Source organism: Dufourea novaeangliae, unplaced genomic scaffold, assembly GCF_001272555.1.
Source record: "Dufourea novaeangliae isolate 0120121106 unplaced genomic scaffold, ASM127255v1 scaffold21, whole genome shotgun sequence".
Classification (NCBI taxonomy): Eukaryota; Metazoa; Arthropoda; class Insecta; order Hymenoptera; family Halictidae; genus Dufourea; species Dufourea novaeangliae.
The window spans coordinates 1-72,089 of NW_015373910.1; the positions used below are offsets into that span (position 1 = coordinate 1).

Sequence of the window (72,089 nt, forward strand, 5' to 3'; positions counted from 1 at the left end):
CAAGTGGTAGGAGGCCTTTCTCTTACGCCACTTTTTCCCCTAGTGGAAGCCGAGTTTGCTCGCAGGTGTACGTAAAGTTAAGAGGGTGAATGCAAATATAGATATATTTTAGAACAATGATTTTCCCGCAGCATTTCATTTTTTAATGTTATCACTTTTTGCCACAACTGTAACGTTTCTTCTGATATATTCCCATCAAAATCTTGCTCCCATTGAATACTTAACAACTGTCTATATTCCGTTTCAATATCACTTAATCTCTTTTTGGGTATAAATTCTAATCAACTTTTCGGCTGATATTCTTTACCCGAGAAAAAAGTTTAAGTTGCAGCCTCTGAATCCCGCCAATCATCACTCACCAGCATAAGAGTTGGATAGAAACCGACAAAAAAACAAATAAAGAAACAACAAAAAGTAGACAAATTTATTTGCAATGAAGCGCCGAATCTGACCACACTATCACTGACTATAGTATACTTATATGTGTATATACTATACCATGCGTATTTTACGTACCCACCACTGGGCGTCACCCATGCGAAATCGCAATGACGTCGCATCGCTTGTCTGCACCGGGCCTTAGTCATCAAAAGGAAGATCTGGGAGGATCAATGAAAAGCAGCCAGCAACATGCGCGTGATCTAGGACTCTTATTTTTACCGGATGATTTCCATAGTTACCTAACCTTTTAGAATCATGCTACTTTGAGCGTGTCATTACTAATTTTACATTCATGGTTGCGTCGGTTCATAGTTTAAGCGGTTTAAACTGCCGGTTGACAGTGAATAAAAATAAAAGCGCGTGATTATTAAAATACATTCGATCAACCCTTTATGAAATGAACAAAAATGAGTCGACAAGTAGATATGGACCCCTCGTCGGTGCAATCGATGAAGGGACAAGTAGTGCTAGATTTTTGGTAATTAAGTTTTATTTCTTACTTATGATTCAATTGCGTATATTTATGAAAGTTTCAATTTTGTATAGACCATTTTACAGATATCAAAGTCGAAGACAAATTTACTTCGTCTATTAAGGAATTTATTAAATTAAATAAAACAAAAATAATACGTTCCTTTATGTATTTTGAATCTCTGTATTTGCTATAAATGCACAGAATCTGCAATCTACTTGTAATGTAAATATAACTCCCTTCTAGCTAAATTAGATACAGTTTTCTGTGGAAGTATGTGTGTATGAATGTACAATGTAATTTTTTATTTGGAAATTAATATTTTTTACTGACATACTGATAGTTAGTGCAATAATAATTCAAATTTAATCATTTTTCAATTAGAAGCTCAATAATAATATAATTAATTATGTGTAAATATGAATAATTATACCTGATTGTTCATATATCAAATTCTTAAATTACAATGGTGACATTTATTTAAATATTCCAGGTGTTTGCTGCAAACACAGCAGAAGTATTGACATATCATCAAGTTTCAATATCTCAGTCGCATCCAAAGGAAGGATGGGTGGAACAAGATCCTATGGAAATACTTAGGGCTGTTAGAGAATGCCTCCATCAAACTATATTCAATTTAAAACAACTTACCATAGATCCTAGTGATATAGTTGCAATTGGTGTAACAAACCAAAGAGAAACTACAGTTGTATGGGACTCTGTTACAGGAGAACCATTATATAATGCTATAGGTAATATCTAATGATTAGATTTATTTGTAATTATAATACTAAACAAAGTTTTAAGTCTATGATCTTATAGTCTGGATGGACATGAGAACAACTTCAGTAGTAGATGATATATTGAAGAAAATACGTAATCAAAATAAAAATTATTTGAAACCACTTTGTGGTCTACCAATTAGTCCATATTTCAGTGCTTTGAAGTTAAAGTGGTTATTACAGAATGTACCTTCTGTTCGAGAAGCACTAGATACAGAACGATGTATGTGTGGTACAATTGATTCTTGGTTAATCTGGGTAAGTTTCATAGATTCGTTTATTGGTATTTATTTTTCTTGTAAAATATATCTGAAAAACTTCTTTTGATTGTAGAATTTAACTGGAGGAACAAATTTTGGTGTTCATGCTACTGATGTTACCAATGCTTCAAGAACAATGCTAATGAATATCACAACATTAAAATGGGATCCAACTTTGTTACAGTTTTTTAGTATACCGCCAGAAATATTACCAGAGATTCGTAGTTCATCAGAAATTTATGGTTATATTCAGGATGATATTCTAGCTGGAGTTCCAATATCAGGAGTATGTAGTTTCAATTTAAAAAATGAACATTTTTAAAATAGCATCTCAGCAACACAGATAATAAGTAAATACTTAAATAGTGTTTAGGTGATCAACAAGCAGCACTTGTGGGTCAAATGTGTCTACAAAGAGGTCAGGCAAAAAGCACTTATGGCACTGGTTGTTTTCTTTTATATAATACTGGAACTGCTGTAAGGCCAACTTTAATATTTCTAATAAAACTTTCTCGTGAACAATGTACCAATAAATAATTTTTAAGATTGTAGACTCATCTCATGGTTTACTGACAACAGTTGCTTACCAATTAGGACCACAAGCTCCACCTGTATATGCCCTTGAAGGTTCTATAGCAATAGCTGGAGCAGTTATTCAGTGGTTAAAAGATAATCTAGGTATATTAGCAGACATAAAGGAATCTGAAGTTGTAGTTGAACAAGTTGCTGCAGATAATCATGTTACATTTGTGCCTGCATTTGCTGGGTTATATTCTCCATATTGGAGAAAAGATGCAAGAAGGTAAATAGAACAATAACATGGCATTTTTATTTATTTATGATATAGTAATATAGAAGACTTTCAATAATGTTACTACCACATATCTGTTGCAAAGTATCATTATTTCAGTGTTATATGTGGAATTACAGAGGACACTAATAGTGCTCATGTCATAAAAGCAGCATTGCAAGCCATTTGTTTTCAGACAAAAGATATTTTGGAAGCCATGAAAGAAGATACTGGATTAACGTTGTCTAAATTGCTAGTAGATGGTGCAATGACTAACAATAATCTATTAATGCAAATGCAAGCTGACATTTGTGGAATTCCAATTGGTAAGTGAAATACTGTATATTTAATGTTAACAAAGATTTATTTTTCTTGTATACATAAAAAATTTCGGAATAAATAAGTATCTTATTAAATTGACATTCTTACAAGAAAGTCAGGCCTTTAATGTGTGAGACTACCGCACTAGGAGTTGCAATAGCTGCAGGAAGTGCAGATGGTATACGTAAATGGAATGTGAAAACACATGCAGCTGTACCAAGTGATACTTTTGTTCCATCAATAACAGAAAATGGTAAGTTTGTTAAGTACTTTGCGTTCATTCAATACCTAAAACATAATGATGATATTTGATATAGAACGAGATATACTGTATTCACAATGGAAAATGGCCATCGATCGTAGTTTAGGTTGGGAACCAGTATCAAATGCCAATGGTAAATATAATTATGTAATAAGATTATATGATTCATTTACAAATCTGAATAATTCATTCACAGTTGATACAAAGAATATTCATAAGGCAACTGCCCCTGGTATTTTTATGATAAGTACAATAATATTACTTATGATTGCTAAGCATCATTCTGTGTTGTGATCAACGAGTACAGTACTATGTACTGTGTTTATATCAGATAATGCATTTAGGCAGGTCCTGTTTGCTGTAAAGTATTTAACAAATTGTTGCATAATGTAACTGTACTGGTCAGTATACTTTGTATAGTAATTATAAGTATTGAGACAAACTGAAAGAAATACAAATAAAGGTGCCATAATACTGTGATAATTATGCTACTAAATGAAATGTAGAAAATCAAAGAAATGGTATTTGGCGGTAAAAGAAATTTATAATCTATTTCAAGTACAAACAATCGTTTTGCTTTGTGTTACTTAAATCGGACGGCAGATTGTCGATTATTTGAGCTTCGGTATCGGCTGCACGTTTACTTATTCCTTTATTCTTTCTGGTTACTATTGTTCCATTTACCTGACATAAGATTTAACTAATAGTTACTGATAACTGGTAACATGATGATTAAAACTGATACTCAGCATTACCATTGAAGTATCACTAGTAGAAGTTTGAGCTGTAACAAGAGACGCAGCAAGCCATGTATCATTTCTTATATTACCAATACGTAATCGTGTTCGTTGTGGTACAAGTATTCGAGAGATAAGGGAACGACAAGCTTGAGACACCACTGGTTCTTTTGGAAATGCAAGTCTACTTTGTACTTGCTATATTAAAACGAGAAAATAAGCCACTGTGGCAGAAATACTATTTAAGAACTAATATTGTTATGTAAAAGAAAATTTTAGATTGCATTATTTTATATAGCTTTCTTTTAATGTACCTGGGTACCTTTAGAAGTTGACTGTAATTTGTGTCGTCAAATGGTAGCCGACCATAAACCATCACATATAGTACTACACCCATGGACCATACATCAGATAATTGAGGTAAGTATGGGATTCCCTTTAATATTTCAGGTGACGCGTAAGCATAACTTCCGCAAAAAGTTTCACTCAGTGGAGATATACCATTTTTTGTTATCATCTGTCCTCGTGCAAATCCAAAATCGGATAATTTGATATTGAAATTACAATCCATTAAAAGATTTTCACACTTTATGTCCCTAAATAAAATTGATTAATTATCTGCGATAATACTGGATAATTGTGTACAGTATAATTTGTGACTTAAGGAAAGGAATGAATTTATAATTTCTATGGTTTGACCATTGAGTATAAGATTTTCACGACCTTTTATTATCCCTTTTTACCTATGCACTATGCCACGTCCGTGACAATAATCAATTGCCTCCAATAATTGCCGAAACCATCTACGACTACGAAATTCATCAATGTACGTATCTCGTCTTATTATGTCCAGCAAGCTACCATTTTGAGCGTACTCCATAATAATGTATACGCTAAATATTAATAATTCATAGTAATCAGACATATTTAACGAAAAGAGTTTTTGGCACAATCATTTATATGAAGTAGCATAAAGAAACTAACTAACCGATGGGTTGTTTCAATGGCTTGTAAAAAGCGAATTAAATTCGGATGCTTTAAACCTTTAACTACTTCGATCTCTCGCGGCAAAAATTTCCTTAAGTATTCGCCTGGTGCTTGAAACTTTGAAATAATTTTTACTGCTACTTGGCAATTATGTCGATCAGATTTTGCTACCTTCATATTATATATTTTAATGACAATTTTTTATCACACGTTTAAATTTACCAGTTTCGATATAAATATTGCAGTTCGACAAATTATTTACTACATGCATAACGTACTTTTACGGTAGCATATGAACCAGCGCCTATCGTTTTTCCAAGGGCATAACCATGGGTCTCAAGGACAGTTAATTTCTTTCCTGTTTTTTCTTCATCACTTTCTTCGATGGGTATCAACGGGGATTTATTATCAGTAACTGGAGCAGTTGCCATTTTACGTAAAGGTAACTGTTTTGGCTTTATCAAATAATTATTGTAAAATTTGCGGAAATGTGTTTTTATTATTATTAATTCTTACTTTATTTCGGGTACGTGCAACGCCGACATTTTACTTGTTAAGTTACATTTTTCAGGAAAACTTTTTCTAAAGAGTAAGTGGAAGTTGCATGATGGGTGTTGGTTTCATGACTACGCATTGAAATTTGGCGCGATGCTCTTCATGAAGTACCAAATAATCGATTGTGAACACCTGAAACGCGATTTATTATTGATGCGTCATGTTTTACTAATATCAGTAAAATTTACTCTAATACTCTAAATACTCTAATAAATACAAAAGTATAATTTTAAATAATTTATAAGTACTGGTATAAATGTTTCGATTTAAAGTGAATTAGAATTAATTGAACTTAATGTATTAAGAGGACAGATACACCTAGAAATTTAAAAATTTACGATTTTTTTATTTTTACACATTCGTGATTTCTCGTGATTGTTTCTGATTGGTAGAGAAACCTAACAGTTCTTTACACGCGACACATAATCTGTATATTTTATATTAACGATATCAAAACAAAAATTCGAGTTATATCGTATAAAGTGAAGGAATAATTAGAAACAATGAAGAATAATGAATAAATTAATGATTATAAATTATAATCTACATGTTACCTAGCAAATCATTCTTTTAGAATTTCTTGTTTTTTCTACTGATTTTTACAAACACAAATAGTAATGTAATTCGTCGTAAAATCATCATCGTGAGGTGAGTACGTGGGGTCACAGAACCCCTGCAGGAGGCGCCAGAGACATCGCAGAATAGATGGCGCCGAATGTTAACGTACCTTAATAATTTCTATCTCAAAAAATTGTGCCCAATTTGCTCCCTCCGAATCTCAAATTATTCCTGATGACTTAATGTGTAGATCCAATACTGCAGAACACCAGAATTAGTGCAATTATTTATGTTACTATTAACGTTGACCTCTTACGGAGTGGCAACCCTAACAACAGATTTGGATTACATTTACACGGCTGAACGGGCATCATTTTTCTTCGTCACGCATTAGATTCGAAGTTTAAAGAATTTAGATTAGTACTCTCTAGCAGCTCGGAACCGGTAATTACAAGAATATTGTTAAATTCACAACTGTTTGTTACGATTGACAGTGTATGCCGTCATGCATACCCCGTTTAGTTCACTTTAGACAGCTGTTGCACCGTTATACGGATAGCTTTCGTCTAGATAAAGCACTCGATTTGTAGCTTAAAAAACGTAGATTAATCCCCTCTCATTAACAATAACAATAAACGACCAGAACATTGTCAAAATCGCATTTAATCGCGGAATACCACTCTTTTTTCGACCGGTGGCGCCACCCGTAGCAATTTGCTCAAACTACTAGCCAAATCATACCGACAGGTGAGTGAAAATTTCTAGTGATGGAAAAATGCAAATATCTCAATAATTAAGTACTTAAAATGAACATCATTAGTCTCAAATTGTTTCTCAGGATATAATGCATGGACCCAATATTGCAGAGCCCCTGAATTAGTAAAATTAGTTATGCCTGTATTACCGTAGCCCCTTGTGGGGCGGCAACCCTAATTGCAAAAGATTTCAATTGCATTCACACCGCTAAACGGGCATGATTCTTCTTCGTTTTGCATTATCGGTAACGTTGGGTAGTGACAATTGAACGGTGTTGGGGTTCTTCGGCCCCAAACAACGAGGCGACGTCACCTAGAAAAATGGGCCGAAGAAATATATTGGACGAAAGATCTACTCTCTATGTACATTGACATGCAAACCCTACTTCCGATAGGGGAAAAAGTGGCGTAGGGAAAATTATTCCAAGTACTGAAATAAATATTAAATTGAATGTTAATTTGATATACATTTTAATAATTCTCGAAACCAAATGGCAGGAGGTCCTTCCCTTCGTCACTTTTTCCCCTAGTGGAAGCCGAGTTTGCTCCTAAGTGCACCTCGTTTGTGGTCCCATTTATCGATTATGTATTTTCGCTAGCGCTCGTTTGTTTACATCTGCGCTTCCAACGATTGGAAATTGGCCCCGAACGAGTCTCCCCGGTCTCCAACCTTAACAGACCTGTTTGATTAGAACAGATTAGAAGCTGCTAGAAGTAAGGGAAGTCCGTAGGAAAGTAATTATGGCAGATGTTTTAGATATTGATAATGCGGAAGAATTTGAAGTTGATGATGAAGGCGACCGTAAGTTTACACATCATTTAGTTCAGTTTTATGGTCAGATATAGACATTTGTTCACATAACCTTTTCCATTGAATTTTCAATCTTGTTTCATTACATTGAAAGTATGTTTTATTATGCGTTTGTGATATTATTCGTCGCTTTCAGAGGGTATTGCCCGTTTAAAAGAAAAAGCGAAAAGAAGAAAAGGTAGAGGACATGGAGCGGAATTAGTTTCCACTCGTGACGATGTTGGTCATTATGAGTCGATGAACATCGTTGAGGAGGATGATGACGAGCCGGGTCCACAAAGATGTAAGATTAATAAATTATTCCATTATACTCTTTTTACAATAGTAATTGTAATATATAATTAATTTTACGAAAATTGTTTATTTAAACATTTAGAATTTTCGATTATTTAAGGTATTTTATAATTATAAATTAATTTTTGTGTCTGTAGCTGTAGAAGGCTGGATTCTGTTTATAAATTCAGTACATGAAGAAGCACAGGAAGATGATATTCAAGACAAGTTTTCTGAATTTGGTCAAATAAAGAATTTACATTTAAATTTGGACAGAAGAACAGGTTTTTTAAAGGGGTATGCCTTGGTAGAGTATGAAACATTCAAAGAAGCTCAAGCAGCAAAGGATGCATTAAATGGAACAGAAATCTTAGGTCAACCTATTTCTGTTGATTGGTGTTTCGTAAAAGGACCAAAGAAGTAAAACATATTCTACTTTTAAATTTGAATGAAATTTTACTATGAATTAATTACCATTACATTTGTTTGTTTTTTCAGGATAAAGAAGAGAAGTCATAGAAGGCGATAAAAATAAAAATAATTATTAAATAAAACGTTTATTTTCATTATGTGACTATTTAAAATAGATTTTTTGTATTTCATAGAATTTGTAAAGATTACATGTTGGAAATAATATACTGTACAACAAAAGCTGCCTATATTCTATAAAATCTGACCATTTAAAAGTATCTTCTGTAAGGAAATAATTTAGATAAGAATAAATATGTAGAAGTAAAAAGTGAAATAAATTAGACATCTTTCATTCACATTTCTTTAATGTAAATTTTAATTAACATCAAATCGTGATAATTAGGGGAATAATGAAAAATACGCAAAATGAAAATGTTTTTCCAGTTGTCACCTGTATACCATTAGATTTACAAATTAAAAGTTGAACATACAAAAATGTACTTTTTATATGATTTAATATGTTCATATTATCCTAATTACTTTACAAACGTATATCGTACATTTATCTTGTATATGAAATTTCTTTCCACAATTATATAATCTCTGTTCTGTTTTTACAGAAAGTAATTTATTAAATAAGTCATATTAAGCATAGTAATTGAGATTAGCTTTCTTCTTTGCTTGAACTTCATTAATTGCTTCCATTAAATCCTCGTGTGTAACTGCAGTCGCATTACGTCTTAATGCTATCATACCCTACAAAAAGAAAAGAAAAACTTAATAGGTATGTCGCTTGAGTTACGGCTCTTAACCGTTTCACTGTGGATAAGCGCGATGGCGTTCCTCACTTATAATACTTAAACGACGATATCGCCGTATAGTGACACTGTCATACCGTCGAACCAAAGGATGTCCGCAGTCAAGCGGTTAAATATGATTATACTACATACCGCTTCTACGCAAACAGCTTTACACTGCGCGCCATTAAAGTCATCAGTAGACCTGGACAATTCTTCGAAATTCACATCTGGAGACATATTCATTTTTCGTGAATGAATCTGCATTATTCGTGCTCTGGCTTCTTCATTAGGATGTGGAAATTCTATTTTCCTGTCCAATCGACCGGATCTCAATAAAGCAGGATCTAAGATATCTACTCTGTTTGTAGCAGCTATAACTTTGATATTTGCAGTTGAACTGAATCCATCTAGCTGATTCAATAGCTCTAACATAGTACGTTGTACTTCTCTATCACCAGCTTTTTCAGAATCAAATCTTTTAGTACCAATTGCATCCAATTCATCGATAAAAATAATTGCAGGTGCTTTTTCTTTTGCAAGTGAGAATGCATCTCTTACCAATTTTGCACCATCTCCAATGAACATTTGAACAAGTTGTGGTCCTGCTAGCTTGAGGAAAGTAGATTTAGTTTGTGCTGCACAAGCTCTAGCCAATAAAGTTTTACCAGTTCCTGGTGGCCCATATAAAAGTACACCTTTTGGTGGTTGAATACCAAGGTTTTCGAATTTTGCTTTATGTGTCATGGGTAAGACTACAGCTTCTATTAATTCCTGAATTTGTTTGTCTAGACCACCAATGTCTGAATACTGTTCTGTTGGTCTTTCGTCTACTTCCATAGCTTTAACTCTTGCATCATACTCAGCAGGCAATGTTTCGAGAACCAAATAGCTGTCTTTATTAACACCTACCAAATCACCTGGTTTTAAGGCTTCTGCATCCACTAATCCAATAACAGGTAAAAAGTATGTTTGTCGAGTAGAAGTTTTAATAACAGCACATTTGCCTTTTCGTAGTGCATCCAAATCAACAACTGCACCATCTTCTTCTCCCATATCTTGGGGATCAACATCTAACAACTCTATGACATTAGATACCAAGTAAGGTAAAGTTTTGTTTACTTTTATCTTTTCTGTATTCTCTTTAATTTTGTCATTTTGTGCCTGAAGTTCATGAGATATGCGCAGAACCTCACTCTTCATAATTTTAATTTCATTATCTAATAAACGTGTACGAGATACAATTTCATCAGTAGACATTCTTAAAACATCATCCCCCAAACTCTCCTAGAAAGAGATATGCTTCTTAGGTTTTGATTTTGTGCTAATATCAGTAAATAGATATAATGAAATTGTATAATTTTGGTATACCAAATACTTATTTTATTGTTATTCTTAGTCCATTTATCATAATGTGCGGATTAATAATTTTTGCAAAAAATGTTTGGCATTTATCAGTTAATGTTTACAGTGTTCAAATAAAGAATGTTTGTTAATTCTTGAAAGTTAGGCTGAATACCAGAGAATCAATTCTTAGCATAAATATATTTAAATAAACATGATTAAAATCATACGAACATTTCTCTATGTAATTTTTCAATTAAAAACAATGAGATATAAAATATAATAAATTATATTGTTTTTCGTGTTAATTTATATGTGCTCGTCATTCTGTCATAACCTCTACAAAATGAAGTTTAAAATTTACACATTTTACCTCTCCATCTTCCCAGATAGATTTGTCCTCAAGGGTAGCCATTTATTTGAACAAATTTAATAACTTCAAACTTATACAATTTGATATTTTCTGCGTAGATAATTCTTTCTGGAACTCTATTCAAGTATGAACAACAAAATTTATAGAATACAGTGGAATACAGCAGAATACAGTCGGCAACAGTCAGTCAGTCAGTTTGTAATTCACTCAAGAGTTTCTTATAATTAGTCTATGGTTTTGAATGTGAACCATAGACATATATCATAGACTACGCGGTATTATGGTAGGGGTGAAGTCGTGATCGAAGGATAGAAGTAGCGCTGGAGTAGTTCGTCTCTTGCTCGCACATCGCAGAGGGAGGAGAGAAAGAGACTGGCGGGCGATGAGAAGAAGGAATGCTATACGCAGCTGCACGCATTAGAACGCATATAATCACATGTAATGCCTGGTAAAGCCTACACGCAGTCGTAGGAGAATCACCCACCACAGCTCCATTAGAAAAAGAAATAGCTGCTCCTGTTATTGCCCTCTCTCTCTCTCATGTCGACTTCAGCCCTACCATAAGACCGCACAGTCTATTATACAGGATGTAACAAAAATGTTGGAAGACCCGGAAATGGTAATTCGTGAGGTGATTTGAAACAAGTTTTTCCTTAGCAAAAATGTTATCTAAGGCGTTGTTAACGAATCAGAGCGCGTGTGGTCATTAATTAAAGCAGAATATATGAAAACTCGTACTTCTGCAGCATGATATGCATCGAAAGCTAGGATTGACAGAGACGTGGATACAGGAGTATTGAAACACATTTTGGTTGATAAAACTTATATTTCTCATATATACTTATATATTTTGTACGGAAACATCGATTGCAGCGCTGTCTGGCTACCGGAAGATTCATGAAACTTTCGGTCTTCCTTAATGGATCACCCTCACCACGGAAGTTTCCGGATCTGTATATACGGCTGTGCTTCAGCAGCAGTTTGAAATTTTATTTTTCAATAAAACCATTACTAACGTATTTGTGAGATTTTTCTGATTAAAGTGATACCAAACACGGTATAATTTGTGTCACATTTACTTATTGATCATTTATAGCACTTAATCAATATTAATAAGTAAATCTTATTCAAATTGTATCGTATTTAGTCTTGGTTTAATCACAAAAATCTAAAAGATACGTTGGTAAAAGTTTTATTGTAAAATAATACAAAATAAAAAATTTGCATCGTTGCATTAATGTTGCCTTACCAATACGCTGGCATGTAAACTCTATCGTCGCCTCGACACTCAGTCCCTCGTTCTTTTTCACTTGCTGTCCGTTTCTACGTTCGGCGTTGGATTCTATATTGTGAATCGTTTCCTGTACTACGTAGCTACCCGGGCTCCAGTCCCAATTTTCGGGTACTATCGAAGATTTTACTGTATTCTCAATTCGAGTATAGAAATTATTTAATTCCAGATTATTCATTTTGAAGAAACTTTATTGTACAAATTGTAAAGTTTGGATAAGCTTATCACCATCGAATACATAAACAATAAATTTCCATTACGTGCTAGTGAACATGGATTATTTTTATAAATTATGTCGAAGTTTCGACGAACGTTCTTTTTCTCTCCATTTCGAGGCCGAATGTCATATTCATTGTATTAATCTGTTTTTGTTACACTCATTCGAGCAAAAATCGCCCGAATTTTCACCCTTAAAGACCATTACAAGCTTCCGGCACCTTACTATCATTAATACAACTTTGAGCATTACAAATATTATGTATTATATATACATACATATATGTATACATAATACAAAACAAATTTTCCATCGCAATTGCCGCGCTTATTCACAAGCATTTCTTGCAAAATTCAAACAAACAATCTGTGTTTTCCTGCTGTAATATTATCGGCCATGTATGAATGAAAACGATAAATATGAATGTAAAAACGATGGAACGATAAAGTTTCAGGTTAGGTGTATTCAAAGAGAGAATTTAAAAAAAAAACATACCGTAAAATACTATTTTTTCAGTTTGCAAAGTAAATATTAGAATATAGGGCACAATTTATTTATTTCGACGAGGTGTATTATTTTCTTCTTACATGACCGGTACAATTCATATAAAAATTCATTCATTAAACGTAAGTAGACAATATGGCTTCTTAAAAATGGCCCTTCACGCAGCGGTCATATTTGTATACGCTTACAAAAACCTGATTTTATTGAACACGACACATGACTGATAGAGTAAAAAAGTGGTAACAACATTCAACACGAGAGTAAAAGTATGATCAATACGATCTTTTTCAGTTTAAAACTTGGTAACAGAGACTTCCGGTTTATATATATGTATGTACATAATGTTCTTTAATCAGACTTTCGATAAAATGTCTTTACTTACTGTGTAAGATTGACCGGCGATTAATCTACGCCCATAATCACTTTCATTTTTCTTTGACCGGTAAGTCGGTTCGTGAAGTCCGACTTACGAACTCTCAGTGAAAAATTGACTATAGTAAAAAATCGTAACAACTGTTATACCTGTTAAAAATTCTCATCCGTACCATTGGTATTTCTCATGCTTTCTGTACACTGAATACGATAAAATTTCGTTCAACTGTGAACACGTTCATGATACAGTCATACATACATATGTAATTATATTCTAGGTTTGAAACCATTGGCAATTCCTTCTTCTCATAAAGACTTTCGTCTTCCAGGATATTTACCATTTAACTTTATGGTTCGTTCACGTGTCAGCTTATCCCACAAGTAATAACACATTCATTGCGAACGGGATGATTTGACACTCATCAACAGTATAATTTTTAATAAAAAATTACGCTCATTTTAATCTAAATCCTATAGACATCCAACTTGGAATTCGAAATTCTTATAAACGGAACGTCAAGTTAAGCACATTTGAAAAATGAAACTACTAATTTACTACTAAATTACTTACTTTAGGAAAACGTGTATTGAAGGATTATTATAATTGTTGCGACAAAACAACGATGTATTGAGAAACTTGAATTTCAGTTGATGTCTATAGAATTAAGAATAAAATCGTCAAATGTACGACATTTCAGGTATCTACAATAAGTACACTGGTATTTATAGTAATACAGATTAATCGATTTGCTGTCTCGATTTCTTTAAGGTTTGGCAGATTCGCGTGGGCAGTTTTCTTGGAAATGTTCGCTGCTCGAGTGATCCAGCAACGAATTAAATAAATCTAATATGTAGGTAATCAGGAGATCACCGCTCCACAAACAATGAGCGTATAAAACCACGTGAGTCTTTTTCACGAAAACATTATTTTAAACGTCTAATAATCTCAAAAATACGAGTCAATTCAACGATTATCTAATCTCTGACTTAGGGATCAAATGAAGTATCGGTATCTCCATGGGTGTAGCCACATTATCAGTCAGAGTGGGGCAATGTAATTTTTTTCTTCTGGGGGATAGCAAAATCCAATTTTTTTCTTCTAGAACAGTGCAAATCCCACTTTTTCCGTCCAGAGGGATGGGGCAAGTCGTCCTCTGCCCGCGGACTACTCCCATGGTTATCTCCCTTTTATTATACTTTTTTATTGAAATTTGCATCGATTAGAAGTCCTGATTTTTCTTTTCAGTTATTACCAAGGGACGGTTTACTTTTAACGAATCGGTTCTCGTTGTCAAACAAGCGATCGAATATCGAGGCTGATGGGCCGATTAGCCCCCGATGAATCACACCCGAACGAATACAATCGAATCTACATACGTCAGTTCCTGACGACGTTTCGAACGACTTTTTCTTTCTTTCAATCCTACGACGTTTGTGCTTTACGTGTTTCACATATAATAACGAGACGCCATACTATTGTCAAGAAGTGTTTTTCCCTATTCCGATCAATAGAGAATTCATATAAAAGAAACGATAGTTGGGTGGCTACAGTTGTCAAATGAAATAGCTGCACTTCACTGTTTACTGAGGTAATACGAGTGTTTCTATTCACTTATTTCTCATGGTTCAGACAGAACGGAATTATCGTTCGTTGGAACAGTTTCTCGGATAACGGGTCGGTGATTAAAGTCGCGAATTCGATAATCCGACGATCGATATCTCCGGTGGCTTTCTTTGAAACATCTTCCGCGTTTGTGCCGCCTGTCGTCGTGAGTCCGACGAATGAAATATTTGCGATCGCGTGGCGGGATCTCATTAAAAAGAATCGAGTCGATCTGTTTAATCGCCGGCTATGTCGTCGTCCTTCTCGGTTTCCGCTTCGTCCTCCTCGTCGCTCTCGACGCTTTGCACCAGCCGCGCGTATCTGCGTAAGAAACGGGAAACCATTCATTTTAATGTTATATACCGTGCGACTGACAAAGAAGGTTTCTCAAACCGCAGGTCCCGATTTTCATGGAACTTTGTGGGATTGTCGAGGGCATCGAGTTATGCAAGGAACAATTTTTTTATAGTCCATGAAATTAGACAGAAATATAGGCAATCTGCGGAATAATTCCGATCAAGCTGCATTTTGGTATGGACCTTTATTTCGTTGTTTTAAACAATATGTAAAAACTCTAAGATTTTACAGACTGTCAAAGGTAAAAAAAAGTGTTTCGCAAATGTATCGTTAGTTGTCCGTTCTAGGGCAAAAATAGTTATTATCAAATGTTTAGGTGAGGAAATTCTTTAGAAAAAAGGTTCTCTAAGTTTTTTTCGTAGGAGTAACCATTTTCAGGTATGACGGCTTACAAAGTTACAACCTTCATATTTCTGAGAAATAATGTACTTCTTTCTGCGAAGTAGTCTATGCCTGATTAAAGTGGACGAATACGGTGGATAATCAAACTGTGAGATACCTTCCGAGATCAAAATGTTGCGTAAACTCATGACTAGTGAAGTCAAAAGTTTCGACCGTTACTCTTTCCATCAGCCGAAAGAAGAATTATCAGAGTGATTTTCAGAGTTTCAATAATTATTATTATTATTATTTTACGGAAAACTGCTGTTTTAATTTCCGTTCGAAAACTTTTGGGACAAACAGTGTATATACCATATATCAGTTTAAATAAATGTAAATATAGTTGAACATGAAATTGTTTTTAACATTTTGAATACTAAAATGTACGGGACTGTTTTCATGAGAAACGAAATAAATTCTGAATTTTTAGTTTTCAAAGAAAATTTTTACCTGACGGTGTATCAGACAGGAGTAGTTTTCCTCAGTGTGTCGAAAGTCCATTCGCTACCTCTGACTGGTGGCGGCGGTGGTAGAGGTTCATCAAGATCGAAAGTCACGAACTCATGGTGAACACTTGGACTATATTCTTCTTCCTCTTCCTGTAGAACGTCGGCCGTCGTGCTGACCTGAAATTCATCCTGTTGTTGCATTCCAAAAACAACCCAATCAAACGGAAACCCGAAATTGAATTGACATTTATTTGTATAGATAGTATAAAAATGACAATTTTAACACATTCTTTAAATCTTCTAAGAATAATCTGTTTGAAAGAAATGGCATTATCTTGAAGTACGGTTTACGAGAATTAATTTAATACTAGATTCTTTTTTCAGGCTGTAATCGATAATGGGGGAATGATTATACGTTCTTATATTTCCAGGAAGAAAAGTAAAACGGAACGTACATATCAGTTTCAGTACAATAAACATTTTCTCTGTTTGAATTTATATGTTCAAATAATATTTTGTTCAATTTTGAATCATTAGTAGACTGCGGATTTTATGCATTTTAGTCTATAGGGCTTTGTGAAATATAATAGAGGACAAATCTTTCTTCACATGCAACGAGTTTTCTGATTTATTCTTGACCTAAATACTTAAAGGAAGAAAGAAATCACTACTTCTGTTCTTGTCTTTATAAATTACTTTATAAAATGTTGTATACAAATCCGCAGTCTAATTATTAGTAAACGCGTACACGTGAGATTGTAGTTTATGGTATTCATGTTTGTTTGAAATTCTAGGTAAAAATTTCCAGTGGCTAACATTCGATTCTAATTTGTGAAACATCTTATTTGTTGAAGATACGGAAATTGTCGAAATCGTTTAAAGTCACGTGAAAAGAGGAACCTTACTTTAACGCGAAGAGGAAGCTTTCCATTATTCTAGGGAATGTTTTACCGTTTGAGTGGTGAGATCCCTTGGAAATTGCCTAGAATAATCATGATAGTCCAAATTCGGCGGAGGCGGCAGGAATTCGTCGAAGTCGACATGGTCCACTGAATCCCTGCCGAAGAAATATCTTTTCTGATGCCTTTCGCACAGAAACCCACTGTGACCAATGGTCGCGTGATTCCCATGGTGTACGTGGTGATTTTCTAAATGATACACACCCTGAAAATAAATACTGCTAGAAAGAACAATTTAACAGTCCGAAACGGTAAGTACAAATTTCTTCCTCAATCGGAGAAACAAATTGTGTTACATAAATATTATTTATCATATTTATTGATAAACAAAACGAATAAAAAATATAATACAAAGTGAATAAAAAAGAGATTATTACAGCGAAAAATATACTTGAAACCCCAATCTGCATAATGATCAGGTATACACTTTATGGCAGAAAATTCTAATCGCTTTTGTATTAGCAATTTCATTAGTTCGAAAAAGAAAGATATTCATAAGACGATTTAGTTTAACTGTAATTATTAGGGTACATATTAAACGAGTACATTTAAAAGATTCTTGAAAGTATTGCCGGAATTGCTAAGAAACCGCTTATGTCTGTTCAATGGTTGACATGATCTACTTCCAATCATCTGCAAGCCGGAAAGCCTTCTGTTTTTCTCTCAGTTTTGTGTTTCTTTATGTTTTTTCTTTATGAATTTTTTATGATTGACATATATATCTAATCTCTGTTTAGTTTTCCTTTTTCATTTTTACCTAATTTCTTTTTATTACTTTAGAATTATTATCTTCTGCCTACTTCTCTTATTTTTCTTTTTATTTATTGTTACATTTGATGTCTTTGAAAAGCAAGTAGTAATCGTTAAAGTAGACAAAAAAGTTCTAATAATTACATTCCGAAAGTTAGTCTTGAATAATTTCAAAAAGATTTCATGCAACAATTGTTTTACTACACTTTATATTATCTTAAACATTTTTATATTATTTAAACAAGTTTCATATGTTGTATTTCTTTACTTAAAAGAACCAAATTCTACCTTTTAGATATCTCTAAAGAGTTAAACAATATTTTTTTACAAATCACACTCCCATAGCTTTACTCTACAATCACATAAATCATCATGTACATATGCATATACATATATTCAAGAAGTATCCGGACACTCACATGATGATTCTAATCAGTGAAATATTCTATGGATATTTATAAACATTTTTTACACGAAATGTCTTTATTGATTTGTAGAACTCTATCTCATCAGAAGTAAATATACATATTAAATAGTAATGGAAGAATGTAAGTAATATTCTTCAACAAATAATATCAATGAAATACTATGACCAAAGTTGAGTATAAATATATACAAATAATACCTGCGAAAGGAACAAACTTTAGCTGCCTTTTTCGAACGTCTATTGTATTTTTATGCGTTTAGATGAATATCAGTCGTGTAAAACAAAAAAGCATATCAGTTAGACGATATGGTTAGAATTAGTTTAAATTTAACAGTACAAAAGATAGCGAACTCAAGTTCTAAAGAAGAATTAACGTTAGGAGGACCTGGTACTGTAAAATTAGTCAAAGAAAGCCATTCAATTCTGTAAATAGCAACAGAATACATATACACAAATAGTTGTATTTATTGAAAAATAGTAACATTCCACTATCAATAATGTACTACGTCCAGATATTTATGGACTGTGGTGTACAGTGTATTCAGTGCACGGTATCGTGATGGTTCAAGTTTTCGATTCTATTCGACCAATTAGACGCACACTTTCGCCCCCCTTCCACCCCTCAAGCGCTTTCTAGTTCGAAAGTCTCAAAGGTCTGTCACAAAGCGAACCGATGCCTTAAAATTTCCGCCCCGTACGGGTGAAAACTACCTGGGGACGAGAAGTTAAGAGTGTCACTTGTTTCAGAGTACGATGGTATTGCGCGAGCGAGCACTTGGGGGACCGAGAGCTAACACTCGTTTCTACTTAGCGTTCCGTTTCGTTTTCGCCAGGTGCCTGTTTACCAGTTGAAATGTAATTTAAGTCCGGGTGTTTGATTGTAATTTACCGAGCGCGAGTCCGGGCATTTACTTTACGTTTGACCGAGCCGATGAGAGATTCGTCGAAGTGAATGCAGATAGGGGCTTCGGTGAAAAATTAATTAAACAAACGAAGCAACTTGGACAGAACGTTCGCCGTCTTGTAGATATTTGATCGGAATGAATTGATTAAACGCTTCTGACAGTAATATTTTCGCTTTAAGTTTCAAAGAATTCTCAAGAAATTCGTATCGTATCGTTGGCAAATTTTAATATAAACGTAATTGCCGCAGAATGTCGTGTGCGATACCACTCGAATGATCAAAAAGTTGTACGACGAAACTTCTCGCGCTGAAACTCGGAATTGTAAAGATAAACTTCACGTCCGAGTTTGCACTTCGTACACGGGAGACATAACCGCCTGGCTACTTAACTAAGCCAGAAGTATATTTACATAGAGATTTTATTTTTACGACGGGAGCCTGGAGATTGCGCGTGAATTTTTTAGGGAACGACTTATATCCTTTAAAACTTCTAAGAGTACCAGGGATCCGCGAGGTGCGACTGAAGAGTACAGTGAATTATTAAGGCGAGAGGATAAATCTTTGAGACAGCGTTCTTTTTCGTTATATGAAATCGAGAAGTTTCCTTGAACAAAGTTTTGATTTTTTAGAGTGTATTTTAAAACTGTCGAGGGTAATATAAATATTCATTCTTTTTCAATAAAATCTCTTTCAATCAAAAGATACACTGTATTTGCTATGTAAATGTATACAGTAGCGGACAAGTGAATTTGGACACAGACTTGTTTCTTTCTATTTGTTTTTATGGTGATTTTAGAAATGTTCTGCCCGTGGAATGTTTACTATTAGTTCGACGCTGGCTTTCACAAAAGTTACACAGAGATACCTACGTACTACAAAATATAAAATTAGCTTTATAAATTGTAACATAAATTGTAATCTAAAACATGAGTTTCATGAGAAAATCGTATTATATCTTCATTTTATCCATTTTAGGATAGTACGAAGGAAAAGTTTGCCAAAATTTTTAAAACATTAAATTATAAATGGCCAAAACGAAGGGTTGAAAAAAAAAAACAATTTTTTCAACGAGGTTACTTAGAACGTATATCGAAGCGTGGTTGACGTCAGAAATTAACGGTAAATATTTACAAAAGAGGATCCAGCTCCGATGACCTTGAGCTTGACATATGTTATTAAAATTATGAAGACCACATACTACCCAGTGTTAACCACGTACTCAACATTCCATCAAACACAAGACACACACGATGTGCTCTGGGGCTTGATGAGGAAAGATGTTTCCTGTTTTTGTAGATATCATTTACTAAACTTATGTTTAGTGGGATGTTGGGTGCGTGGTTCACACTGGGTGGTATGTCTTTAACGAACTCTGATCGATATATACTACCATTCATAAATTTAAATTTAACAAAATTTTTTTGCAAATATCTCGAAAACTAAGCCCGAGCGACGGGTGCATGTTCGTATAGAGAAAAGTTGTTCAGAATGTTGAGCTTGAGAACATATGTCAAGGTCAAGGTCATCGGAGCTGGGTCCCCTTTTGTAAATAATTACCAAAGTAACACTTAGACGGCCGCACTTTTAACAAAAAGTTGTGCTCTTGCCGTTGGCACATATTAACGAAAACTGGTGCTGTCGGCATACAGTACATTTATACCTTTGAGCGTTCGATTGTTTCCGAAGCGAATACCTTGATACACCACAATGTTGCACAACTTCTGTCGACACTTATTTGTACTTGTTTTGAAACATATTTATAGTCATTGGATTTATCACAGTTCGTTCTAGTGTAAAATATTAAAAAAGTTTTATAGTTTCACTTAAAAAACAAAAAGTAATTTTCATTTCTTCGAAAAGAATGCAGGTAAAGGAACTTTGCTTTACGAAAGTTATGCATACTGAAATACAATTCAACTCGTGTTTAACAGAATTTTTTTGTAAAGTGCAAGGAAAGTGCTGAAATTTCGTGGCGACACTTATGTGGAATACCTTGTATATTTGACCTTTTATTTTTTATTATTATTAAATAAAGTTTCGGCTTGCACGAAGTCGTTTCCGCTCGTAAAATTACCCTCGACACGTTGATATTCTGCCAAACAAATACCAAACGATTTCCAATCCGTATAATGGAAAGTTTTAAGCGGATGTTAATTCTGTCCAAGTTTCGAACTATGGATGAGCCGATCTCCGGCCGAATTCATGGAAAAGAAGCTAATACTACCAACCCCGTAATTTTTTCGCCTGGAATCTCTTCGTACCAGTTCCCTCTGGTGCCAAGAAATATACAAGAAAATGGCGTAAGTGCCAGCGACCTCGGTCGTGATGAAACCACTCACGTACAGCAGAAATGAGAATCCGTACCTGTAGGTAAAGGGTGGTCCCTGAAATCGCAAGATTGCTACGAAGATATTCATTCGTACAAGCGCGATACAGATAAGAACTAATCCGAGCCACCGTAGAAAATATGAGATATACAATTTCTTATAATACCGTCGGTACATACTGGAATTTCCTAGCGGATAGGAAATTTCAATATTAAAATGAAATATGTGTCGATTCAAAGTACAAGCAGACATTTATTACGCCCCGCGGGAAATTCTTCTAAACTGATAAATTAGGTGATTCTAATCAAGGAAACAGTTGTGTATTTTATTTAACATCCTTCTTCCAATGTTCATTTAAATTTAAGTTTCATACGTCGAATAGTTAATCAAATTTTTTCCTGTAGCTATTTTTCGATATTTATGTTTGATTTATTTTATAAATTAACACTGTGCTTTATAATAACCGAGAGCATCTTTTCGAGATGCGCATGTAAATATATAGGGTGGGTCATTTAAATAGGATTCCTCGAATATTTTAGAAACCGTTGATGATACCCGAAAATATTTCAGATAAAAGTTAAACGGTTTCGAGTGAGAAATAATTTAATTGTGTTCTTTTTTATAGTTAGTCATGTAGAGTCGATGCTGCTCGTCATTTCTTGTAAAGTACTATTAAGCTATTTATGCCGAAACATCATAAGTTTAGGAGATATTTTAATGTCAATATTGCGAAGTGGTATTAATAATACGATGTTTATTTTCTGAAAGTTGATGTACGAAATTACTTACATCCAATTATCCCCCCCCCCCCAAGCCATTCAACTTTTATTTGAAACATTTTTCGGTGTCATCACCGGTTTCGAAGATATTCGAGAGGATCGATTTAAATGATTCTCCCTGTATAGTCAGCCTACCTTTGTCAGCTTTTCAATCGAATTTAAACTTGTAAATAGGAGCGATAAAAATTCTTGCTTCTGTATGCAACATGTTTATTTTGTTTTGTATTATATTTGTGACTTGATTAATTTTGATACTGTAATTATTTTATAATTGTATAAATAAGAAATCCTTTGATCGTGGTACTTGGTCGGTTAGGGTAAATATGTATGAAGCTTTTCTGATGGATGGTATCTGATTTAAAATACGATGAAATTTTCCGCGGGACCTGATAAATTTTAAAAAGAAAATGTTTAAGCATCTTGAGAGTCACATTTCACTGACCTGAAACGACGACCTTGACCTAAGTTTACTACCAACTTCAGCTTTGAACACAGATATGTACATCACCATTCCCACCAGCATTAGTAAACCTGAAAGGGGAACCGATTTAATAACCTTATCTCGCTGCAACAGCTCCAGCGACAAATTTCACGGCGATTGGCCGGCTCAATAACGATCGATCGAGTAATCGTAACGCGATTGTTTAAACTTTAATCCGATCCCTTTTGCAGTGAATCTACGCTGTAACGTAACAGTCGAATGGAATCGGTCATGGCGAAATTTTTGTTAATTATCTTTACACATTAGAAATCATTCCTCTCTCGAACAAAATTAGGAGAATTCCTTTTAATTTTTTCATGTTTAATATCGCTTGTTAATCGAATCAAAATGGAAAAAAAAGTTATTACACGTATTATACAACAGAAAAATTTTGTTGTTTACTGTTGACCGTTTGCGGAAAAAGTTTAAATACACAGGTTATTCCACTTACGCTTTGAAAAGCACTCACTCATTGGAACACCGTGGTTCAAACAGAATCGGTAAAAAAAAGTACTGTCAGTATTGAACACTGAAATAGCGTAAAAATGTTTGATATTTGTAAATGGTATACAGAGGATAAAAGATTAAAAATTTTGTTATCTATTAAAACGTTTATTTATCCATAATGGTTCATTTCTAAATGATTTATGGACCAATTAAAAATAGTTTCATAAATCGTATAGAAGAATTAAAATTTAGACGTTGGAATATCATGTAGTCATTTTTAATTGCAATTTTTCAAATAAGTCAACGATCCTATTATAAAACAACTCGCAAACATAAAACAACGATGAAGAACGGAAAATTTTTTCGATTAATACTTCACGCGAATGTATTAATAAAACGTGTACAAAATTGACAACGCGAGAAGTGTCGATTGATCGTAACTAAAATTACTGCAGAGTTATTTACATAAACAAACGAGTTTTCATCGTCGAGATATTTACATTATCCAGAGTAGCCCGTGGCTCTAAATGAAACTTGTTAAATCTTTAATAGCGTCTTTAAAGTAATCGCGGAGGTGAAACGACCTTTCGAGCGAGGATTGGATTTTCTTTTTTTTATGGTTCTTGGACTCCATCGAAATACAAATTTCATTAGTGTCTTCACGGGAACGGGCTAGGAAACACAAAGATTCATGAGTTTACTTAATTTCCTGTTTTCTTGTTATTACTTAGACGTACGCCAAGTACACAGGGTAATTCATAAATGCATATCAATACTTCAGGAGGTATATCTACATACTAATATAAGAATAAAAAAACGTCATATGAACGTATGGCCGACACACCTTAGTTCTGGAGTTATGGACGATTAAAGAAAATATTTGTTAAGTGCCCGCCTAGTGCCTCAACCCACGATAACTGCACACCGTAGCATTAAGTTCCACACTCGCTCGAAAATATCAAGTATTCTTTGAACAATCTCAATCCCATTTTGTATCCTTTCTTGTAGATCGTGTACATTATTCACTTCTGTAGAATACACAATAGTTTTTAAATGGCCTCAAAAGTAATAGTCTAATGGTTTGAGATCGTGCACTTAACGAACATTTTGCATTTAACTAACGAGAGAACTGGTACACGCCGATTTTGATGCAACTTTGTACAAATGTTCACTAGACCTACCTAAGAATTTAGCCGTAATTCGTTCGTGCCCTCTTTTTTCTTTAAGGGAGAAATTAACCCTTTTATCCGGCCCTTCTATGTAAGTGCTTATAAATCTTAATTCACAAAAGATATCAAAAAATTGTTTAAATAAAAGTTATACTCTTTCTTGAGGCCCATAAATCCGTGTGAAAAATGTTTTGACAAAATGTTTTTTTTTTAATTTTCGTAAAAAAAGTATTTTTTTAAATATGACGTTTTCTTATTTATATTAGTCTGTAGATTTACCGTCTGGAGTATTTACCATGCAGTTATGAATCACCCTGTATACCAGTAGATGTATAACGTGAGCTGGGGGCACTTTATTACTCACCGGAAACTATGAAGACCACGCCGGCGACAAAGACGCAGAGTCGGTGTCTCGGGTGAGTAACGTGAGCAGTGAAGTAACAAACTTCGGCCACGACCAGCAGCGATGTTGCAGCGAGAAAGAACATCGCCGACTTGGTAACTGCATCTACGTAAAAAATATGGGTATGAAAGCGCCGAGGAATGGGAAAAGTTTCGGGCCGAAATTTTTTTCTTTGTCTCTCACGGAGCCGCTCCCTCGGTCATTACAAGAAGATACCGGGAAGCTGATGAGAGAAATTTGAAATGATAACGGTCTGTGTGGAGCGAATAAGTAACAGATTTTGCAAGTTCAACGGGAATCGAAGTCAGAAGTCTCGAAAACAGACGGAAAATTCAAGTCAACAGGCAACTTTTATAATCGCTTTTTTATTCATAAGTCAACTCGACGATCGAGAATCGGGGTACGTACAGAATTTTTACCGTAAAAGTAATAATTCCGTTATTTTTCACAGTGACCCTTGACAAATATGGGAATTTTCGAGTTGGCGTGAACTTGACAGAACGACGGAAAAGAGATTAAGTATTCTTATGACAGACTGCTTAGAAAAGAAATTTTAGGGCTTAGGATGAAAAAATTAGTAGGGAGTATTTATTTGTAACCGTTTCAAATGAGGAAAACTGAATATGTAAATATTTAGTAATTTATTCATTGGTTTAATAACATTGAAAAATGTTATTACAAACTGTTACACGATGGATGTGAAATTTAAATATATTACGGTGACCTGTTTCAAATATGTAAACGTTGATTTTTCATAAAACTTTTTAAAACTGATACATCTCCCCTTCCCTAAGTGGTGTAAACGATCGAAATATGCTTCTGTGAAATAACAAAATTTTCTACGTTGTACACATACAAACATACAATACATCTATCCCTCTAAAAAAATTGAACATTCTCCTGCCACTCAACGATGCACGGAAAAAATCCACTTCCAATTGTGCTTGACACAAATAATGTTAACATTTTGCAGTCTATCGATGGCACACAGACTACTATTGATATTCGTCACGTACAATCTATGATTGAATGTAGGAGTTTTGGAAGAAAATATAATATTAGGTCGTCCGGACAATTTGTGCCGTTTTTTGTCCGGTATCTCTATTATTACTTTTACTGCAGAAATGGAAAATTGTTTCGTACCGTGAATATACGCTGCCTTTGACATGTATCATCTATGTGAGTTATGTGTAGAACTTTTGTTTCTTCTCTGAGAAATACAAATCAAAAAGTACGATCTAGCACCGAGTGCAGTTCATTTACACAATATAAAAAAGTATAAATAATACTACAGTACTTCGATTGGGAAAGTGTGTAGCATTTATTCTGTGGCGGCACTAAGGTAAATGTCCCAGTGGTTGGACGTTTAAAGCGGAGGTTGCGGATACGAAGACTTTTTATATATTAAAATAATCTAGATTGGCAAAAAAGTACATTCAATCGATATAGCAGAACTTCTTTTTCCAGACAAGTTGTTATAAGAAAGTGTTCACGTGAAAAAAAGTATTAAAATTTATGAATATCTAAAACCGTTCATTTGGCCGAGTGATTGGACGGAATTTACGGTATGTCCTAGTGATTAAATTTAACTGTCCCAGTGTCTGGACGTAACATTTAATAAATAATTCATAGCTGATTTTTAACAGTAAAACATGATACCTTTCTTTTATGTTGTCAAAATTCAAATAAACATGTAACAAATTTAATTCACTGTAATAAATAAAAGAAATAAAATTATAGAATTAAATGTCGTTTCGGCCTAAGGCACACCACAGACCCCAAAAATGTTTACTTCACTTGGCGGTTATTTAAAGAAAAAGATTCTTTTTTTTGCAATCTCATGTCATTCGTCTGATTCTTCCGGGTCACCGGAAATGGAAGAAGGGAACAAAAAGAACGAGATGAGGGGAAAAATCGGGATAGACAAATTGTCCGATCCAGTTTATCATGGCCGGCATATTCTCCCCCGGTTGAAAGCATTTTCCCGCCGAATATTTTACGGGCGTGTCACACTCCGGTTCAGTGCCAGACAGAGGACACCTAATCAACCCCCTTCAAAGGCACACGTTTCTCATTCCACCTGTCTCCGAGGACCGTTTTTTTGTACTTTTTTTTGTCACGGTACTCACATGGTATTGCCATGGTTGAATCGCTCGGATCTGGACTGTACTCCTCGTTCGGGAAATAGTCGATGCTCGAGCACTCGTATTCCATCCGGGAACCTGCGGAAAAACAAAAGGATAGTGATTCGTACGCTGGCACGCGTCATCGTGATATGCGCATTTCCGAAGCTCACGCCGTTCAGGAATCGCTTGATAGCCAACCAAATTTCGTCTCTGTTTTCGGCAATATGTACTAGGTTCAATTTACTCACTCTTCTCGTCTCTCCTTTCACGTTATCGATTTCTTATCGTACGTCTGTAGTGCCACTGGGATATATGTATAGGGTAATTAAGGGGTTAAGATTATCTCGATGTGCTTAACAAGATATCGCAAGTCTTCGGAATTTATTTCTAAGCGATATGAACCCCTTTTTCGATCAAAATTTTTCTATAAAGACAGAGACATGTGTGAATAATATATACAAATTTCAATTGACCAAGTTGACAGACGTGGGAATGTTTCGATATTTTAATTTTTATCTGACTCATGTGTAAATAAAGGGCCATTTTTTAGCAAAAGGTGAAACTTCTTTCAAAGTGTCGGCATTTTGTTATTTCTCAACCAAATGAAAGAATTTTACGTCGAACGATAGACAACTTAGATTTATTTAATATTTCATTGTTTAAATTTTGTCACCTTATTCATGATAGAAGATTTCATCAGCCAGTTGTCATCAACTATTTCATATTACACAGTTACAAAGTATCATGCTGAAAATGTCAGTCTATTACTCTAATGAAGAAATGGCAGATATGCATTTTAAGTATGGTCGTGCTGCTAATGGAATTGCTTTAGCTGCACGAAGTCTTTAAAATGGCAAAGTTTCCTAATCGAAAAGTTCCCTCTCATACGCTGTTTCAAAATCTTTACCAACGTTTTTGTGAGTCGGGCTCATTTAGAACTCGCCATTGGCAGACCTAGTCTGTGTCGACGCCCAATACAGAGAATCGTATTTTAAGGATTATAGGAGATTATCCCAGAATCAGCGTAGGATGAACATCCGATGCCGCAGGAATCGGTACTACTCGTGTCTGGAGAACACTTCATAAGCAGTTACTCTATCCATACCATATCCAACGAATGCAAGCACTCTACCGGACTATCAAGCAAAAATAGAATTTTCACAGTGACTCGTGAAATATACTTCGAATCCGAATTTTGTATCTGGAATTACAAATTTCCATAATGATCCCGTATGGGCAGAAGAGAATCCTCACGTATTTATACAAACAAATTACCAACATCGTTTTTCGTTAAACGTTTGAATGGGTATTATGGGAGATCATATCATTGGTCCTGTAATACTTCCAAATCGGCTTTCAGGTGCTGCTTATCTCAATTTTTTGATGAATATATTACCTCGGTATTTGGACGATGTGCCGTTGGCAGGAAGATTATCGATGTGGTACATTCATGATGCTCCACCTCATTTTGTGTGTAATGCGAGAGAGCACTTAAACACGGTGTCCGGTCAAAGGTGAATTGAACGTGGTGGACCAGTTGTATGGCACCCTTGATCCCCCGATTTAAACCCTTTGGACTTCTTTTTATGGGGATATTTGAAAAGCCGATACATGACTTAGAACAATTACGTAAAAGAATCCACCATGCTTGTTAAATAATTCGAGAGGGATGTGGAATTTTCGACAGAGTTTGGGACTCAGTAAGAAGAAGATACCAAGCGTGTGGAAATGGAAGGAGATGTGGAACACTTTCTACAAATACGTACAGCCAGTAGTAAGTCAATCATGATGCTAACATACAAAAATGTTTATATGTATATTAGAAACCGTTGACCTTTTGACCTAAGGCTTTTTTACTCACTACAGTGTATCCAATCCATGTACCACATAAATATTGAATGGTTTTTTTAAACACTCTGTATATCATTTCACTTTTAATTACTAAGGAAATACAGTTGCATTCGAATGAAAAATGATATCGTACAATTTACGTGATTGGAAAGAAAAAATGCAAGGAATAACGAAAATAGTCTAATTATGTTTGTTCGACCAGTGAAGAGAATGGGAATAGAAACAATTTAAAAGAACTTACACAGAAAACGTTAAGTGAATTCGGAATTAACCGAGTAACCACTGAGAACATTCAATTCGAATGTACGGAGCCAGTAAATTGTTCAACCTTTCTTGCTATCGTCGAATTATACTGCCTTTTTCATTTCACATTTACAACCTTGGATTTAATTGAAACTGATCCAGCGAAGAAAGGGTAGTTTGTGACCTGTGAACTTCGAGCGTTTTCGACGCCCGGTTGTTAGACTCGCGTGCCCCATGACCGTTCTCTTTTTATACGATTTGATTTAACTGGATCAATACCACCCCCAGTAAGATCTTATACATCCTCCTAGTGCTCATCTACGACACTAAAACGTCAAATGCATAGATCTCTGGTTTAATAGTGGCAAGAAAGTTGATCCCATCAAAATGTACCAGAAAGTGATACGAAAGGCAACGAAAACAAAAATGTTCTTTGGTAACACTTTCGCAGCCGGCTGTTTTTAGGCTAGATCCTTAGCTGAATGCCGCGTAACATTTTCAAAAGTGTATAGCTGAATACCTGAGTTCTGCTATTTAAAAGTATAACGGTTTAAAATTCACGTTTTCAAAACGTTGAACTGCTCTAGTTAGTTATGATATAAAGAGAACATTTAACATGATAAAAAGTTAAAATCAAGGTAATGGCCACCTTGTTAGAGAAAGGCAGGTGATGAATGGTACATATTTTGAAATGATGTATAACTACGTTATCAACACTCAGCTAAAGACTTTATGTTCCGTCGTAGACCGAAACGACGGTTATACAGTCAGACGATACCGTTACTTTTTATTATTTTATTCCTTTTTTTCAGTCAATTTATATATTTTGCAAGACCGACCCTTTGCAATTTTAATTTCGTTAACACAAAGAGAATAATAAGTCACAGTTGAACGTCAATAAATGATTGATGTTTACTTTCAGTTTGTGACAAAAGATGAACCAGAACCATCGATTTTTTCTGAATCGAATATTCAATTAAAAACAGAGTTCCCTCCTTTCTTTGTCATTATACAACCTTAAAAGTAATGGGTGTATATATAGGGTGGAACAAAAATGTTGGAGGACTCAGAAATGGGAGACTCGTGAGGTGATTTGAAACAAGTTTTTCCTTAGCAAAAATGTTATCCGAAGTTTTGTTAACGAGATATTAACGAAAAACCCCGACCAATCAGAGCGCGAGTCTGCCGGTCGAGTTCCCGTGGTATAACGTTGGCTACCAATCGCAGCGCGTAGCCAACATTACCGCGGGAACTCGGCTGGAAGGTTCGCGCTCTGATTGGTCGGAGTTTTTTGATAATATCTCGTTAATAAAACTTTGGATAACATTTTTGCTAAGGAAAAACTTGTTTCAAATCACCTCACGAGTCTCCCATTTCCGGGTCCTTCAACATTTTTGTTACACCCTGTATAGTGTTCATCAATGAGATTTTCAGAAATTTGTAACAAATTCCACATTTCATTGTAAATTGTTCAGTGACAAATTCTCGAAATCTTTTTTCTCCATAAATCGGCGCAAACGTGATATTTTAATCGAGGCAACAAAATTCCGATCTCGAAACATTTATCCGGAAAACGACCTGTCATAACGGATTAACAAAAACCGTGTTTTCATTTCTCTTTTCGCGAGTTATATTCCGTTCGTATTTGTCTAAAGAATTGGAAAACAGTTTATATTTTACGTGAAACACAGTGTATCATTGTTCGTGGGGATCACAATGTATATTCAACGTACTGCCGACACGTTCATTTCCAATCAGTACGAAATTCCTGAATGTAGTAAAAACGGAACCGCAATCTAAATAATTCCATCTTGTAGCAAATTATCGAACACACAGAAACACACACACACACGTATACCCTGTTACGCGAGTGAAATTAAACGGAAACATGCGGTAAAACGCAAACGTATTCCCAGTATATTTGCCTTTGTGGGCTGTAATTAAATTGTAACCGGTGGACGCACGACGGTGAATGCTGGCATCGCGATCGGGTGAGATGTAGCGCGGCTATTATGTAAATTCCGGTTTTCAATGGTATTTCGAATAAATCCCGAGGCGATAGGCGCCTGGCCATCGAAACGTTTCTCAAAATGATCCGCGTCCGGGGTAGGCAAAGCGACAGCCTTTACAGTTGCGTGGCGAACCAATAGGGACGGGAGGGACCCGCGGCTTTGGTGAACGGGGAAAGGGGAATTGGGTTGGCAGCCGTGGAACAGTCATTTCCGGCTCGTGCCGGATGTCGGCCTTATTGCCTCCCTTCGACGACCGAGAATCAATATTCCAGATTCGTTGCCGGTCGTGCCCATTGGCATTGGCATAACAGAAATAATAACTTACAGTCGGTGCGTATCCGCGTTACACAACGATCTACCGCGGCCACTGTTCGACCGTGACCACTCGGATGTGTATACACGAACCTTTGGCAACTTCCCATTCGAGCGATTCCACCGATCGGTCGAGAAAACGCGAGTCGAACCAAGCAGAACGATTCGAAGTCTTTGCCTTTAAACGGACAATTTTGGGCTTTTTGATTGGGCCCTTGACATTTGAAGAGTACAGTGGAGAAATGACGAGGGGTGATTTTTCTTCTGTTATGACTAGACTGCGGATTTTATGCATTTATAACCCATAGGGCTCTGTGAAGTACAATAAAAAACAAAACTTTCATTGGATTCAACGAGTATTTTATTTTATTCTGAACCCAATATAATACTTAAAGGGGAAAGTAAGTTTCTATGATTGCTCTTGTCTTTATAAATTACTTTAGAAACATTTATTTTGCATGAAGATCCGCAGTCTAGTTATGACATTTGAATATATGTATATACAGTGTGTTCGGTTTGTTTGAGAACACTCAAATATCTCGAAAAATATGAATTATACGGAAACATATTTCAGACAAAAATTGTATGATATCGAGGGCAACATACTGTACTCTTGTCTATTTGACCTCATGATGACCTTGAAAGGTTCTGTGAAGGTGGTATTAAAATGTTTAAATGAGAACCTGCATTTTTTGCATTGGTGGATATGAAAGGACAAAGTGTAGTGCCACCGGCATTATAAATCTACAATACTAATATCAGCGGTAGGTAAATTTGTCATTTCGCATCTTGAAATTATCTTGTGGAAAAGACATATGTAAGTAGTGTTTTGAACACCTCTTACTGGCTGTTATAAAAATATTTAATAAAAAATGCAGGTTCCTATTTAATAATTTTAATATGACCATCACACCACGTGGCAAGGTCATCGCAAGGTCAAATAGATAAGAATGCAATCTGTCCCCCTCGATATCATACAATTGTTGTCTCAAATATTTTTTTATATCATTCAAATATATGTTTTAGTAAATATATTAATCACTATAATGATATTTTGTCCACATAATTTATTAAAAATCAAATACTGAAACACTTGTCTACAAGCTGCGGTCTTCCCTACTCATATAAAGTTATTTCGGCATGTGAGGTCGCGAAGCTCTAAGGGAATTGCGCTTTTGTTCAAAATCTTTTTCAGTATCAATTTAAACTGACATCCAGTTACGATTTCTCAACATAGTCATAGAGTCTCTGTGAACACTTCACGCAACGAGAAAGTAATTTATGATTCCGGTTTCAATATATTTTGGTGCTATAATGCAAAAGGTGAAACACAGCAGAATTGTTGCAATTCTTTTAACTTATGAATGTAGGGGTGTCGTTTTAAATATTCACGATAATTTATATACAATATTACTTTTTGCGTGAGATATCAAGTACGTTGAAACTTATATGTGTATTGATTAAAGCAATGCGCGCAACTTTACTGGAATGCTTTTTATAAGGGTAGTAATGAGCCTCGGTAATGAAGAATTAAAGTTGCTCGCTCGAGAGTTCTATTCGCCCAACTAGTGAATTTCTCTTGGGTATCGTATTTCTGAATTTCCTTCGGTATAATCATAAAGCGACTTATTCAAACAATACACGGTAGTGCTAATAAAATGAATTAATTAGTATCTGATAAATGCAGTGGAGAATTAATTAATACACGAGTATAATTAATATTACTATAACGTACTGATGAAAGAGTATTTTAGTTAACATTTAACGGTGTACCCATTTGAGAAATCCATTTCTGAATATGTTCTGCTACATAGAAATCTTCAATTCTTCTCATGTGTTTATTTATATTTTAAGAATGATGTATTTATTTAATGAATATTATTAATAATTATTGTATAATGTACCTTATTTAGGCAAAAACAATATCTTCATAATATCCACAATTTTGATCGTTGTTTTCATCTGAGATTAAAAAATGAAAGCAATGCATCGTGTACAGACCCTCAGAGGTGACATATACTGCAAGAATTTCACAGAGTCCGATAACTGGTTACGTGGCAACTTCCTGTGCACACGGCGCACAGGAAAAATCTCGGATAACCGAAGGTATGAGCACGAGTTCTCGAAGGCGGAAAACTTTTTCAATCTATGAGTATAATTGCGGAGCGTATCGTAAGCACTTTAATTAAAACAATTTCCATTTCTGTAACGACTAGAGTTTCCGAAACGGAGGAGGATGATTCTTTTTTTTTTTTACAACGGACGCGTCTTGATTTTGCAATGGCGATTTTAAAGACGCGACGAGAATGCACGGTAAACCGCAGTAAGAGCTGGCCTGCAAGTAAAGTTTACAACGAAATGGGATAATCTAGTTTACAAGCGCGATAGGACAGGCCGGTTCACTGGGCGGCTTGTTTCCCCGGTGTGACATTATTTAACATCAGCATGGATAATTGGTATAAACGGATCGGGTTATTCGGATATGTTACGAAGACACTAGCTTGGCACGATTAGAGTACACTAAGCAACAAACAGATAGAATACCTTAACTTCGTAACGGCACTTATCTATTAGGCTGAACTTTACTTCCCCGGATAAAAAATTATCGACTTTTTTTTATATCTTCTGGTAGTATTCAACGAGTAGAATCTAGAAATGCAAGTTTTAAGTTCAGGAATCCAGCGGTTCAAAAGTTATGCGTATGTAAAACCAAGCATTTTTGGCGTAATTTAGAGGTCAGTTTAACGCCATAATCCAAAGCATATCGTCTTTGGAAACCAGGCACAAAAACAGTTATAAAAACAAGAGGTGTGAAATTTTTCGAAAGAATAGTGCCTGACGAAGAACCGTCGACAAATGTCTATTCAGTAACAGACTCTGTTCACCAAACTGTCGAAGAAAACCAGCATGAGACAAAGATCTTATGGACTTATAGAACACACCGAGAGAAGTAAAAAATATCTAATTAACATTGGTTCTAAAGTCAATCCTTCCAAAGGAAAGTACGAAAGTTTGTTTTCACATGTATCACAGATGTTTCATATATCTTCCTTCAATTTCAATGCGAGACTCTCATCTAGGAATTATAGATCGACGTACATTTTCAAATATTCCTTCCGTATCTCGTATTGCCTGTTGTTATACAACTTTGAATTAATGTTCTTCTAAACCAATTATTCTGTTTACATTCAATATGTTGCAGGAAGACCCATGACATCGAATGTTCGTAAATACAAAAGTTAATTTTTACAGCGAAAAGAACGATACTATGTTGATTAGATATTTTTTACTAATCTCTTATACCCTTTTTCTAAACACCCTGCGCGATAAATCATTATATTCTTTACGTGTTGGTATAATAAGTTTGAATGATTTATTGGCGAAGTTGATATGATGAGTTTCTAAGGAAATATTGTTTACCAAGTTTGGTAGTTACTGTAGGTAGTGATAAACACTTTAGTAACCTTCTTGAGCACAGGGAAACCAAACGACTTGGCAGACTTCCGCAACAAGTTGCAAAATTGTGCACTGAAGCGTAACGAAGATTCTGAGATCAACGGAATTTACGAGGGAAAATGTACTATAAATCCATCGTGTACGTTTTCAAGGGAACGCATCAGCTTGTGTAATATGAATATTTGGGTCTACTTAACTTCAACGATATTAACACTGGAAGTACCGGCGATATGTGCATGTGTTTCTATCGGATCGATAAACATGACAAACTTTCGAAAATATACTTTATAAATTAACTTATGTTTTCACTTAAATATTATATTGCAATAAAAGGTGTTAAAGGTTTGAGGAAATGCATTATTGTAACATTTTACCTCCTTCGCGTCGTATGACGGGTCTGACCCGTCATCACGTTTAAGACCCAAATTGGATTATGATAGGTCAGACCCTTTATGCGATTTTGAAGCTATTTATGTTTAACCTGACATAAATTTCGTCTGTGTCTAAAAACATTTTTCTATATTATTTATACAGGGAAGTTTGAGAAAATGCATTATTGTAACATTTTACCTCCTTCGCGTCATATGACGGGTCTGACCCGTCATCTTGTTTAGGACCCAAATTGGATTATGATAGGTCAGACCCTTTATGCGATTTTGAAGCTATTTATGATGTTTAACCTGACATAAATTTCGTCTGTGTCTAAAAACATTTTTCTATATTATTTATACAGGGTGTCTCAGCTAACTTTATCACCTCGAATAATGACTTAACGGTATATTTTATGAAAATTCTGAGGCGTGTATTTTAAATGGCATCAAGGAGCACATCTTATAAGGTACGAGCTTTTTTGTGCGTCGAGGCATTTCAGAGATTTCAAGGTTACTCTGATTTTTTTTTAACGGAATTACCTATTTTATGTACCATAGATCGATAAAGTATCAAATTCTGAGTAAAAATATGTTGACCTTTATTCCTTCTAAACCTAATAATTAACGAGATATTTACAAAATAATCACTGTATTGAAATCGTTGTATTCAAGTTGAAGGGCGTCAGTTTGAGCACGTATAGTGTCCTATAATTTCTAGATAGTATTTTTTACAAGAATAGAAAGGTTCATTTCAACAGAAGTAAGAATCAAGCAGCTAACTCCTTAGATATTAATCTAAAAAAAGCATGTTGGTATCGACAAGAGGCGCCCATTGGCGAATCTTTGTTAAGGTTGTATTCCCATTTGGAGGGGTTATTTTTAAGCGATATTCAGGACTAAAAATTAAACACCCACAGAGCTTGAAATTTTTCGTATATATTTGTCCACATTTCATGGATGCATAGCAAAATTTTTATTGAATTGTCTTTCATACTATCAAAGTTATTACACGTTTTTTCTATTGTATTGTTTTGAATGGCTGTCAAAATTTACTTACTTTTCCAAGAAAGAAAAACCAAATAAATAAATTGAATTGTCTGTTATCCCATGCGCCTACTTAAGGGTTAAAACTTTTTTATTTGATGACGGTTTTTGTAATTTAAGTACTAACGAATGCTATCTTATCTTATATCTATTTTCTGGACATCGTTGTGACTTTGTCATGTTGTCGAATTCAGACGTAGCGTTTTAGGTAGACATGTTCGAAATGTTATATTTCAAGCAAAGGCAATAAAAAAAGAAATCAAATTTGTTCACCCCCCAAATGGGAATACCTCCGTAATCGAAGTGGAAAAAAAAACAGGGGAAAGTCACCTCCTGCACGCAATTTGGCCTCGATGCCTCTTCGTTCTTAGTCGGGGCAGCAAAACTCGAGTCTATTCGACCGCGATAAGAAGTTATCCGGTGGCTGAATGAGGCCGAACCTCTTCCCGATCGGCTGTTCTGCTTTTCCTTTTTTTTTCTTTATCTGCCGGGCGGCGTAGCCGACGGGCATCGTTCCTGGTAGGCTGCTGAACGAGTCGAGGAGACTGACTGATGGAGGCGGCAGAAGGAGAGCGGTTTCCGGTGCCCTCGGTAACGAGTCATTTCCGACCCAGTGTGCTCGTCTCCTTCAGAACCCGTGCCCATCCCATGGCGTCATTCCCATCCAAAGTGCCTGAACCGGAATCACAGAACGCTTCGCGAATATTGCCAGTTAAATGCTTTCTGCTCCTCGTCGACGGCGCGGAGGGAAAATCTTGACTGGTGGTTGATGAACACGGGGTAGGATGAGAAATGTTTGCCAGGGGAATCCGTAATGATTCATGTTTATTCCGCGAGCAACCAGTGTTACGTATTGGTAACGTGGGATTCATCGTCGACGTGAGCTTCTCCTTAACGATTGATTAGATTCTGTTATTTTGATCGTTGCGTTTGTTTCATGTATAGGGGGTGGTTCTGATGATGTGGTTGCAAACTGAATGTTTGATAGAGCTACGAAGGTAACATTATAGATGGAAGGAAGCATGGGTAGATTGGGTCTTGTAACTTAAACTTTAATTGGTGACGTCACTTTTTATTATCATTAATGGGGATAACCAAAAAATTAATTTGAAGAAATACGTGTGCTTTCTTCACAGAAATTGATCAGGTATTTAATTATGAACAACTATTGTGTATCTAGTAAAGTCCACAAGTTCGCAGCCTCACCTATTTTGCGAATACACTGCACGGCATCTTTATTATTAGGGACACGCATCTTTAATATGTTTATGCAAATTAGCGTGTTTAGTATAAAATCATTGTGGCTCAATGTAAACGTTGTTTTCCATTGTATTCTTACATATTGAAAAATATGTCTTATTACCATTCAATGTACCTACGATTTCCAACATAATGTATATTTGTATGTAGTTCATTCTCATTTTATTGTGAGATGACAAAGTGAAATGGTAAACTGCTTTTGCAAATATTGTGAGATAAAGGCTATTGAGTTGTCTGTGCAAAGGGAGAAAGCTTTTGTGGCGGGGAAAAAAAATAGGTCTTGAAAAGCTTGTAATTATTCACCGCAGGTACTTCTGAATAGTCTTAACAGAAAGCATTTTTTTTCTACGATGAATAATATTAATAAAACATTCTGAATAGAAATTCCTCTGAATAAGTCTTCAAGATTATTCGACAAATTAATTTTTCAGAAAACACCGAAAACAGTGGAATTGTCTTCACCCATACAAGTTTATTCTCTACACAGTCTTCACCGATACAATCATCGCATTGAAGTCGTTGTATTACGGGGTATCTAACGTTTCGAATAAACATCTTGTAATAGCAGAACATTCATTATGCTGTCAAAGGACTGGAAATTGTAGGACACAAATACGTTCTCCGTATCACGACTCGGTTTAGACATTAATATTCAAAGCTTGAGGCACGTCGAGGTACGTGTCCAGCAATGCAGCAAAGGCTGTTTGCAACCCTCTAGACTCTCGTGGTCGTGTAAGTTAGCAGAAAATAAAAGGATTCGCGATTTTCATGCATGAAAAATGACAGCAATTCTACGACCGCAGAATTAAAACCGTATGAAAAATTGCGGGAAAGTATGATGTTGCTTTATTGTTAGCGAGTTGGAAGTTTTAACCTTTGACCGAATGAACAATTCGTGGAACTCTCTTCGCCTCTGTACGAAGTCGCGTCGGCTTTCTTCGCGCGTTTTTGACAACACGAAATATCGTTCAGTAATAGTTCCCTTTAATATGCAAATATTATTTCTGCAAGGGATCTCTTTTCCAAAGGGATCGTAACAAAATCCAGTTAATATCCAACTCCCTCCGCATATTACATTCGGTCCTTAATTGCAGTAAAAAATTGCGTTTTACATTTTCTTCGATAGTTTTATGAAATCACCAGCTGGTGAGATTGCGCCGCGGAAAATAACGACGTAATTTAAATGCATTAAGATTCAACGGAAAGCAATTTCGTTACTTTCCTCGATTTCGTGTTTAATCTTCTGGAAGACTTAATGGCTATTTATTCTATTTTCTGTTGATCGCTACGATTTATCAAGGAAATTCACAGAGATTTTAAATCCTGTTTACGATTTTATACAATTTTATAGAATTTTGTTTATCCAACGATAACAAATATTTCTTTCTAATCGTAACAAACAGTAGGAAATATTTAACATATCAATGAAAACGCGTTTTGTCTATCGAGAAATGAAGAAACAGGGTACCAAATACAAATTAACCAAGTCAATCGAAGTTTGTTAGGTAAAGGCTACTTATAGGCGTGTTAAATAAGTAGTTAAAGTTGTAGTTTTCGCGAGTACGACGAAACTGAAAAGATTTCGCCAGCGGAAAATGCCAGTAGAAACAGACTGTTCTGTTCAGACATAGGAGTTATACGCGCTAAACTCCGGCTGTAACGTTACTCCGGGGATCTCGTAAGTCCTGTCGGTTAAGTATTTGAGAAAAGTTCACAGACGGCTATGCAAAGCAGTTGGAACTGTGAAATGGAAGGCGATATCTTGAATTGTCGAAATGAAAAATCGACTTTTCAAGAGAGCCTGCCCTTGGAAGATTTTATTCACGGGGCGTCTTCGTTCCCTGAAGAATCAGGGTAAGATTAGCCAATCTAAAAGTGTTTTCAGGGAAATTTAATCAGTGTTGGAGTAGATCTAGTATTTGTACTTAACATTCATCCAATTTATTCTTTTTCGTTTCTTAAGTCATGTTACGTTCATTATGTGTATTTTCATAAGTCACTTGAAATGTGTCTGGCTTTATTATACTTCCTGTAGTTTTCTGAAATTTTTTTGACACAATAATAAGAATAAATATAAGTACATATTTGTTATGTAAGATGTGCTTAATGTTATGGAACTGTCCCATAAGTCCTTGCCGGGTTCATTGTTTTCCGAACGTTCTCGTATTTAAATTGGAACGGGCCTGAAAAGTTTACAGAATGTGCGTGTATGTGCGACGAGAATCTACCACGTAATGGGTATGAAAACACTATCGCCACAGAACGAAAATGGAGCAACGTCCATTGCGAGCTACAGTGTCTATCTGATAGTTGTTCCTCTGGTGGTACACGCTCATTGTCCTGGAGTCATCCCCACCACTGGGTGGGGGTTCCCTCGAACTGGTCAAGCGCATATACAGGGTGAGTCTCGTAATGTGACGACCTCCAATAACTCGTAAGTTATTTGTTGTACAAAAAAAATGTTGAAACAAATACTGCATGGTTTACAGGGGAGTATAACGGTGCTCTAATTTGTGTTTTTTTACTTTCATTTTTTATCGAGATATGAGAGTCACCGTTCAGTTTTTTAAATAGAATGCCCAATATTTTGTCCCCAATTCGGATAAAGCACCAAATTCTTTATATTATGTTTATGTTATTGTTATTAAGTTATTACGTATGTTTGTATTATTATTAAGTACTTATTTTAGGTTCATTATTGAATATTTTATTATTATTACATAACGAAACATTGTTTCTGATATGTATCTTCAGTTTTTCTCAAAAAGTGTACTAAGAAACGCAGGATCAGGCACACAAGGAATAAGAATTCAGTAACATTTTATAGGTAGGTCGATGAAATTCTTTCTGTAAGTATTTGCTTTCCGTATGATTAAATAAAGTTATTCAGGTTCATTTCAGGAAATTCATTCAGTGAGCAAATAAACAGGATGGGATCGTTCCGTCAATATTTACTGAACCGTAATGCTAAATTATCATGTGTCTATGACATAATAACTATTTTCGACGATGCGTGCCAACGTAAATGAAACACGTTGTTTCTATGCAGATTAGAATTTAACAATCTGTCGGGATAAGCTCGATGACCGTGCAGATACCGTTCATTGAATTATCAAAGCTATAATCGATTAGTTTGGCAACATGTTGCTTGGGGTTCCAAACAGTGATTAAAAAAGGACGAAATCTCCGGAAAATTAATATCTATGTGAATAGAAATGAAAGTGTCGGCAAAAGTGTATAAATTGCCTCCATGAAAATTATATAAACGGAGTGGTATGTTGTGTGCCAATTTTCTGTAATTTTTTATTGTTCGAACAATTAGCATTCCTTTTCACGGTTCCACTTTTCCAGTAGAGCGTTCTTTAAAAGAGCCTTTAAGTACTCTAGAATCGTGTATTACAGACACTTGTGGGTTCTTGTTTCATCAGAAGTAAATTCATTTTTATTGTTCAAAGAAACTTGAACTTCTGTTAAGATGAAATGTCTTCCGTTAATTAAGCATATGTAATTTTCTAAATATATGATGGCAGACTGGAATATTATTGTGATGCTTTCCTTTCATGGTTATTTTAAGCCGTGGAAATAAAAAAAATTATCCAGTAACCAAAAGTAAATCAGTAACAATAGATTTGAGGAAATTTAGGTTTTCACTAGCGGTTTTAAGGACATTTTTATAACGATCCACTCGATTTAATTTTTGGTCACCAGTTAATGTGAAAGCTTAACCTTACGAAGTTTTAAATTCTGTACCAAAATGCAATAATTCGTGTCTTTTAATAACCTCAACTGATTTTCCAACAATCATACCGCAGATTTTGTCTGAATTTTTATTGCTTCACGCACTTTCTCGATGTTATTTCGATGATTTTTGTTCCCAGCCACCCTAGCTGATCGTCGTCGATTAATGTCGACTCGCCTTAAACTGTTTAAACCAGCCGTCAATTAGTGTACGAGCTAAACAATTATCGCCACCCACGTTTTGTATCAATTGAAGGGTTTCGATAAATATGTTATCAAGTTCAAAACAGAATTTAATATTTACCCTTTGTTTCAAGCCCCTTTATCAACCCGTGTACAAAAAAGTACACGCTTGGGACGCGCAAAAAGTCGCTTTGGATGCTAAAAGTCGCTCCCTAATGATCCAAATGTCATAAAAACTGATCAAGGATAGATTCCTCGATAATACAATTTTCGAGTAGATCCCGCTACTATTTTTCTATGTTTTTAAAACGTTCGTTTATATTTGGGAGAGACCATATAAATAAACGAAGACTGATAAATGAATAGAAGAAAAATCTCTGACGACGAAAGTTACAGAAAATCCGAATTCATACAATCTTTCGCGACTGGATTTTGATCAAGAGTGTAAACCCAGGCGAGACATTTCCGGCTGCCAAAGTGGTGGGTCGTTTTGGTCAATGAGCACTGACGAGTGCGCTCCGCGGTCGTGGCTTTTACTCTTTGACACGGTCCCCCAGCTGGGCAAAATGCTTGAACGACGCGAAATTAGATTACTTTAGATGCGATTTCGTTGGTCGGAGTGCTTAGGTGCACTTCCGTCGAAGATCCCGAACAATCTTCTGGTAACGCTCGCGAATCGTTTCCCCGTGGGTTTTTCAATTTCCGTTATTGTTCTCGTCGACGTATCTATTTCGATATCACTTTACGAACGCGATATAAGCGGATCGGTTACTACAAGATCGCGAGGTCTGGAAAAGTGCCTGGTAATGCCGTCTCGTGGCATTAAAGTAAAGTTAAAAAGGCTTTGAGAGGAGATTGAAGCAGTCTGGAAAAGGAAACAGGCTTGTTAACCTATTACACGGCAGAAAATTGACAATGGAACATCTTTCACGATAGTTTATTCAATTTTATTGGATTCGTTTTGTCCATGTTTTTAGGAATGAATAGGATTTGAAACAGGTTCCCTTCCAAACCTGAGGATTATTTCGATGAACTATTTGTAAAATTATTAATGAAATTGTAGACGATTTTTTTTATTGATAGTAATGTACGTGTAACTGTGGCTTGATTTATTATCAATTTTGTAACTTATTTCATTTAAAACACATTTATATCCAAAGGATCGGTGGATAAATGGGAAAATACTTCTCGAAGAAAGATATTTGCAAATTTATCGAGCCTCCAAACAATTATCACAGGAGAAAAAGTACAGACGTTGTAGGAATTCGCTTTCCGCGATAGGCAAATCGAGAGCAACTTGTTTTAAATTTGCATCCCAATGATTTGTATTCAGCTCGAGTTTCGGACGACGATAAAATGGTTTCACTGGTCCCACTTTAAGATAATCTTTACAACTTCCGTTACTGTTGTTTTTCCGTAACTTTATAAGCCGATTACGCCGTAAGCTGCTTCCCATAATTATAAGGAATGTTTTATAATGTTTTGAGACGCAATGACGAAAGGTTAAAACATTTAATTACCCAAGTGTTATTAATTCTCTTAATACGGACATGCTGTCCGTCTGTTCTCAGTTTCATATCAACAAATAACTTTTCTATTGTAACGAAACTAATTTGTTCAAAAAAGTCAGATTCTAAAAACGACGAGCTTCGGTTCGTCTGTTCAAAAAATTAACGCGGTATATTGTAACGTTATTGATTCTGTTTCAATAAATTTTATATAATCAAACTTTGTTTTCTTGTATATCTACGCTAGGAATTACTCTGTTAAAATTTCACCAGGAAATACCCGACCTATTCAAGACCTAAAATACGAATTTAAGGGGTCAGACCAGTGTAACACTTTGAGAGGAAGCCGAATTATTTGTGCAAAATTCAATTAACTGAATCCTTTGAAACTTTATGAATTTATTAAGGCATTATTAAACTAATAATTAGCATTTTTTGTTACTAATTTAAACGTAAAATTTTCAGCGTGGCGTAGCTTAAATCCAAGTCTGCAAAAAAATGGCCGCAATTGGTGTGCATAATGACGGCCCTTCTAGTCATCTCAAATAATAAAAGAATAAACACATATTTTGACAAATGTATACTTGTGGTTGGAGGATGAACCTAGCATCAAAATTCTAGATTGAAAATTCAAGAGTAGTAGTAACTTTTTAAACTCAGGTATCAAAATCTCGAATTTTTTTGTACCTACTTCACACTAACAACAAATATATAATGTGTTCTTTTTTCATTTTTTAGGTTCATCGTCTAATAACTTGTGTCGGCTATAGGGAAATAAAGTGTCAAGTCGCTAGATACCTTTTTCAGTTACCCTGCACGCCAGTTTGAAAATTATGGTTTCGAAAATAAGTTAAAAATAAGTCGAAATGGTTACTACTATTAAGTAAGTACACTACACTACCACAAACATTTTTAGCAATTTCAGAGAAACGTTTCAGGGGCATGTTGTTAAGACTATAAGCCAGAGATATCCAACTGCTGCTCACGAGGAAATCATTCCCTACGGAGGTATCGCCACTATACAGTAAGTCATCGATGAGTAATCGAAGGCTCTTCGGTACCGCGTGTTCAGATGTCATCCCCACCACTGAGGCGGGTGGGTCTCTGTGGAACCAATCAAGCGCCCAGTGGTGAGGATAACGCCTGAATACTCAGAGCCTTCGAACTCTCATCGATGATTTACTGTAGTTCTCAGTTTGCGCTGCTTGAGTCGTGGCGGGAAGACTATTGGCTTGGACACTCGAGCGTGTTAGCCTCAGCCCAATAGTGGAGGTATTTCCGCAGAGAAAGATATGCTCGTGAGCAGTTGAACACCTTTGCTATAAGGTACTGAAACACACGAAAAAAATGTTCAATCTTTTCTTCACCGTTACACTGATCAAACTCCTTAAAGGGTAGGTACTCAAGCCGAGTGAAAGCTACTTACTTATGGCAACGCAGACCCTCCACAGACCACTGTAGGTAACTTTACTGTCAGGCTCCACGGAAGTGTTCGTCGAAGTTTTTGGAAGTCTCTCCTCCGTCAGAAGCCACTCGCCCGTTGTGATTGCCACCGCGACGACAACCAACGATAGCATCGCCGAAAGACCGGAAGCGATACCAAGTCCACCGCCGCCTGTGTTATTGGCGTCACCGCTAACGACAACACTGCCCCCGGTCGCACCAGTAACAACACCCCCAGCACCAGCACTTGAGGAACCGGCACCGCCAAGGCCGTCGCAGCACCAGCAACAACAAGACATCACCACGTGCCTCCCTCTTGTCATGGGGACATCCCAGCAAAAAAGTAAGAACGAGTTTATCTTTACTCTTTTACGGCTTCCCTCAAGCGTCCCAGTCCTTTATCTTTTGTCGACGAGACGTGACGGTGTCTGAATGTTGTTTCTTGGTATCAACAGTCCAACGATGGAAACAGAAGATTCATAACACATTTATTTTTGGCTAACTGTTCCTCAAGATATTTTGTTAAGTATTCTGTTCTAATTATACACAGAAACTGTCTTCAACAACACGTTATAACTGATCGTGTAAGAAAATTTATTTATAATTAAATGGATATGAAACTTTAAATCATCGTGTAAGAAAATTTATTTATAATTAAATGGATATGAAACTTTAAATCACAGCTGCTTTGATAACGGAACGCTAGGGAGCTAACACGGAATGCTCCACTCAAGAACGTTTTGCTGGGAAGTTTCTCCGACTGTCATCAACAGCCTTAGACCTGGAAGATTAATAAATCGTTCAACTGGATCGATCGAAAAGACAAATTGTTGTTTTCTTCTTCCCACCAAGGTTCACCGTTTTTACATCGTTATTTCGGAAGTTATGGGCAAAAGTTCGAAAGGAAGTCGATATTGGAGACTGGTTGCTGCCCGGATTCGTCCGTTAGCGCTTTTCATCGATAATGCAGCGGCAGTAGGCGGTAACAACTTATTTCCAGGGAACTCTTCCTCACGGGAACGTACGGCCTGGAATTTCAGGCTGTCTCGTTTTCCCTTCCTCCGTTATTTGAGGAGATACGCAGCAGCTTGATCCTTGATAAAGCTTTCGGGGGGACCGTTATAAGCTCGGCTATTAATAAAGGATCGGATCCTTGAGCTTAGCAGGCCTGAATGGTTGATGAAGGAATTCGGAACTGAGGTTCTTAAACGAACCACTTGCGAGTAAAACGTGTCACCGGTCCTCGATAGGCTCTTGTTACAAGAGCATTTCAGAAACTGTGTAATTCACCGATGTAACCGCTGACAACGCTCTCGTGTATCTCGAGAGGGCTTCGAGATGTGCACTTCAGTGACGAAGTGAAGTTCGGAAGTTCCGTAATGGTATGGACGCAGTCAACATCGGCAGCAGTTAAGTAAGTTCTACAATGTTCTTCCAATTAAAAACATTGCTTTGCAATTTCGTGTTTGTGTTCAACACTTTGTAACTATTGTACTCCCACAAGGAGAGTATCCCAGGTGTCCGCCTTCGATTGCTTTGGTCTTCAGATATGTTCTGGAAGACCAAAGAAATAAGAAATGCGTATTTTTTTATACCAGCCAGCTTTCTAAAACTAGAGCAGATACACGAACATTTTCAATGGGCGAGTTTCGTGGTATTTTATGTACAAAAATGTGATGCTGACAAATTGTCAAAAATACAATTGCTTTATAACAAAACATTTTCTTAGAACTTTATTTTACAACTTATTGAAATTTACTGGATGCAGTCACGTATACGTTCGTCGATTTAACATTTTACATTTTTTTGACATTCTACTCCTAAAGTTCGTCCAGAATGTATTTCCAATTGAAATTCACTCTGGTCTGAATTGTATATATTCTCAGGTCCACATTTAGCAATCAAAGGCTTCAGTTCAATAACAAAGTTTGTAGCTATGACTTTTAAGACTTCATCATCTTCCATTGTTTTTCGTGTAACAAATTTGGTTATTTTTCGTAAAACAATGCGTCTAGCTTTTTTATAACTGTCTAACCATTTTTGAAGCTTTAAATACCGTGTTATCATTACCCTGCTCCTTGTATGTCTTCAAAGCTCATAGCCGAATATTTTTCTCATGCAAAATATAACCAGCATCAGCAACTTTCCTCAAATTTTTTATTACACACTCGGAAATTTGTGCTAATCTTTCTCGTCTGGTTTGTTCCAGCTGCAACTTGATGAGCCCATCGTCGTAATTGTTGTTCAGAAGAAACAAGTATAAAATTATGATGAACTGTATTAAATTTCCATTTTTTCCCGCCTTACCAAAATGCTACTGCTCTCCGCTTATACTCAACATCATCATATTCGTCACGCTGTGAACAAGCTCCTGGATATGTTTCTTTACACCAATTTTCATTTTCATCATCTTCGTCAATAGCTTCGACTTCATATTCCTTAAACTGACCCAGAAAATCCAATGATAACTCTTTCGAAACTTCGATTTCATTAAATTCAAATACGCTATCAAGCAACATTTACTGTATAGATTCTTTCAATTGTATTGCCTCCCTTGTTACAGTAGTCTCCATCTAGTATATTGTTTGAAATGTTACTAATAACAAATTGACCACGTTTATCGGATTAATAATAATTTTCACTCATAGAAACTGTAGTTGCAAAGTCAATTCTGCGAACACGTCAAGCTATTGAATTCTGGGTGATGGAATGTGAGCAAAATTTTTGAAATAAAAGTTTAACAAGAGATTTTTATTCGTAACGGAGCAATAACAATAAGCATCAGTGACTGAACAAGAATTAAAATATATGTGAAATTGCATATGGTCTTATATATAATAGAATATATACTATGGCTCTGTGGTAGGTTGGGGATGCTTGTGGACCTTTGTACAGGATGAGTAAATAGGAATTCGGATTTTGGAGAAAATAAGAGTGACTAACTTGTTTGGGAGAAAGCAGCGCGGTAGCAGTTATTCATAAAGTGAATCAGAGTAAATAGATTAGTCATCCAACAAAGTATTTGGATGTGACTGCAGAAATAATAGAAGAATCATTGCAGAAAATACCTTAGAGTAACTTTATATAATTGCTATCTGTAAGTGTAAATAACCTGAATGTCTTCACACGAATACAAAGGTCAATTTACGCTTTATTGGCAACATTTCAAATATCCTAAAAAGTAAAATAAATTATAAAAACAAAGAAAAGACATTTTTTTGAGAAATAAAAATTGACCATTATTAATATATTTTCGGAAAACCAAAGCAACCGAAAGCCGAAACAGTAGGCGTGCGCACGGGATATAAATAATAAAAAACTGCGAGACTACAGAAGGCAATTTAAAAAAAAAATACCAATGGATTTGGAATGAAATCGTTGTCACATTTTGTCATTGTGTAAATTTCAATAAGTTGTAAAATAAAGTTGTAAAAGTTTCTTTGTTATAAACAAATTGTATTTTTGACAATTTGTTAGCATCATATTATTGTACATAAAAAAACACGAAACTCGTCCATTGAAAGTTCTTGTGTATCTCCTCTGGTTTTCGAGATAGTACTTCCGGGTCGAAACTTTGAGGGGTGGTTTCAGCCCCTAAATATGAAAACGTGTCTATATAAAAAAATACGTATCTTTTATTTTTCGGTCTTCTAAAACATATCTGAAAACCAAAGCAACCGGAGGCGGACACCTGGGATACTCTCCTTGTCAGTGTTGCGTGATATTGAAGGATGAATGCTCAGAATATATTGAGTTTCAAATATTGCATTACTCAGTCGAGGCATAGGGCATGCTCCATTTATTACGAACACATTAGTGGCCATATCATTGATAGATCCTCCGTTGCTCAGTACGTCGGCGGTCGCACTTCGAAGTTCATGGTTCGTAGTTCGAAGTTCGTCAAGGTGGTGCTAGTCCTTTCTCGAACTCTGTAACAGAAAGTGTCAGTTCGGTTAGGATTTATGACCTACGTGTGTCGCTATTGGATGAAATATTTCCCAAATTTAGGATGCGTTACTGAAATTCATAAATCTTCTGTGAAAGAGACAACTACGTATAAATTGCGGATGAAAGCCGATGGGTTCACTTGATTTTACTTACTCGGTAAGTAAGTTGTCACGGTGTAAAAGTTCATAAAAATTGAATGGTTCTTTATGCTCTATAAAACGATGCAATTTAACCATTTTTTTATATCTACGATAGTTTTAAAGATATACAGGGAAATATGGAAACACCTCTGTACCTTCAAGGGATGTTTCCACCCTGAAGAACTAAAATTGAACCAAAAACAAAAGTTGCGTTATAATTCTCTTGAGGTTCCCTACAAATCTGCAAAGTTTAAAAAAAATCGGAATTTCCGGGTTACCGAACTTCCCTTGTTAGAGTAACAAATCAAAAGTAAAGAAACATGAAAAAAGAAAGAGACACAACGAAGTGTACAGCGGAACAGGCAAAAATCCGTGACAGATTCCTCTAGATAGTCAAGTGTCAAAGCCTCGTTGGATTATCATGCCCTCTTGAGTTAGTCGACTCGGCAGCGCTCAAGGATCCTCGAAAAGGCGTATTCTAGCTTCCAAGCAAGAAAAGGGGAAGACGAAGGAAGTGGAGTGGGGGGAGAAAATACAAAGAAAACGCCTGGCAGAGACACCCGCCTCCTAGCGCGTTTTGTTAATCCTTTAATCGTAATTGAATAGACGTTTCGGTCTTGCCGGGGCCACGAACAGAAATTGAACTTTTAATCCGGCGCCGGTATAAATTCCGTGGGGGTTCTCTTATTAGCGTAATCCGTGAACTCACCACGGCGAGTCATCCCAAAGGCCCTTCAGGTTGCGACTTTTTATCAGGCGTTAACCCCCTCTATGCTCCGCTCACTCTTAACCCCGGGTCTCTTATCCCGTGAGGATTATCGAAGCCCAGATCCGGCGTGGTGGCTCGTTCTTTCGATTCAACTGCGGCAGAAGTCGATCGAGACAAAAGAAGAAAGATCGTGGAATTGACGTACGCTGAAACCTCACATCCAAGTTTCCGCCGTATTTCGATTCGAATCTCCTGAGTCTTGCTGCACGAAAGCCCAACCAGCCGCGATACTTTTCGTTAGAATCGTTGATACACACTGGGAATAGAATCTCAGCATAGTTCAGTAATCACTGCAGCGGTACAGTTTAGTAGTTTAGCTGGAAAATGTCATCATTGCTTCTTAATTAACCTTCTAACTGCAGACGACTCGTCTCAAAGCTGAATAAACTGACAACGGTTACATAGTTTGTAACAATTTTAATAACCAACTGAATGGTATTTTTCGTTGCCATTTTGGAAATATAGTAAATCCTCGAAGAGTGTTCGAAGGATCCTCGGCACTGAGAAGGAAAGGTCCCCGGGTGTAACGCTGACTTTTTAATGAGGTTTAGCGCAGTGATAGAACTTGGATTTCTGAGGCCAATGATATTTTTTCTAGCCGTATACGTCCATTAGTTTATGAAATAATTAATGTTCATTGCCGAGGAGCCTTCAAACACTCATCGAGGATATATTGTACTGTGCTACTGACTGTCATTTGAAGATACTTAAACGGTAGAGCTTCAAAAAATTTTCAGTAGGTTGATAGTAAAATGAAAATTCAGAATGATCTTCGGGTCTGTAGATAAGGAGGTTTTCTGGTTTGGGAGCGTATATCTCAGAAGTCTTTTAATAATTTTTCTTTTTGAAGAGATATACTGTTTGCCATTGAAACGTATATATAATATTAAAGTACATTTATTCAACTCGTAAAAGATATTTTTTGTTTGTTTAAATTCGTGTCAGGAATCGGTGACTATTATGCTACCGGATGAACAAATGGTTTGAAATCAGAAACTAAAATTAATTTACAATCTACATAAGTATATTTTTCGTCTGAATAATATATTTCTTCTAGAAAGAAAATATTAAAATACCCCTAAAATATACATTCCCAAACCAGAAAACGTAACCTTAAGGGTTAGCGATTATGTCCTTTTATGACTTACGACAGAAAGAAAAGTATTAAAAAATAACCAGAACAAATGCTAGTTAGAAACTACGAAATTCTGAATTATTATACCACAGACATCTCTGTATAATTCTTTTCACCTTATCAATTTACAGAAACACTCGTAAACATGGCTTCCTTTCCCTGGGTACATACAATTGTTTCGAAACCACTTGAATTTTAATTGCATCCCCCCATTCTTTGCAGTTCATTCTGAATCGTTTCTCCTCCGTTCTCGTTTATTACCATCAATCCGTTTCAATTTCCATCGAGAATTTTTCCGTTTTCTCCCCTATCTTTTCTCATGCATCAGAAGTCCGCATTTTATTGGGCTCGAAAACCGCATCGCGCATTTTGTTCTACTTTTTTGGCTGCTTGGCACGAATTCTATCTCTGCCGATCTAATGCATCGTCAACGAAAATTCAGCCACATTTTGGGTGGGAACGTGCACGCCTACCTCTAATTTCGTTCCGAAATTATCTGGTCCCGGGAAAACTTCCAAAGTAGCGTTCGCAGGTGTGGTTCGCGGCGGCGCCGCCGCCCCCTAATGTTCTCCGTCTGACACATGGGGTGCGAATGCACGTTGCGGTTTCATCGAAATATTGCCGTGGGTTGCGATGGAACTTCTGGGGCCAGTCGCACGGTTCCGCGTCCTAACATGCGACTTTGGTTTCGACTTTTCGAGTGGGTGCTTGATAGTCGAGTGGCTCTCACGTAGTTCGAAGAGTCGGCAGTGAGGCTCGTTCGACGAAATTTAATCGTGAAGTTCACGTTAGAAGATATCGAGAACCGTTGTGCCTCTACGGTTATTGGATCTTATCGTAATCGTCGTGTAATGCAGTCTGATCATCGCACGTTCTGCTAATCATTTTTGTAACGGTAGTCATGATGTATTCAAGTTTTATCAGATTTTAATAAGTCAATGTATTGAACTACAAGGTAATATGTCGAGTGGAAACACGAAACGTGACCAGGTAATTATTAGTTTATTCGGTCAACTTGTCGAAGAACCTCATTCAAGGTATAAGTCGTCATCGATTTCGATGAGTTTTTAATATGTTGTAGAAGTCAACATTCTGAACAACTTTTTCCTTTCACGAAAATGTCGGTAAGCCCTAGTTTCCGAGATATTCGCAAAGAACTGTTGGTACCACTACAGTGAATGTAAAATTACTGTTTAGGGGACCCACCTCCGATGATCTAGACCTTGACATGTGTTGTTGATGTTATCCTCCTAAGTTACCTTCAGAAGGTTCTAGTCGCTGGAAGGTGCTTGGCACTAAGTTATTGACAAGAAAAGATTTGTTCGTATATTCGGCAATAAGTGCTGGCAATAAGTAGAAACGGAATGCAATGACAGCCAAGTCAGCACCCAGGGTAAACCACGCACCCAACCCTGTGCTTTGTTATTTTTAAGAAGTTCGGTTATTTTTGGGGCGGACATTGTAAATTGGAAGATACTGATAACCGATTGGTAATTCGGAATGGAGGACGACTTTTATTATGGACTGGATCCAAATATGTATTCTTTGATAATATTTATTCGTATAATGTTTTGGGAAAAGGGTTGCACAGCATAATTAATATATATGTATAAAGCTGTTAATATTGACAGATACATGGAGTACCAGTACGCTGAAATGCGTAAAACGTTAATTAAGTTGTCATCGTATTAAACGGAATGACGAGGCTAGGCTACATGGCTCAACAGGTGATTAAAATATTAACGCGACTTTCTAGCTGAACCAGACTAGGGAGAACGTGTTATCAGTTAAACGAGATAAAGTTATCCATTTCAAAATGATGATTGTAAAGAAATTACGACGAATACATGATGTAAATAACAAACATGTTGTATATTTAAGATTATGTCAGAAACAATAATTGAGAAATAGCATATGTATTAAATTCTGGTTCAGTGTATAATTTTGTTATATTACAATAATAAATAAAATACGCAGCTGCAATGTAAAGTATGTATAGATTAATGTCTTAACTTTTCGGATTCAAATACAGAATAAAGTCAAAATAATATAATACAGTTCATGTTAGATGCATTATAATATTCGAATTAAAACATAATCATCCGCATCTGTTATTACAGAATAAAATTGCGAACGTGTAAATCCTGTACACACAATATTAAGGGTTCTACGGATACGAACGTGCTCGCATCGCGTAGTTGCTTTATTTTCTTTACGTGTTTCTGTGAAACAGAAAGATACGATCATATTTTTCCAACCCGAACAGTCACACAGGTATAAAAAACACAATGAAAGGATTCCGCGTGGTATAAAACGCATTTTTCCTTGGAACGAAATATTAAATGTAATATACTGTCGGGTGTAAATAATTATATCGAAAGTATTGAAACGTCAGTATTATACGGACTATTAATGGTTCATTTCTTCGTTGTATATTCGTGTTATAGTAACTTTTACACAATCGACAAGGAATCGAAAAGTATCTCCAAAATCCGAAATAAAGAGCGTTTTTTAATGGTTACATAAGATATTTCAAAACTGTCTCAATCTTGCCCAAAGTATCCGCTGTTAGAATGTGCCAGAACTTTTTAAAAAGTTCTCCTCGGGCTGAGCATTCTATACGAGTCTCGTGCAACCTACTTTGCGAAGAACATTTCGCCGGGCAGTAAGAAGCTCCCCCTGTACTGTAATGCGTCATGGGAATGATTCAACTTCTTAATCTGAAACGTTTGAGATGCAAATGCGCCTTCTTCGGCCCTCGTCACGTAGTTTAAAGCGGCGTTTCCCAAACTTCTTTTTACCGAGGATCAGTCGGAAGTTGAAAATTGGCAGGACTTACAAAGGGAAATCAACTACCCTTTAATGCTTCCATTTGCAAAAACTCCGACGCCTGTATTTTCTTCATAAATGTTTGAACTGGGCAAAAGTTATGTGAATACTCAAAGAACCAATAGTTAAGAAAGAAATCTGGTGCATCAAATCGGTCTTTGAAAATACGGTCATAACGCTTCAACGATCGTGTATGAGTATTTTTTAAACTTATTTTAACGATAAAATTACTGATAATCTTACAACTAGGATCTGCATACACAATTTTACATATAGAAACAATCTATTGCTTAGATCTAAATCTAAATCTTTAAATCTAATCTTTTTATCGTTTTGACTGCCATGACACCCAAATATGGGTGACGCGTATATTGCAAAAAAGCTGGATGATTTAAGTACCGTTACCAAATTTTTACGTAACATTAATATCGCAGTATAATTTAAAACAAGACCAACAGCCTCTATTAACTAACTCTGTAGCATCTTGCTATTGACCATGGTAGTAATACAGTTGGATGATTTTTTAAAACGTTTTCGGGATAAATAGGCAGCTAACATGTCCGAGAAAAAGAAATTCGGAACTATAACCTGAAAATTTAGTTAAACATGGTGAATGTACTATTATGGGCAGCATGGCAACCTCTCATGTTGGACAGTTGGTTTTTATTTATAATACTATGGACAGATTTGGATATTTAAATAATTCAAAATCAAATTTAGCTGCAAGCATGGGTCTTTTAGTGAGAGTTTAAGACCCAAAATATGTATATTGCAAAGGTGGTGAAAAATTGTTTGCTGGAAAACACTTTCAATCAGTTAGGTCTTACTTCCACAGTCACCAAATCTCAATGTAATAGAGTTGGGAAATTCAAGTATTCCCTCCAAAAATAAATAAAAAATATAAAAAGTAGGTTGGTTTAATATCGATATTTTCGATTTTAAAATAACAAGATATAACATATATATCAGTTCCATAATTTTGAAATAACGATTTAACCTTTTGAGTGTTGAATACTCCCATCGGAAGCAATTCGCGTGGACGGCACATGCCTAGCAGTTACGCTCGTTGGAGATAGAATACTTTTTTTTGCTAATGTGAACTATGTTGATTGAATCAGCAAGACGCAACTGAGTTATAATTGTAGTTCCTGTATGCCAAATTAAATAATACAAGAAAGTTATTTTCGAATATTAATTATTTTATTAAAAACAAGCGCGAGGGAGGTCGGAAAAATTAATAAACGCACATATGCTTCCTTATTTCACACAGATAGCTTTTGTTGGACGTTATATGCGTCCATAGCACTCAAAGAGTTAACGGTTTGAGCGTTAAAGGGTTAATAGGGAGTTCGTTTCTCAGGGTACATATTTCTAAATCAGGAACAGGGAGCATTTCCTGCCAGCAGCTTCATGCTCTACTTTTCCTCCGGAAACGGGTTCGAATCGATCGTGGGTGCTCTGCAGAAAAGCTTCGTTAAGTACGGATAATGAAGCAACGATGAAGCGGAACTGCGCCAAGTGCAAAGGGACTTGCTCACTCGCGAGGCATGTGGTTAAAGAACGAGTAATCGCGCAACCGGTATCACTGCAATCACGCGATCCCGGTGCCTAATTGGTATCGGTTTCTTCCATTACTCATTACGGTTACCGAAACAAGACGGTTGTTCTCTGTAAAATCGCTTTAACGAGGACTATTCCAGCGGAAAACGTAGCATTTCCACCAAGTACCGATAGCTTATTTCTATTTGAATAAACCAGCTCGGATTAACGTGTTTGAACGTCATATAAATCGTTGCTTAATGGCACATTTTCGAGTTTAATTTCGAAACGCCCTATTAGAAATTCGAAGAGATGAGAAAAAACAAGCGGTTTACGAAGGATTTCATTTATTCATCTTGAAATAATAATTTTAACCCTCAAAGTATAGATATGTACCTACTTCTATGAAAATGACAATTTTGTGTAGAAATAATTAAAAATTTTAGTTAAATTGTAGTTAAAATTTTTATTAGTCATACAAAATGCTGTGTTTAAGACTCGCCCTTAGACTAGTATACAGTACTCAATTGTTTAACTAAATAGTTCAAATGTATTGAAACGGACCAGTAGATAATTATAATAATGATTGAGGTGGATTTCTGAGAGCTTAGAATGATGAACGGTTTAATAGAAGTGGTAGTAACAAGCTTCGTTGGGCACAAATAATGAACGGCAAGCTCGGGAATCATAAAGTAACGTGTAAATCGTTCCTTTGATTCACGAAATCTGCTGGAAATGACTCAGCGAACAAAGAAGGTCTAATTATATTATGACTGATAGCGATTGGCTGCCTCATTAGGGACCTGGGGATTACGTTTCTCGAGCTCTGCAAAAGGCGAACGAGTTTTTCCACTAAATCATGAACTCTACTTATCAGTGCTAATGTAGATCTTGATATCAATGGAAGTAAATTGAATACTTTAAACAAATGTCATAAACACGTTTCAGTAAATCATTCTGACTCTTCAATCGCTAACTCTTTCAATACTTTTCAGTAGCTGTACGTGGAAGTTAATAGATTGCAAAGAAAATTGGAATTACAGATGAATGCTACAATGTGAACAGAAATCGGACCAAAACTGAAAGTGACTGAAAAGAAAACGTGAAATAATCACTTAATGGCAATAGATATAAATTTAGAATATTATAATAAAGGGCCCGAAGTAAATAAAAAAAATATAAATTAAAGAATTTAATTAAAAAAATATAATTATAGATAGGTAAAATGTTAATATTTAATAAAAATACGACTCGATGGATCGTCTTCAATATACAAATAAACGGATTTTATGTTGTTACTATACACGTGGACAATTTCGGATTTCAATCAATTTCATTAGAACAGCTGTACATATACGACACGATAGAGACGAGCACACACGCGTACAGTAGATTTCGGTGTTCATGTTGACAACAACAAAACAGATGTCGCGGGAGATCAATACAGTTTTCCGATGTTGAACCGCGCTTCATTCAACATAAGATAAACATGAATAAAGTGTAACAAAACATAAACTGTTATAGAACTATTTAAATGAATGGTACAACAAAATGCATTTTCAATAGTTGCAATATTGTGATAAAAAACGATCGTGGACCGATCTGTTCATTGAGTTACGTGTGAAACCAAGTCGCGGAGGACAAAAGTTTCATGTTGATCCCAAGAGTGTACACTGAAGAGAAGACAATCAAAGAGTAAGGTGAGTCTAAGACAAAATGCCAATTGCTTTCATCAGAGAACGGTAGTTTGACTTCAAATTCAATACCTTCGCTCTACTATGCTGCAATATTAATGGAACCGCGTTGAATTTCTGTGGAAAGACCCATTACGTGCTAGACAGTGGTTAAATTATACAATGCACGGATAAAGTTAAGAGAACGAAATAATTTTAATGTTTTTGAAAGACGAATGCTTAAAGAACTATTCCTTTGTCTGCTAATAGAGAACTGAGACTTTAAGGATCCGTAACATACAAATGCGTCTTAATGGTTCAAGTTCAACATTGAAAACAGGATCTATTAGATGATGTAATTACGTGACCGAAGAAATTTAATTCTTATGAGAAATATGACATTTCTCAAGGAATTTTAATCATAACACTTTTAGGTATCATTTCAGAGAAAGTTTAAAGGTATGAATACTCGATAGTTTTACGTTCTGAATAGAATTCGACTTCCTTTATCCCTTTTTGCAACTTCTGTCTACCTTTTACCTTACAGTATACTTGTAGTATATTTTGTAATTTGTTACTATTTTTATATACTGCACAGGGTTTCAGTTTTCAATAGTATACCTACATATAATATATGTAATATAACACCAGATGAATTTATGTAGATTTTTCATGAATCCTGTCGGAAACATTTGACAATCGATAGCAGAGTACGTGATTCGGGAAATGCTGATTCTGTTTTGTGTGTCAGCGGCATACGAACTATATTCGACACTCGGACAGAACGCAACATTTGTCTATCGATTCGGCGTCAACTACGCCCCCATTGAAGCCTCGCCAAGAGCACGCAATTAAAACGTCATTTCGTTTACTGCAGTTTAAAAATTGTATACACCGTACAGACAAGTTCTAACAACGGATAAATTTTACATCCATTAAAACTCGCTTGGTTTCTATCTTTTTTATTTTTTTTTTCATCCACCATCACCTTCCTTTTTATACTATAATATGTCGTGTGATATTTCGCATTTCGTGTTTCAGCGCCCTACGTTATATCTCTACCCGGACTAGCTTTTAATTAATCCGATTATAAGTAGCGTCAGCGAAATTGATTTTTGCTAAAGGAAGCTGAAAGCACCCATACTTTCATAACCGAGGGGCCATTGACTGCCACCTCTTGCCACGCTTTTATGGACTGTTATAAAGACTAAAAGCGGCTCAGTCCCACCTTTGCAGCCCTTTTTGAAGATTTCTCTGATTTAATCATTAAAATCGTATTCTAAGAAGAACGGGAGCAGAAAGAGTTTATCATCGATATAATTACACGTGCAATATATTGAAATCTCGCTACGATTTAAAATCTTTTTTCTACCATACTATTAAGCAATGCGCGTCAGAGTTAATTTATTTTTGATAATTTACCAGTAACATCCTGTAAAATAGTGCCTTTCCATGTACATAATATTTCGTTTTTTGGAGAACAAATAATATGTGTGTTTGTCAAATTCAGATTTCACTCTTTACGGTCAGTTCAATTGTTTTTTATGACGCAAGCAGTTCATGAAACAATACGAAAAATGGAACTCACTAACTGAAGACTTTCAACCGGAATTAGTAGACTACGGATATTTATGCATTTATAGCATCCGGTGACTTGCAGAACGTAGCAAAACAAAAGTTGTAGTAAAATTTAACAATATTTACGTATTATTATTAACACATTAAGAATGTAATATCAGTGCCCAAAATTTTTGATTTACATAAACATCAGCAGTTTAGTAATTAGTAGTCATTTGACACGTTTATAATATTTATTATACTGCGCTGTTTCTAATAATTAGTTCTTAACATAAAATAAAAATATCAAGAATCTGCACATTTCTGTAAATCGCTATTGCAATGATGATATCAATTTATTACAAAAATATAGCTAGTACGAAAATTCGAGTCTGGATGGTTTAGGACAGTAAGAAACACGTACGATGATCTGTATTCCCATTTGGCATCGTAATATTTCTTTAAGGGCTGTCTAATTGACAAAGCTCTGTTTTTACGCTATTTTGCTTCAACTTGGCCGAGTACTTTGCGTTTTCCTATTCCCTCTTTCTCTCTCTGATGAAAAATATCGGGAGTGCGGCACGATGCCAGACTTTTACTTCATGGTCGATCGTTCTGCGCAGCTGAGCCACAACGTGGCTTGCCAATATTTTAAAAGGTGATTTTCAATATCGTCAAATGAACATCAGCATTATCATTTTGAGATCGAGAAATCTCGTTTTCGTATGAATTCGTTATGATCCCACAATGATAACAGATTCTTCTGACATATCTAGAATATCTTCGAGTTCTAGGCTATTGTCAAATGAACGTCAGCATTATCATTTTGGAATCGAAGAGTTTCGTTTTCGTATGAATTCGGTATGATCGCACAATAATAACAAAATCATCTGATATACCTAATAGGAAATCTTCGAAATCTAGACAATACAAAACTAAAAACATGTGACGCCATTACATACCGTTGACAGGTCGGAAAATAGAGTTGTTTTTATAAACTTTTTTTTACATAAAGGAACGTTTTATTGGACAATCATGCTGCACGTCTTTGTGTGTATAAATGAAGCTGTATTCTTGTATTAACAGAAATTTTATATCTCGTGAAGTGATACCGTAGCAGCTCCTTTTCTAAAAAATCTATTTTTTGAAAAATAGCAGCTATTCCAAGTCAAGCACACGATTTTCGATCTGAATTTTTACTTTCTTTTGTTAATTAAAAGAAAACAAGGCACGAAACGAAACATTGCTTTGACAAATATTAGAGTATAGTCTCAAAAATATTTATGCTGCATTTTACTCAAATCGGTCCAGTAGTTTCTGAGATATTTTTGTTACAGCAAGTGCTGTAATTGTCAAGATGCCTTGAGAGAAGGGGTTCCTACGGCATCATTTCTCAAGATGTCAAATTTTTGTTAAGAGAAAAATACACGCTAATTTATTCACAAAAAATGTATATCTTGATTGTTGTAAAACATTTCTTTATATGAAAAAAAATTCAAAAATTGTAACCCTGTTTTTCGACCTGTCAAGGGTACGTAACCCCTCAATCTTTTTAACTCCATCAATGGGATTTGAAAATATACACAAGAAACAATAGATACTATAAAATTCGCAATCTTGCTGGATGCTAGATTCACGAGGATTCGGATATTTCAGAGAGCTTTTGTATTCAAGTAATATTTTCTGTCGTCGAAAGATTCTGTATGTGGCCCAACAGGCGTTGAGGTCAACCCCCGAGGGTCGGCGTCCCCACCATTTATAATCATGTATGTCCCCACATAGGAAATTTCCGTGAGAAAGGTGGGACCGAAAATTTATCGAGATCCTAGTAAGACAGGTAAACGACCAAGTACATAAACTTTCTTTCGCGGAAATTTATTTAAAAAATGTGTTCCACTACGAAACGGACAATATCCAATGATAGATCAAATCAGTAAAATAATTATTTTAATGAACGTATTTTACAATGAATCGTTCCATCTCTCTTATTATAGGGTACGGTCTGTTGTCCCCGCTTTCATTTCCATTCGTAAATGGTGTTTCGTTTCGAATCGCTTTTCAGGACAGGGAACTTCAAACGAAATTGATAATTTGATTAAATGTCTGTTCCAGGATATAAAGGTACATTACTGTTGGCAGCGAAATTTTCCGAGGTCACTATTTCACTGTCCTGACTCCGACTATTTTACCACAAGTTGTGTAAAGAAAAGCGGAGACGAATAGCGGCAGCTCGCACAGAAACGCAATCATCCGTCTCACTATTTTTATTCCCGTGGCAACTCAGTTTTTGTTGCTCTGCAAACAACACAGGATGACAGAACATTAGCCAGAGAGTTGGAAACGTATCATGAATGAACTTCTTTTGTATTTCGATATGTGTGGCATAGTTTAAGTGTGATATATTTGGTAAAAACGAAAAAAATATCTTTCGAACGGGTACACCAGTAAAAAAAAATTTGAAATAATGATTAAAAGCAGAAAATGCAATAAGAATAATTTTTTATAAGATATTTTATGATTTTACTGATTATGATCAGAATATTTGAAGTGTACCTTTGAATATTTGCATTCTTGTTAAAAAATGTTAAATTCACCGCACAACAACAGTTGTAGAATATTGAAAGAAATGTTTATCGAAACGGTTGAAGAATCAAAATTCTCATTTGAAGTTTTTGTATCCTTGAATGTATCGTTTGGAAACGGTCGTCTGCATTCAAGTGGCTCGTTTCGTCGTCGAAAGGTTCAGAAGTTCGGGGTTGGTTTCTAAGGGTCAACATTCTCGGCGCTAATAATCATGCTCCTGTACGTACGGAATTTCATGCGAGGGCAAAGAAACGAAAAACTTTCTGAATGATCCGGTTTGAAGGACTTTCGCCAAAAATTGTTACAACTGTGAATACTGGGGAAGTTACGGACCGCGATTGCACGCAACGAGGTAATTCTTCATTTTTCCTGCATGCTATAGGATGTGAAGAGAAATCATAACGAGCAGCGCCGGATTAAGGGAGGGGCTGGGGCCTATAGCTGGGGCACCACTTTCCAGGGGGCCCCCGATCTAAGCCTTCCGTTTATATCAAAAAGTAATTAAATGAAATTTTGTAGAAACAAATCGGATCAAAGTTGTTAGAATATCATACGCGGGATTTTTTAAAGATCTCACAAATCACGAAGCATTGTCAAGAACAATCGTGTATCTAGTATTTTTCACGGAGGGGGAAAATTGAAGCCAGAAAGCTCGATGTTTCTCTGGTAAGACGACGAAGGAGCGGGGGAACAGTCGAGGTTCTGTTCATGGGTCATGAATTGTAAAGCGTCGCCTGTTTATATTCAGACATTCGAGCCGGCGTGGCCACGGCGTTTCGTGCCAGCTTCCGGAAACCGATATAAAGAGGAAAGCGAAGCGACGACGTTAAAAAGGATCACCGAGCCCCCGTTCAAGAGGGATCTGGCATTTTAATAAATTGAAATTCAACTGCGAAACGAAGGCGGAAAGCGTTCTCGTGCCGGGCGAAAGAAGGGCAGGGGTTGGTCGACGTTCAGAAATTCCGGGATATATAGATTAAAATGCTCTCATTCTGCTCGATTTGCTTAGAAACGAAAAAAAGGGCCCCGCGCGAGGAAGGCTTCAGTCGTTTCGAATCTTATCCTTCTCGAAGCCAGATCGGACAGGTTCGATTCGTAGTAGATTTTATGAGTCTGCCGAGAATGTGGAGCAGTGATGAGCAATCTTTTTCCTTTTGCAGCTGGCCAAAATGGAAAACCTAATAATCCAAACGGACCGCTGCAACGATAACCTTAAAAACATAATTTATTACTTTACGAATTATTTAATTTATATTCACTTTAACTGATTAAAGTGGGTCTTACAAACAACTGCGGCGAATCGCAAGTAAATGATTGGCGAATCAAATTGGCCTAGAATCGAAATTAACAGCTCGTACGCTTATTTAGTTGAAGCATTAGGAATTTTTTGAATTTATAATTTTTTTTAAGAAGTGGATAAATAAAATGTTTATCAATTTTAGGAACCTCTTTAATGACGTCATTATTCACTAACAGTGTTCTCAACATTTTAATGAATGTATGAATGTTTAGGGAATTTTTTGCTATTTTTCGCTGAAATTGATACGAAAGGTGTTGAGGAAAACAATACCGCATGGAATAAATCTTTTATGGTTAATAATAAGTCAATGTGAATTTTCTTTGAAAAATAAAAGAAATTTGTTTCTGTCCATTTGAACAGCTAAATTTTGATTCTAGACCACTTTACACAGGTTGCTTATCACTGTTGTATAGATACCTCTATTAAAAATATTTTTTTCTCTGTGTTATTATATTTTGAAATACAAACAGAAAAGTGAAAATATTTTCATGAAACTTGTACATTTACTATGTTAATTAAATGAACATACAGTACAGAAATTTTGATTCGCCTTAACTTTCCAACTTCATTTTTATTAAGCTTAATTTTTGAATAACTTCTATTTACAGCATACTCCATGTATTATTAAAAGACCTACGATATGCAAAGTATGTCACAGGGTGTATACACGTTGAACATCGTAGTGGAATGTGCAGATCCATAGAATGCTGTTCGCGTTAAGTATCGCAGCGTGGAAAATTGTTCACGTGGAACGTTGTATGGAGAATACCGTCAACTTGAATTATCCTCGGTACATATCGTGGCTACCGCAATATTTATCTCGCGCAAAGATTTTTTTCCTACGATTTTCGACATTCTCTCAAGTCGTAAAATCCTGTGTCATTTCAGGTATACTAGATTCGAAGAATACATGAAAATATACACATATAATGGATACATATATCAGGTCGTTAACTACGCTTTGCGGATTGTTTACCTTTAAATATTTGTTAAAATAATACCGTTAAAATTTTGTTTAATTTTAATTTTAATTTTAATTTTAATTTTAATTTTAATTTTAATTTTAATTTTACAACTTTAAGTTGTTTTACAAGTTCTCTAGTCGATCGGGCCGGGGGTTTTTTCAACAACATTTCCAAATCATGAGTTTCCATTTCTGCTGATGTTCCAACATGTTCTTTGTCTCTCAAGTTGAAATCGTTATTTTTGAATAGTTGAACCCATATCTTACATATGTCTAACTGCACTTTGTTTTTGAAGCCAGTTAACAATTAAAGAACAGCAGAATACAATGATGAATATGTCCTTTGTCAGATGTCATTTGAAATAAAAATAAATAAATGTTTTTGGTTACAGGATTGAACTTGTCGGCATATTTTGTTGTAGCAGAGTGGCCAATTTTTGAGAGAAAAAGACCATCGACATTAAACATAAACTCACAATTAGTATACCCTAGCATCACTTACGAGAGGTCCACAGAAGTTACTTAATTAACAACCTAATACAATAACGTTACGAACGTTCACAGTTATAAGCAGACGCAGACCTTCAACTTTCACGTATTCTGATCCTCGAACTAGTGAACAATGAGTGCAGGCAATTTTAACGTTCGTGAAATGCAACTACGTAAACGTTTGTGATTTTCGTGCAGGCCCGCTGTGCAAATTCACGCGGCATATGAAAGGCATAATTACGTCCCTGTGCTGTAATTCAAAGGGCAACTGGTTCCTGTGGTATTATCAACAATTAAGAAAATACAATAAGCTATTAGAAATGAAACATAAATCGAAAGGAACAGGAGGTGTTCTTGGTCCCACTAGAAACACACACCTTCCCGTTTGGCGAACTTAAATTAGTTTCCTGTGATATGGCTTGGCTTAATCTCGTAGATAACTGTAATGACCAGAACAAACCCAGAAGAAGAAATTCGATTCACTATCTTTTTTCGATATAAAAGTTCTAATTTTCGTCGCGCTCGTTTTAATTAACATTCAAAAATTACATTCGCAATAAGTGCGATTGTTTCGCTCTTTAAATTATTCGAATTACTGGCTAGACTAGTTATAAGTAATATCATCATGAATACAGACGATGCTATGCATTTAAAACTAAACAGCGCCCGGTGAAAGTGACCCAAGCGCGAGGAATATCATTTTTCGGGGAATAATAAAACACGAAATTGTGATTACATCTTTCTTTTAATCTTTGATATTTAAAATTCAGCCGTTATTTTTTATGCCTTCTTTTTGTATTTATAATGACAAAGTTAATGGAGTACAATATTCTCATGAATCAGTCAAAAGAAGTTTGACAGTCAGATGGAATTGTATAAATGTTTTCTCTTTTTAAATTGATATAAGTCCATTTGTAACAATGACTCAATTTATTTATTAATATGTTCGTTATTACCGTTCACGGAGAAGGCAGTTTTAACAAGACAGAAAAATAATGACGGAAAACTTGCGAATTGGTTAAGATTTGTGACATGTAAAATGTTATACAAAATATCAAAGATGTGCGCTATGTAAAATGTTGTACAAAATATCAATGGAAGAAAATGTGTAAATTAGAGTTCCAAATATATCCTCAAATCGAAGAAGGCCTGGGTTAGGTGTCTCAGCTAATTTGATCACCTCGAATAATGACTTAACGGTACACTTTATGAAAATTTTGAGGCATGGAACTTAAAGATCACATCTTATAAGGTACGTGTTTTTTTGTGGGTGGAGGAATTTCAGAGATTTCAAGGTCATCTTAATTTTTTTAACGGAATGACGTATTTTTTGTACCATAGATCGATAGAGTATCAAATTCTGAGTAAAAATGTGTTGACCTTCATACGTCCTAAATCTAATAGTTAACGAGATATTAACGAAATAATTTTTAATACGTTCATATCTGGAAGCTAAAATATTATAGGTGCTCGAACTGATACCTTTAACACAAAGCGTTTACGTGTCAATGTTTACCGACAGAAATGTTCTCGACTTATAACATAATACAGTCGCTTTTCTAACATTTAGTTCAGTATTGTAGAAGATATCTTCGATTTGCTTCGAAATGCCTTGACAACATTTAAGTTCCACGCTACAAATTTTTCATAAAGTGTACCGTTAAATCGTTATTCGAGGTGGTCAAGTTAGCTGAGACTCCGTGTATAATGCTGCTGATTACACGAAAGAGCGAGGCACCGAGAATTTCTCAGGAGAGCGAGAATTCGATATGCAGAAATTCTGCCTTTGCATTTGCAGGGATTGAATAATTCTCTTTACGTTAGTGTTACTACATCCATTAATGGAAACGCCAATAATTTCTCGCCGAATTCTTGCACGCTGTTTTCTTCTTCATCCCTTTCTAACTTATATCGATCGTGAGATAAAAAGATATTGCAAGAAAAAATCGCTCAAGTTACACTTCACGGTGTTCGGCGACACTTTTTCCAATGTTTCCGATGTTTTGTTGAAAAAAAATAGGACCAAATGTTTGTCTGCAAAATTAGTAGAACAAATGATTTTCCAATTGTGACATGTGTGTTAATATGCTGGTATAAATGTTTTTGAATAGTGCCACTTCTTTACTTTATTCACGTTCCTATTCAACAATTCTTTTACATATTCCACCAGAACTGTGGTGACTGTAAATGATAAAAAAAAATAGAATGAATTTTATTTCCGACAACCGTTCCAATTTTGAGGGTACAAATAACTTTCCGGCGACAAATGGAATAATGAGAGTTGCGGTCGACGATTTTCCTAGACTAAAAGCACGGCAGACTTTCTAGTTGCCATTTGTACTAACACCTATCCGCGAGCGTACACACACACACACACAATGCTTTTAACGCGTCTTCGTGCACATGTACATGTACGAGCTATTCACCGACTCATGTAAATGTTTCAAACTAATATTACGTTAGGCTGCAATCCGTGGACAGAGACAAACGAAGTAATTTCCTCTTTTTATGGTGTTTTTCAGGTATCGAATTAACGCGAAGCGTTGTATTTTCAGTGGAAACCATATTTGCGACAGCTTGCTGAAGGCTTCAGGTCAAATAAAGACAAGTTTCATACCTCAGAGATTTCTGCTTTAATATTGGATTTCCTTTAATTCGAAGTGTTCTTTTTGTAACGAATTACAAAAATTTCCTTCTGTCCAGTGAATGTCTTACTTTATTAAAAATTAATTGTCCGTACCTCTTGTTTCTATTCAAATTAAATTTCTTATGAAAACGGCAAACGTATAGCAGCATCGCAATATTTTCGTTTCACTTTCATCACATATAATACCTACTTCCGTATACTTCCTGCGTTGGACACTAGAATTTAATTAATTTCACTGTGACAGAGGTTAATTAAATTTAATTTCACTATCGTTTACGTTCACGTGTTCTGTATGAATTATTTTAGCATTGCCGATTATTACAACTTTTTTCACCGCAGAATCAAATTTTTGTTAATCGGTATGAAAGTTTTTACACAATAAATCTCAACCCCTTTTTCCGGCTATAGCGAGAAGTTCTTGCGCACTGCAGTGGCAATTAAATGTCTCTGAAGTGTGCATAGTGTGGAAACGAAATGGAAGGCGTTATTGCCGATAAATTGCTCGGGAAAAATGTAAAACATTGTACGGATCGTTAAATAATAATTTTTCTTCGTCAGAAATAAAATACCAAGGTTTAATATTCGTTATGACTTGCGACATTACAATACAAACACAGCACGGATATTTTTATATGCATGAGTACTAATTAGCTCTATTTAAATATATCGTGATATCATGAACGTAAACGATTGTTTTATTTTTTATATTCCTTAGCACTTACTAATTTCATTTTACACGGTTTCAATAAATAGTAAGTACTATTTATTATCATATAATTCACATCCACTTCAACTTGAATGTTAATAGAAAAATTCGTGCATTGCAATAGGGAGCATAGTGTAGAGTACTGCGACATCGGTGTTAATACCAAGTTTTAAAGAAAAACAGTTATAAAAGAAATTGCGGCGAAGCAATTTTACGTTGGCAAAGACACAATTGCGGCTGTAAGAGTGAAATGTGCAAATGATTTGTTAACCACGTTGTTTTTCCTATACGTTCTTTTGATACAGAACATTTTTAACGGTTACATTTAGTTAAAGTTGCTGTAAGTATATGAAAAAAAATATTATAAAACATGTTTTGCGATAAAAATGACCTTTTAGAAATATATTCCTTTGGCTTACTAAAAAAAAGTATTTTTTTAGTGAGTATAAGAAAAGCATTCTAATGACTGGTTGGTAAACTCTTATAAAAATTGTAAAATGTCATAAAAGTGTACTTTCTGACATTCTTTACACATTTTATTGTAATATATAAATGAAGAAGTTCGTTAATTTATCGATTTGCAATTTTTCAAGAAGCTGTCCCTTTTACCAACGTGATAGAAACAGAAACATGTTCAACTTCGGCAGTTCTAGTGTTAACATTTCTACAAGTGCTCACATAAATGGAAAAAAGGATTCAATTACTCTCAATTGCTTATTGCTTCGTGCGCTACATGATCGATACACGATTTCTGTGCATTCCACGTATTGGATTTTCGATAATAGGGACTAACATCACGGAACAGATGATCAGTTGATGAGACTCGCGTATACACTTTTTCCTTCCACTATGACAAAATCGTACTTTTCTATTATGTGGTTCTTCAATAATACGAGCTCAGAGATGATTAAGTTTGCACGATCGCTCGGAAACTAACTTTGGCTGCATACAATGGTGGAAAGTAAGCGTTCCATCACTTAAAAAAGGCGTGGGTGGAGAGAAGTAACCACCTGTGAGTGACATAGAAAACCAAACTTCAACAATTGCCAAGTTTTTTAACCCCCGATACGTTCCTGGAACGTCAGTTGAAACATCCCGACGAAAATCCCATTTGCAGTATATCATGGGGCTCACATATCATGCTAAAATTATCGACATCGCATACTTGATTTAGCGTCACCTTAACGGCAACCGGCAGTAGTAAGGTACCCCCTAAAAGAAAATTCAAGGAAGGCATATCGAACACATAAGACGGACATGAATAATTGCAAGTACATTAACAATTAAATATAGGATTCTTCAGCGTTCAACAAAACATTCAGAATCTATTTGGAAACCATTCGCAGAACATCCCCTTAAATCATTTAAATACCGTGTCGTGTTTATTCGACCGCTGTTTACCGGAGCACAACACGGTGACCAAAAAATCCGTAGGGAAACAAACCACAAAAAGACAAATAGGTGAGCCAGACCGCGACAGCCGATGCAACACGATTAATTTTGTTAACAGAGTACACACGTTTCATCCAGACGCGAAGAGACAACAAGGTATCAAAGTATCAAGTAGAGGAATCGTACAGAAGAGCGAAGACGTAAGAGTAAGATCAACACGGCTATCGAGGATCAAAGTTTCCACTCGTGACCGGTAGAAGCAACGTTCTTCAAACTTACCCGAAGTTTCCCCCCCCCGATGTGTGTCCTACGACGTTCCGAACGCTGTCCTTAGTTCCTACCCCAGAAAACAGTCTTTTGCACGAGGAGCAGTTTAGGTGCTCCCTCGCGCGCGCACCTACGGATCATCCCTTTTTCTTTCACCCCGTTCGCTCTTGGCACCCTCCACGATCACTGACTGCAGAAGAGTTGACACGGCGCGCTGCGACACTCGTAGTACCGCGCTTCCTCGATCGTTAACGCGGAACTCATGCACCCGACGAGATGCAACACTGAATTGCCCGAGAAGAAACAGGGGGTGCACACCCTCCCCACTCCCACCCCTCTGCACGGCGGTCCTCCCGGAATTTTTAAAGGATCGCGGAGTGAACCGCCGCGCAGCACCCTCTCGAAAGCGCGGTGAGACGCGCGCGCATTCACGCGGGAGAAACGCAACCGATGCCAGGAAGAGAGAGGTTCCACGGGAACGAAGGAAAGCGGTGGATTACGGACGACGGGCATCTACTCGCAAAGAAACGATGGAAGGAAAGGAAAGAGCAAACGCTTGTTTGGGTACGATTATGAAGACGTCTGGAATGTATGGAAATGGTAATGCCGTTGGCTTGGAATAAGTAACGTGGAGAATGCGTCGGTTGCAATTTCGAAACGTATAATATTCACTTTCGTATTAGTTTTATGTACGAGCCGCGTTTTATGAACGCTCGCCGAGCGGTGTATGTAAAACTCCAGGATGCGGCGGGAGAAAAATGGGAACGAGTCTGAAAGTCAGTGATTTCTTTGGGCTACAACCGCAGTGATTCCTTTGGGCTAAACTTTTGGAAGGAGGATAGAGGATACCAGTTCGCTTTGATGATATGTGGGCAAGCAAGAAACTCGGAGACAAAGAGTGCACTGAAGAATCGGATCAAGGGGATGAGTGCGTACGCGTTCTAAAAGTCCCCAGTTGATAGGGAAAGTTGATCGCACGGGGGATGAAGAAAATTGAAAAGAAGAAAGAGAATTGTCTCGTGCAATTGGAGCTGATTAGGGGACAGAAGGGAATGAAGATGAAGTATCAGTGGTGCGTGGAGCGGAAGGATCGAGAAGTAATGGGGACGAGTGCTGTTGGTAATTGCTTTAAGAAAGGATGCTACAGTACAAGAGAAACTGAAGATCTCGTAGCTTTTATGCTCTCGTCCGAGAATACGAGACGATATGCAGTGAGCTCTGAAATATGAAATACATTGGATGGAAGAATGGCGATGAGGAACGCGTGTAGTGTGCAAACGTAAAACTGAAAAGAAACAACAGAAAATATGTATATTAATGGCATGCGTGAGCGTGTACGTACATGTGAAGGTAAAAAGGGAGGGTAAGGACTCCAGTATGCGTGACTGTGAGACTAACCACCACCAAAGGTTCATCCAGCAAAAGCGTCTCTGCGAAAGTTCCCCCAGATTCCCTCCGTCCCGAGGTTTCCATCCCCGGTGTCGAACTACGAAGACCTTTGCGCAGTCTCCAGATCGAACATCCTGCCATTGAGAGCACGGAGAGCTTGAACTGACGCACGGGGCTCTTTCCACAAGGATGAAACGGTCTGACACGCGAGGGTCTGACGGAAACCCTTGTCGATGAGATTTCTCACTAGACGTGACTGAGGCAAGTGAAGGGGCAAGTTTGGAAACGCAACGGACAGTCGGTTGAAAGTCTGACGCAAAACGTTTCTGATTTGTTCGTGTAAGATTGTCGTTTAAAAGTAATTTTTTCACTTGAAATATTTATGTTTGTGAGTTTATATAAAAAATTGTACAATGTGTATTGAGAATACTTTTACCGATTATTGTTTTATGGATTGAGTAGGTACATAGCCTACTGATCTCCTAACATGTAAATTATGTATATTTTTGGATAAAATGATAATAATTTTTTGATTTTGGAAACACTTCGATTGAATAACAAATAAAAATTGTACGTCAGAGATGTTGTATATTAGATTCCATTAAATTTGATGACCATCGCTAGTCAATCTCTTGGGAATTCTCTTAATTGCGCTTCTCAAGTTTTGATATAACGGCGTTAGCAGTGTGCAACTTTGCTACTGTAATTGTTTTATGAAATATTAACAAAAGTGTCGAATAAATTATTGGAGGTAATATAAATAAGTGATAATAAATAGTAACATAAAGAAGTTTGTGATTACTTTTGGATTACGTAGTCCGACAAATATGATATAATATTTATCATCGTAAAAATGGGCATAGTAATATGAACAGTAAAAAAAGAGTTAACAAACAGTATTCATGAAAAAATTCTGTAAAACATTTCCAATTTAATATTTACTTCCGCGAAAATTTTAATTGTAAACTCCTATGATAAAATTACAGATAAATCTTTTGCATAATGATATTTTTATATGTAGTAACGTGAAAACTTAGTAGAAGGAATCATTTGAAACGTTTGATGACACTCTGACCTTTTGCATAATTGCGTAACACGAAGATAACTGGTTTTTAAACATTCTTTTCTATTGCGTCCGGGCGAGATACATCATAACAGATAACAGAACAGTTCACAAACGCATTTCGTGGAGTACGTTATTGAGACACGTAATAGAATAATCTGTATAGATGATTTATATGCATACGTAGCAAGATATCGTGGAATTAACGGCGCCGTTGTGATCTTTCTATTTTGATCTTTCGATAGCGTAATAACAATACAAATATATTTTTACTGAAAGGACTGTAAATTAAAATACTCGTTTACTGTTGGATGAATCACATTGTCTAAAAGAAGTATTGAACATACAAGACAAGAAACATTTTTTACTAAAAAATTGTAAAGGAAACTTGTTTGACTAGTTCGACTTTACTATCAACATGTAACGAAACAATTCGAAAACTTGTGCTTCCTCTTTATAGTTAGTTCAAAATAATTCCTTGCTGCTGTCATTCGACGTCATAAAAAATGTGACATCATCGAATTGCAATGCAGACATCTATGATTCAACGTGTTCTTTGGATTTGTTACAAATATTTCCTGGTACTTTAATCAATCGCTGCAAAAGTCAACAATTGTATCTCATTCAATAGTATTTCTATAATACAAATGCTAGGAACAAAGAAATAAAGAAAATTTAAAAAATTTTAAATTAACAGAAACTTTAATTAACATTCCATGATTAAAGACTGTTATATTATTATTTTACAGCATCTAAACTAAAATAGCAGACCTTGACTGATTAAACGATGTATCGTATAACCTTTGCGTAAATTGAAAAATAACTTAATATTGTATTTACTTCTTCTGTCTGCTGTTTACACAATCTTCTGTTTTCCACAGTAGAAATTATGTACTTATAACTTATTGTTAATCTAATTTTTAAAAAGCCAAATAAAAGTACCAAAATTAAAAAGTACACTAATGATTGATTTCTTTCAGTAAGACAATTACGATCATTGTCTTTTCAACGCTCAATGAAGAGGATTTCGTAACAGAACCAAAGAAGTATTTAAGGATGTCGAAAAAATGAAAACAGGTCTTTTGTTACAGGTAAGCAATATCACTTACCTACAACTTTTCGAAGTATTAAGTACGTACCTGATGAGTTCCGAAACTTTCAGGGTGTCGAAGACTAATTTCCAGATTTTCAGAAGCGAAGCTTTTAAATATGGCGATTTTTGAATGCAATGTAAATACACGATTTCTAGAGGTATAACATTTTCTAGAGGTCGCGTATTTAAAGCTTCGGTCGAAAATGGAAATCCATCCTTCCGAAAAAATTGCATTTTTATATCTTTTATAGTCACCAAAGCGATTATGTGCACTCAGCGCAGCATTCTGCTCCCTTTTACGTCACGTTCG

At 35.8% G+C, this 72,089-nt stretch overlaps 5 protein-coding genes across 5 annotated transcripts; 2 read left to right on the forward strand and 3 right to left on the reverse strand.

Annotated features, from left to right (window-relative positions):
- Positions 1–838: 838 nt before the first annotated feature.
- LOC107194020 (glycerol kinase-like) lies at positions 839–3,622 on the forward strand. The gene is made up of 10 exons (XM_015583577.1): positions 839–919; positions 1,407–1,665; positions 1,736–1,953; positions 2,029–2,241; positions 2,322–2,432; positions 2,501–2,757; positions 2,866–3,071; positions 3,182–3,319; positions 3,384–3,461; positions 3,525–3,622. Exons 1-10 carry the CDS (start codon positions 839–841, stop codon positions 3,620–3,622), a joined length of 1,659 nt encoding a protein of 552 aa, XP_015439063.1.
- Positions 3,623–3,877: 255 nt separating this feature from the next.
- Positions 3,878–5,483, reverse strand: LOC107193887 (testis-specific serine/threonine-protein kinase 3-like). The gene is made up of 6 exons (XM_015583423.1): positions 5,331–5,483; positions 5,054–5,223; positions 4,809–4,958; positions 4,388–4,661; positions 4,084–4,263; positions 3,878–4,012 (listed from the first exon to the last, which is right to left on the reverse strand). The coding sequence occupies exons 1-6, from the start codon at positions 5,481–5,483 to the stop codon at positions 3,878–3,880; spliced, it is 1,062 nt and encodes a 353-aa protein (XP_015438909.1).
- A 2,015-nt stretch (positions 5,484–7,498) lies between these two features.
- On the forward strand, positions 7,499–8,645 carry LOC107194091 (RNA-binding protein 8A). The gene is made up of 4 exons (XM_015583656.1): positions 7,499–7,722; positions 7,868–8,014; positions 8,163–8,424; positions 8,503–8,645. Exons 1-4 carry the CDS (start codon positions 7,662–7,664, stop codon positions 8,531–8,533), a joined length of 501 nt encoding a protein of 166 aa, XP_015439142.1. The 5' UTR covers positions 7,499–7,661; the 3' UTR covers positions 8,534–8,645.
- Positions 8,646–9,060: 415 nt separating this feature from the next.
- Positions 9,061–11,089, reverse strand: LOC107194056 (26S protease regulatory subunit 6A-B). The gene is made up of 3 exons (XM_015583620.1): positions 10,930–11,089; positions 9,366–10,499; positions 9,061–9,171 (listed from the first exon to the last, which is right to left on the reverse strand). Exons 1-3 carry the CDS (start codon positions 10,969–10,971, stop codon positions 9,061–9,063), a joined length of 1,287 nt encoding a protein of 428 aa, XP_015439106.1. The 5' UTR covers positions 10,972–11,089.
- A 3,771-nt stretch (positions 11,090–14,860) lies between these two features.
- On the reverse strand, positions 14,861–44,619 carry LOC107194127 (voltage-dependent calcium channel gamma-7 subunit). The gene is made up of 8 exons (XM_015583693.1): positions 44,280–44,619; positions 26,879–26,971; positions 24,711–24,854; positions 22,692–22,780; positions 21,372–21,527; positions 17,055–17,267; positions 16,105–16,280; positions 14,861–15,237 (listed from the first exon to the last, which is right to left on the reverse strand). The coding sequence occupies exons 1-7, from the start codon at positions 44,617–44,619 to the stop codon at positions 16,116–16,118; spliced, it is 1,200 nt and encodes a 399-aa protein (XP_015439179.1). The 3' UTR covers positions 14,861–15,237; positions 16,105–16,115.
- Positions 44,620–72,089: the final 27,470 nt, after the last annotated feature.

Coding starts and splice junctions, on each gene's coding strand:
- LOC107194020 (XM_015583577.1), top strand. CDS start 839: ATGAACAAAAATGAGTCGACAAGTAGATATGGACCCCTCGTCGGTGCA. Junction 2,433..2,500: donor TATATAATACTGGAACTGCT/GTAAGGCCAACT, acceptor ATAATTTTTAAG/ATTGTAGACTCATCTCATGG. Junction 3,462..3,524: donor ACCAGTATCAAATGCCAATG/GTAAATATAATT, acceptor ATTCATTCACAG/TTGATACAAAGAATATTCAT.
- LOC107194127 (XM_015583693.1), bottom strand. CDS start 44,619: ATGACAAGAGGGAGGCACGTGGTGATGTCTTGTTGTTGCTGGTGCTGC. Junction 26,972..44,279: donor GAGGGTCTGCGTTGCCATAA/GTAAGTAGCTTT, acceptor GTTTTTCCGCAG/GTTCCCGGATGGAATACGAG. Junction 22,781..24,710: donor CGTGGTCTTCATAGTTTCCG/GTGAGTAATAAA, acceptor TTCCCCTTTCAG/GTTTACTAATGCTGGTGGGA.
- LOC107194056 (XM_015583620.1), bottom strand. CDS start 10,971: ATGGCTACCCTTGAGGACAAATCTATCTGGGAAGATGGAGAG. Junction 10,500..10,929: donor CTATCTGGGAAGATGGAGAG/GTAAAATGTGTA, acceptor ATCTCTTTCTAG/GAGAGTTTGGGGGATGATGT. Junction 9,172..9,365: donor AAGCTGTTTGCGTAGAAGCG/GTATGTAGTATA, acceptor TTCTTTTTGTAG/GGTATGATAGCATTAAGACG.
- LOC107194091 (XM_015583656.1), top strand. CDS start 7,662: ATGGCAGATGTTTTAGATATTGATAATGCGGAAGAATTTGAAGTTGAT. Junction 8,015..8,162: donor CGAGCCGGGTCCACAAAGAT/GTAAGATTAATA, acceptor TTGTGTCTGTAG/CTGTAGAAGGCTGGATTCTG. Junction 8,425..8,502: donor TTCGTAAAAGGACCAAAGAA/GTAAAACATATT, acceptor TTGTTTTTTCAG/GATAAAGAAGAGAAGTCATA.
- LOC107193887 (XM_015583423.1), bottom strand. CDS start 5,483: ATGGCAACTGCTCCAGTTACTGATAATAAATCCCCGTTGATACCCATC. Junction 4,959..5,053: donor GCCATTGAAACAACCCATCG/GTTAGTTAGTTT, acceptor ATTAATATTTAG/CGTATACATTATTATGGAGT. Junction 4,264..4,387: donor ATTACAGTCAACTTCTAAAG/GTACCCAGGTAC, acceptor GTTTTAATATAG/CAAGTACAAAGTAGACTTGC.